Genomic DNA, 72089 nt, shown 5'->3' with positions numbered 1-72089 from the left:
CTTTTGTGGTACTGTCCGTGAACTGGCATTGCCCCAACCTTTCAGTCCCATCTCCTACGAATTTCCCGATTATGTCCATTGCTTTCCGCATTGTTCTTTCTTGATTTTCCGCTGGCCTTGGCCTTATAACCCTCAATTTCTGCTGGGGATATCCTTCCTGACATTGGTCCATCCTTTTGTCAATCTCATCATCGAATATACCCTCGGTTCCATTCCCCTGGCCCTTTTTTTTGTTGTGCTGTCCCTGAATTGATATGGACCAATCTTGGGTATTTTGCGCGAACCTCAAAGTACATTGACTATTACCAGCTCACTGCGCTTGTTCTTTCCTGACTTATACCACTTTGATGTACTAGTTAGATCTCGTCTTGCATAATTGGAAAGTTGATGGCAAATTTTGAAATCATTTCTTGCTTGTTTTGACCAAAGAGACTCACGAAGAGGAAATGATAAAGGTAAAAGGAACAGAGTAAAAGGCAAAAGAAAGAGATGACTCCTAACAAGAAAACTACGAAGTAAAACCTATCAGATGTGGATACCGACTCTATTGGCCATGACATGCACACGTGGCCTATCCTCCATCGTTAATCGCCTTTCACAATCTTCGTCTGTTGCTTTCCTGTATGATTCTCAATCTTTTTTTCGACTTGTAGTGTCCGAAGGGTCTTCACTATCAAGCCTCTCTCATTTTGATTTTTCTCTCAACTTATAGCCGCCTCAAGGTGCCTGTGAAGGTTTTTACCGATAAGACTCTCTCATTTTATTACTTTTCTGTCGGGGATCAGAGTGTCATTCTCGACTTCCATTTGCATGACTCGACATCATTCGAAGACTGGTCAAAAGGTCTTTCTTTGGACTGTAACATGGGGTTTTGTATAGGGCTAGAAAGAAAGGGTACTAGCGGCTCAAAACGAATCAATTTGGGTTCAAAACTTACAACCTTCGGAACCAGATTTCTTTACCTCAGACACGACTTCCGCCCCAGTTTCTTGCTTGGGGATTTTTTATTTTTGTTACACTATGTTACACTATGCACACTATGTTACACTATGACCGAGCCGTGAGGCGCCTACGTATCCTTCTTTGAGGAATCAGGTCAAACATAGTTCTCAATTCCTTTTTTTTTTCTTTTCACTTATTTATTACTTTCTTTTCTTTTCTTTCTCTTTCTCCTTTCTCCTTTGTTGTTTTGTTGTTTCTGTTGTTTTCTTTTCCTCTTTTTTTTCTTTTTCTTTATCTTCCATGCTTGTGTTTTCTAGTCTTTGCTACTGATTCCGAACGAGGGGTACGAAAGAAAACCAATAAGGCTCAAAAGGGTTAACGAAGGATAAAGTGTTTAGATAGCAGAATAAAATGCCTTCGTCATTCCAATCTTCAAAACATGCCAATCACAAACAACACAATTAAACATTCGCCACATCTTTTGATTGTGCCGGACTTGATAACCATGCCCACACACTCGCCTTTTCATTTGTCATTTTCAAAGCATCGTTAGGCAATACTCTTACTTTCATTACCCTGAACGGCCCTCTTGGCAATATGGCTAACTTGCTCTTATGGTTTTTTCTTTTTTTTTGTGTTTTACTTGCCGCAGTTTCACGTGGCTCGGGCTTCAAAGGATCTCAAGTTGTTCCTATTTCCCTTAAGTGTCCTGATCATCTCCCAATAGCTTTATAATTAATTCCTAAGATTTGGCCCAAACTGTGTGTGCATGTCATATCACTAGAATTGGCGTTTGAACAAGGACAAAACAAAAGAATAAAAAGAACTAAACAAAGAAGATGACTGGAGGTAACAAAAGACCGGAATTTGCATTAGACAAGCGGTGAAATGGTTCGTATAACGAAACAAGCAAAACAACTGGGGTACAACCTTGGAACAAACCTAAAACAATCCTAGACAACACTAAACAAACCACTATGACAAAATGGAAGGATAAAAGGGCTTGACACAAGACAATGTCTGGATTGCAACCATGCAAATAACCCGGATAACAGAAATGATAACAAAATGAACCACCAAAACTCCTCCCTGACCAACCAAGAAAGGAGCGTTTTTCCAATTGCCAAGCTCGTCACTTTAGCCACTGAATTCGGCACCAACATTACTAGGACCTCCACCAACTTCCATCTTATTTTTCTTAACAAATTGCTCTTGGGTTCCCTTTGCGGGCTCGTTCTTAAGAGCAACCCCTGATAGCACTGAAAACTCTACAACGCGCGGACCTCCGAGGATCTCAGAAGACTACTCATATTCCTTTTCAAAACAAGTCATATTCAACATATGCATCTCATTGCGAATAGGCGACGGACTTTGGCTAGTGTCTGTTGCATCTGGATTTTGCATGACAATGTCACCTGCATCAATAAGCTTCTGAATTGCTTTCTTCAGCTTCCAACACTTCTATGTGTCATGCCCCGGGGCATCTGAGCAATATGCGCACCTTTGAGAAAAATCAAACTTCTTTGACATAGGGTTTGGCATTTTTATATGAATCGGCTTCAGCATGTCCAATTGCTTCAACTTTTGGAACAAACTGGCATATGATCCTCCAACAGGAGTGAAAGCCTTTTCTTTCTTCAGCAACCTCTCATTCTTAAATGCTTGATTGGGCCGGAAACCTGATCCAGAGGGCTTTCGGTAGGCTTGTGAGGGTGGATAGGCATTTTGTGGAGCTGGGTACCGGGAAAGTGAAGCATGTTTTTGGGAGTCCTGTGGAGATAAGTAACATTGGGGAGGGGAGTAGCTTTGGGAGAATACAGTTGGATGACGAGTGATGGAGCTACTCGGGTGGCTAGGAAAGTTGTTATAAGTGGGTAGATATGGAGAGTATGGGGAATCATCCGTCATTGTGTTAGGCGCTTGGGTAAGGACAGAGTTCAAGAAGCTAGGCGGTGGCGGGGGTGGTGCTTTCCCAGTCATCCATGCCTGATACATGTTTTCCACATGCTGCCTCAACATTCTTACCTCTTCTACCAACCCGTAGTCCTGTTCAACCAACCGCTTTCGGGCATCGGTACCAACCCACTTAGTTTTGTTGCTCTCTGCCATTGTCTTTTGCCTTTGTGTTGCAGGGAAGCGTTACTTTAGAATCGCAACCAACCACCTCTCTAGATTATTGAAAGAGGACAAAATGGAAGCAACCTGTTATCGTTAGGGTTTTTAACAGATAGGAAATACACATTGAGGATGCAATGCAACTAGGCAGTTAAATATCAATGCACTTGCTTCAGTTATGTGCAAATATCCAGCTTCTTGTAATTGTGCTCCCTTTTTTTCTTTTTTTTTCTTTTCTTTTTAATAGTGGTCGAATCTTATGTGGATTGCCTACGTATCATGTCCCCGCATGAATCAGACCGGGCGTAGTTCTGCCACATAAAAGGTAAACAACAATAAAATATTTTTGGAATCACTTAAAGACGAACAACAGACTCGAAAGTCAAACGGCCCACATACTCTAATCAAAATAAATACAAACTCAAGAAAAATAAAATGACAGATTCCTTCCCCTATATGCCGATTTTAACCAAACGGTTGTTTTTGCAAACGTGGCCCCTTCCCAATTTCACATGAATTTTGAGGCCAGGAAGATTGTTTTATGACACTTCACAAACTTGTCCGTTCTTTTACGAAAATAGCCTTTTGACAACTGAAAGATACTTTAAGGCTATCTCGGCAAGAACGGTTTAAGACACCGTCGCAGCTGGCTCGGCTTAAAAAATCTAAACGGTATCCTTGACCACTGACTCCTTTTATTATTATTTTCAAATTAAAATAAAAGACCGAGTTTTGCCAACGCGGCCTTTCAGCACCTCGGGGACGAAGATTTTAAGGCTACGTTAGCTAACCGACAAAAATCCTAAAAACATGACCAAAGGTGGCCATTTATGCAAAGTCAGCCTTTCGGCGTCCTTTTTGGGAACATTTGGTTATTTCTGACAAAAACAGCATCACCCAACTCTATGACAAAAAATCAAAATTTTTGACATTTTTTGGCTATTTTTGCAAAAGGGGAGGTTGGACCCGATGAGGGCTGCCTACGTATCTCACATCCTGTGAGAATCAAACCGGCGTAGTTCGGGCTGATCAGGAATAAAGGAAATAAACTAACTTTTTTTTTCGAATAAAATACTTACAAAGAAGAAAGAAAATATTTTTGGATTTCGATTTTTTTTTTACAAATTTCGAAAAAAAACTTCTAAAGAAGAAAGGAAATATTTTTGGACTATTACTCTGAATTTATGAAAGAAATACCACAAAAGAAAAGAAAAATATTTTTGAATCTTGAATTTTCTTTTGAATTTTTAAACAAATATTTTGGATTTTGAGAGAGTTTAAAAGGAAATATTTTTGTATTATTTTTTTTAAAATTGAGGTCTAAAAGAAAGACTTTCTAAAGAAGGGAGTAATTGAAAATATATTTTTTTTGGATTTTTTTTGAATATGGTGGGTCGGAACCGAAGAGGTTTGCCTACGTATCTCACATCCGATGAGAATCAGACCCGCGTAGTTCGGGCGATAAAACAAACCTTTTTTTTTAAAACGAAACTCCTTTTTTATTGGCAAATAATTTTTTTTTTCATTTTCTCAAAAATTTGGCAGAGTTTCGACACTATTCGGACATTGATTTTTTTCAAAACAGGCGATTAACTCTCTTTAACCCTCGTACCTCTATCTCTCTATTCTCAAAAATATTCAAAAGCCGGTCAGCACGCAAGTCCGAAGCAAATAAATGCACAAGTAGAAGCAAGTAAGATGCATCAGAATGGTCATTTTCATTTTTGGTACACCTGTCCTAGACAGACCCAACCCCTGTGTTGAGCCTCCAAAGTCAAATGCACGTGATGCAAACAAACGTTCCTACTAGGGATCCGGCATGAGGCTTTGTTATACTAGGTTTAAAACCTGGGTTTATTGTTCTAGACTTGGCTTACCCAAGCAGACAGCTCGAGCAGAAGTGGGGGCAACGTACCGGGAGCACAAAAGTCTACCCGACCTAGTTACTTGACCCAACTTCGTTCTATTTGGTATGAATTCTAACAGAAATGTGGGTCACGCGCACGTGTGCACCATAAATTCAGAAGACTCAGAAAGAATAGGGGTTTCGTAACAGTTTATATATACAGTTCAGATAATATCAAAGCGGTAAAAAGCAAAATTTCGCACATTAAGCACAAACATGTGAACAAAACTAGATAAAAATAAAATAAAGCCAAATATAACGGTTATTCTAAGCTTGAATTCTTGAACCCTGAACCAGGGATTCTGGGTTCGGTCCCCAGCAGAGTCTCCAGAGCTGTCACACCTCATTTTTCACCCGCGCCACCGCAAAATGGCGCAGAAGGGAGTTTTTCCAATTAATGGACAATTGAAACGGGATTTATTTATTTAATTCAGAGTCGCCACTTGGGATATTTATGGTGTCCCAAGTCACCAGTTGAATCCCGAATCGAGGAAAAGAATGACTCTGTTTAACAGTCTGCGCACCAGAAATCTGGATAAGGAATTCTGTTAACCCGGGAGAAGGTGTTAGGCATTCCCGAGTTCCGTGGTTCTAGCACGGTCGCTCAACTGTCATATTCGGCTTGATTATCTGATTTTATACAATTATGAACCCACGTACAAATTTTAACTGTTTACCGCTTTGTTATTATTTATTCAAAGAATCGCAACGTCGTGAGAATGCATCTCGAATTGCGCCACATAAATGTACCCGCAATTTTTGATACGTTCCAACTTCGTTGAGATTTGGATTTGGGTCACATAAATGTGCACCCGAGTTTAGGAAAATAACATTGTTAAATACGCGCCTAAAGACTAACACGTTGTTATTTTGAGAAAAGCCGTAAAATTCGCTATGCGGCCTGTATCGAAATCTAAGCATTCAATAGCTTAGACTGACCTTCTCGCCAACCATGTAGGACACATCTCGAACCTTCCTATCAGCATAACTCTTTTACCTCGACTGCGCTATACGAAGCCTCTCCTAAATCACCTTCACCTTCTCCAAAGCATCCTGTACCAAATCAGTCCCCAATAGCTTGACCCCATCGGGCTCGAACCAACCAACTGGAGATCTGCACCGCCTCCCATAAAAAGCCTCATATGGAGCCATTTGAATACTCGACTGGTATCTGTTGTTATAAGCAAACTCTGCAAGCGGTAGGAACTTATCCCATCACCCCTTCGAAATCAATAACACAAGCACGCAACATGTCCTCCAATATCTAAATAGTACACTCGGATTGCCCGTCCGTCTGAAGATGAAAATCTGTGCTCAACTCAACTTGAGTACCCAACTCTCTCTGCACGGATCTCCAAAACTACAAAGTAAACTGAGTACCTCTATCTGAAATGATGGAAACCGGAACACCATGCAAACGAACAATCTCCCGAATATAAATCCCTGCCAACCGCTCTAAAGAATAGGTAGTACACAGAGGAATGAAGTGTGCAGACTTGGTCAGCCTATCCACAATTACCCAAATAGCATCGAACTTCCTCAAAGTTCGTGGAAGTCCAACAACAAAGTCCATAGTGATTCTCTCCCACTTCCACTCAGGAATATCCATCTGTTGTAGCAAGCCACCCGGTCTTTGATGCTCATATTTCACCTGCTGACAATTGAGACATCGAGCTACAAATCCCATAATATCTTTCTTCATTCTTCTCCACCAATAGTATTGGTTCAAATCCTGATAGCTCTTCGCGGCACCCGGATGAATGGAATACCACGAGCTATGGTCCTCCTCCAGAATCAACTCCCGAAGCCCATCCGTATTGGGCACGTAGATCCGGCCCTGCATCCTCAACACCCCATCATCACCGATGGTCACATCTCTAGCATCATCATGTTGCACTCTGTCCTTAAGGACAAACAAATGCGGATCATCATACTGGCTTTCTCTGATGCGATCATATAATGAAGAACGAGAAACCACACAAGCCAATACCCGACTGGTCTCCGAAATGTCTAATCTCACAAACCGATTGGACAAGGCCTGAACATCAACTGCAAGAGGTCTCTCCCCAACTGGAATACATGCCAAACTCCCCATACTCACTGCCTTTCGGCTTAAAGCATCGGCCACCACATTGGCATTTCCCGGATGGTACAATATAGTGATATCATAATCCTTAAGCAACTCCAACTATCTCTGCTACCTCAAATTAAGATCCTTTTGCTTGAATAAAGGATGAAGACTGCGATGATCAGTGAACACCTTACAAGATACGCCATACAGGTAATGCCTCCAAATCTTCAATGCGTGAACTATGGCAGGCAACTCCAAATCATGAACGAGGTAGTTTTTCTCATGGGCTTCAACTAACGAGAAACATAAGCTATAACTCTACCCTCTTGCATCAACACACAACCAATCTCAACTCTAGAAGCATCACAATACACAGTATATGAACCTAAAGCTAATGAGAAAACCAACACTAGAGTTATGGTCAAAGCTGTCTTGAGCTTCTAAAAGCTCTCCTCACACTCGTCCGACCATACAAATGTAGCACCCTTCTGAGTCAACTTGGTCAAGGGCGATGCGATAGATGAGAATCTCTGAACAAACCGGCAATAATAGCCTACCAAACCAAGAAAACTGCGAATCTCTGTGGCTGAGGACGGTCTGGGCCAACTCTGAACCACCTCTATCTTCTTCGGATCAACCTGAATACCCTCGTTGGACACCATGTGCCCCAAGAAGCCACTGAACTAAGCCAAAACTCACACTTGGTGAATTTTGCATAATGCTTCTCCTCCCTCAATCTCTGTAATACAACTCCCAAATACTACGCGTGCTCCCTTAACTACGCGAATACACCAGAATATCATCAATGAAGACTATGACGATGAATTGAGATACGGCCGCACTGTTCATCAAATGCATGAATGCTGCTGGGCATTGATCATCCCAAAAGACATCACCAAGAACTCATAATCACCATATCGGGTCCTGAAAGTCATCTTAAGAATATCTGAGTCCCTGGTCTTCAACTGGTGATAACCTGAACGGAGATCAATCTTGGAGAACGCCCTCGCTCCCTGAAGTTGGTTAAATAAATCATCAATGCGAGGCAAAGGATACTTGTTCTTAATTGTTACCTTGTTACATTGCCTATAATCAATACACATTCTCATTGTACCATCCTTCTTCTTCACAAACAGAACCGGCGTACCCCAAGGTGACACACTAGGCCGAATGAACCCCCTATCTAGGAGTTACTGAAGTTGCTCCTTCAATTCATTCAACTCTATTGGTGTCATACAATACGGCAAAATAGAAATGGGTTGATTGCCCGGCACCAGGTCAATACTAAAATCAATATCCTTGTCCGGTGGCATGCCCAGCAGGTCTGCAGGAAACACATCGAATAAATCCCTCACAACTGGAACAGAATCAATACTGGGAGTCTCGTCCCCGACATCCCTCACAAATGCTAGGTATGAAAGACAACCCTTCCCAACCATACGCTGGGCTCTCAAGAAGGAGATCACCCTACTAGGGACATAATCAGTCACACCACGCCACTTGATCCGCGGTACACCTGGCATAGACAAAGTGACTATCTTAGCATGACAATCCAGAATAACACAATATGGAGATAACCAGTCCATGCCCAAAATGACATCAAAATCCACCATGCTCAATAGCAATAGATCCACTCGGGTCTCTAGACCCCCAATAATCACCACACATGATCGGTACACATGGTCTACAACAACAGTATCGCCCATCGGGGTAGATACATGAACAAGTAAAGCAAGAAACTCATAGGTCGTACCCAAATAACGAGCAAAATATTATGACACATAAGAAAAGGTGGAACTGAGATCAAATAATACAGAGGCATCTTTGTGGCAGACGGAAATAATACCTGTGATAACAACATCTGAAGCAATAGCATCGAGTCTTCCTGGGAGTGCATAGAAATGGGCCTGATTTCCCCCTGATCGACCTCCCTTTCTGGGGCAACCCCTGACTGACTGACCTCTACCCCTAGCTGGCTGAGCGGGTGGTGGTGAAGAAACTAGCACTGGAGCCAAAGACTGACCCCTCTGCTGGGATGAACTAGCAACACGACGAGGACACTGCCTCCATATGTGGCCTATCTCGCCACACTCATAACAACTCCCAAGTGCTGGAGAAGGGGACTGAAGGGAACCCCTCACACCAGAGTGACTAGCAGATGCGCTCGACATGGAAGAACCCTGAGCCGATGGGGCACAAAATGAACTCTGAGCTGAGAGGGCGCTGAGTGATGATTGGCCCTACTGATATCCATGATAACCATGACCCGAAGATGCCCCACTATAACATGGGCGAGCTGACTGAGCAGGCCTGAATGAACGTCCTCTACCATACTGAAATTGGCCCCTCAAAGGAGCACCATTATAACTGTCCGATCCTCGAGGCCTCTTGGCCTCCCTCTCTTCTTGCTCCTGATGGTGAACAGACTCAATCTCCTGGGCGGTATCAACAACCTCCTCGAAGGTAGCACCCATCACTCTCTCTCTGGTCATAAGAATGCAGAGCTAATAAGTAAGACCATCAACAAATCTCCTGATCCTCTCTCGATCGGTCGAAACCATCCAGATGGCATGACGAGCGAACTCAAAAAACCTTAACTCATACTGTGACACAGTCATATCCTCCTGTCGCAACCACTCAAACTGTCTACGCAGCTCCTCTCTGCGGGACTGCGGCACATACTTCTCCCGGAAGAGAACGGAGAACTGCTGCCAAGTAAGGGGCGTTGCACCAACAGGCCTACGCCTCTCATAGACTCCCACCAAGTGAAATAAGCCCCCGAGAACTGAAAGGTGGTAAATGCCACACCACTAGACTCAAGAATCCCTACTGTACGGAGCATCCGTTGGCACTTATCCAGGAAACCCTGGGCATCCTCACCCTCTGCTCTGCTAAAAGTCGGAGGTTGGAGTCTACCAAACCTCTCAAGTCGACGCTGCTCATCATCCGGCATAACTGGTACTACAAACTCCTTAGCTGGTGCAACTGGTTGGGCTGGAAGTGCCCTCGACGTCTGAAGTCCCTGCACTACCTGCTCAGGTATACAAGCAGCAGGGGTCTGATTGCCTCGCACGGCCTGTGAAGTAGCTGTTGCTATAGTGGTTGAAACTGCCTGAGCCAGGCCAGTGCAAACTGATAAGATCTGTGCCAAGGCCTCCTGAAGATCCGGAATCACGATGGGCTCAGTTGGTGCCTGAATTGGTGCTGTTGGAGCATCCATAGCTGGAGCCTGATCCTGAGCTGGGGCAGCTGGTGGATCTACAGGTGCTGCCCTCGCTGCTCTGCCTCTACCACGGTCGCGTCCTTGGCCTCTGGTGGCTACAGCTGGTGGCATTGGGGGTCATCCACCCCATCCGGTAGCGTGTGTCCTCACCATCTATGAGAGAATAGAATAACAGAAGTTCAGTACTCGTATCAACAAGTTCGCACGATAAGAATTTTGAGAATTATGAAGTTTTTCCTAAGGGTTTTACAGCCTCTCAAGGATAAATACAGACGTCTCCGTACTGATCCACGAGACTCTACTAATCCTGCTCAAGACTCGTGAGACTTATGTAACCTAGGCTCTGATACTAACTTGTCACGACTTTAACCCCAAACCCGGTTGTGATGGCGACTCTCATGAAGACAAGGCCAGCCAATTGAACATAATTCACCATTTTAAGCAGTTAAATAACATAAAGATACTTTAAACATGATTTAATAGAAATATTTAGCGGAAATAGAGATAACAAAACGAAAACCCAACCGACACAGCCCTAACCGGGATGTCACAAGTCATGAGCAACTAAGGATCCTAATACAAGTCTACTAAATGTGATATCTGATACAACTGCTTGAAAAACATAGAAATAATGAGATAAGGGAGACACTGGGGCTGCGGACGCCAACAGCTACCTTGCAGTCTCCGAAACATTGCCTGGACTAGAAGGATAAGCACTCAAGAGCGGGACCTGCTACGCTTGAATCTGCACACAAGGTGCAGGGAGTAATGTGAGTACTCCGACCCAGTGAGTAATAAATATAAATAATGGCTGAAAGTAAGAAAATACGTAAAACACAAAGCATTCTATACCGAAGTAATAAAATCACTTAAAATTAGTAAATCAGTGAAGAATCAAGTAAATCCCTTTTTCAGTAGGTAAACAAGTAATTAACAGGTAAATAACAAGTAAAAGTTCGCCCCTCGGGCACAGTATCAACAAAAAAACCGCCCCTCGGGCAACATCTCAGAACAGTACCAGCCCCTCGGGCTCAATCTCACATCAATGGGTATCCGCGCTCAATAGGGGTGTACAGACTCTGGGAGGGGCCCCTTACGGCCCAAGTGCAATATCAAGTCATCTCGTGACATCAAATCTAGGCCCTCGGCCTCATATCAATCAAGCCACCTCGTGGCGTATATATCTCAGGCCCTCGGCCTCATAAACAATATCAACAAGCCACCTCGTGGCGTACATATCTCAGGCCCTCGGCCTCAAATCAGTATCAGTGTTTCCTCACAACTAGGCCATCGGCCTTACTTAGTCAAAAATACTCGCAAGCCCCTCGGGCATTAGTAAAACATTATTTCTCAGACCAAAAAATCTTTTAAAATATCATTTAAGTCTCAAAACGGAGTAAAAATGGCTGAGTGCTAAAATAGTGGAAAATAACATGACTGAGTTCAATTAATAAGTCAAAACAGTGAGGAAATAGTACTAAAAATCCCCAAAGGGTTCAAATAGTTAGCACGAAGCCCAAATATGGCAGTCAGCCCAAATCATGATGATAACATATAAATTTTAATCAAATACGCGGTAAAATCATCAGTCGGGATGGACCAAATCACAATCCCCAATAGTACATGAACCCACGCTCGTCATCAAGCGTGTGCCTCGCCTCAATATAACACTACGATGTGCAATCCAGAGTTTCAAACCCTCAGAGCATTATTTACAATCATTACTCACCTTGAACCGGCTAAATTTCTAAATTGCGACGCCATTGCCCCTCGAATCGGCATCCACGCGCGTCGAATCTATCCAAAATCAGAAGAATACATCACAATATGCTAAAGGAATAAAGCCCAAGCTAAAACAATCGAATTACCACAAAATTCTAGAAATTAGTCAAACCCGACCCCCGGGGCCACATCTCAAAATTTGACAAAATTCACAAAACTAGAATCCTTACACTCTCACGAGTCTAACCATACAAAAATTATCCAATTCCGATATCATTTGGTCCTTCAAATCATCATTTTACATTTTTGAAAGATTTCACAATTTTCTTCCCAACTTCCATCCCAAATCACCAATTAAATGATGAATTCAATGATAGATTCATGTACTCTAGCCAAATCTGAGTTAGAATCACTTACCCCGATTAATTTCTTGAAAAACCTTCCAAAAATCGCCAAAATCCGAGCTCTCTAGGTGAAAATATCAAATAAAACCCAAAACCTCGTATTTATAGAGTACCCCACAGATTTTCCCTCCGCGGACCGCACAAAATCGACCGCGGTCCACACAAAACCAGTGCGGTCCGTACAAAAACGACCGCGGCCGCACAGGCTTTCCTCTGTAGTGACAGGCTCTAGTATTTTTGCCATAACTTTTGTTTTTGAATCATCTCAAAATTCTTTGTAGATCAAAAGATATGAGCTTCTGAAGTAGGACCAGTGAAATGTTCCCCACTACGGCCACACAGCATTTTGTGCAGTCCGCACAGCACCTACCGCGGCCGCACTTCATTTTGTGCGGTTCGCACAGCACATACCGTGGTCGCACTTCTTTTTGTGTGGACCGCGCGGGTGGGTTCCGAGGCCTGCAACCCTTCTGGACCTGCTACAGCTATGATTTTCGGCCTAAAATATCCCGGAACCTACCCGGAACTTCAAACCAATTGTACCAACACATCCCATGACATCGTTCAAACTTGTTCAAAACTTCGGAACGCTCACAACAACATTAATTACCAATTTAACATAGGATTCAAGTCTAAGAACTCTTAAATTATGCTTTTGATCAAAAAGTCTATCAAATCTCGTCCGAATGACCTAAAATTTTGCACACAGATCCCAAATGACACAACGAAGCTACTGTCACTCTCGGAATTCCATTCTGACCCCTATATCAAAATCTTGCCTATCAACCGGAATCGCCAAAATATCAACTTCGCCAATTTAAGCCTAAATCTTCTCTACTACTCCAAAACCCATTTCGATCGTGCTCCTAAGTCACAAATCACCTCCCGAAGCTAACTGAACCATAGGAACTTAGTTCCGAGCCTTCTAACACATAAGTCAACATCCGATTAACTTTTCCAACTTAAGCCTTCTTAAATGAGATTAAGTGTCTCAAACTTCACCAAACTCATTCCGGACTCGATCCGCCCAACCCGATACCACAAAAACACGGATAACGAAGTATAAAGAAGCTAAAATGGAGGAAACAGAGCGGTAACTCATGAGACGACTGGCCGGGTCGTCACACATACCCCGGATAATAATATATACAAAATCTACGGGGGAACCCCCTGAATATAGACTAAAAGGAACAACCCCTCAGCTCGAATGAAATAAAAGACGAGACCTAAAAGTCGTCTACCCAAGTGTAGTCGGCCTAAGCATACTACTAGCGGTCAAAATAAAATAATAAAGTAGTGAACATGTAATATTCAAATTTCAATTCTGCTCCTTTTAGTCCCGATCCCATGACCATTAATAGAATAAAATCAAACAAGAAAATTAATCAAAATCATTATTAAGTTCAAATTACTTCCATGTCTTCAAGATAGCATCATCTTCAATTTCAACTTTTTACCTAAACCTATAACCCAAATCCAATTCATTTCTTGTGCTCTCAACTAAAGAATAAGTGATTCAAAGCATAACAACTATTCTGCCAAGAACATACTAACATACAATTTATAATATCAGCCGCAAAATCAATGTGCAAAGTCAAGCAATCAACAACAAAGTTATAACATAAAAATGCACAAAAAACAAAAGAGAATTAGACCTTTAATGATAATTTTTTTCTGAAAAATTGGAATGAATTCACACTGAATCGAGAATAAAAAAACTCTACCAAGCCCAACGAACTGAAACTCGCTAGCGAAATCGAATTCGACCTCTTTAACTTGACCAAAATGAGGCGAGCGACAGATTTTCGGTGACCATGGCTTAAATGATGGCGACGACAGTAGCTACGGAAAGGGAGAGAGATATGGGGGAAATGAGAATAGGGGTATGGAAGTCACTGATGAGACGTGAGAAATAGAGAGATTAGAGTCTCAAACTTTAGGGAGTGCGGCTGTTAGCTCTAGGGTAGTCTGTTCTCTTCTCTGTTTCATTTTCCAAATCCCCTTCCCCTTCTGTTTTTTGCCGTTTCTTTCAATTTTGGGAGATGAGAGATTGGTTGTGTTCTCTCAAAGTGAAAGGGAGAGTGGGATCGTTGGGATATCAAGAAGGGTGGGGTGTGCTAGGTTTTCGGTGAGTTTTTGTTGAGGGTGGAGTGACTGCCTTTTTTTCTTTAGTGGTGGCGCAGCGGCGATAGGCAGAGAAGGTTGGTGTGGTGGCTGGATCTATGAAAGGAGGTGAGATGGCTCTAAGGTGAAGATGGGGGGTTAGGTGACGGCTGACCTCCTTCTTCTTAGGGTTCAAAAGCCTAGGTCTTTTTTATTTTAAAGATCAAGCTATATGGGATTTGGGGGTTAATATGGACCATTGGATTAAATAAAATAAAAGGCTAGGGTTTAAGGGGAGTTGGGCTACTGGGTTAGGGAAGAAGTGGGCTCCGAATTTAGGCCTAAAATTTGGCCTGATTTGGCTCAAAATGTTGGTCTTGTGACATAAAAATAAGAACTAATCCAAAAATTCATTCTTAAAATAATATCACTACAAAAATACTAATAACTTAATTAAATAAAAATAAGAGAAAAGATGAAACTATTTTTTATGTTTTCAAATTCATATTCTAAATTTAAATTAAAGTAAAAGTAGACTAAAATCCTACGAAAAAATAAAAATAAGTAAATATTTTAGAAACACTAACTTTAAAAATAGTACGGGTCAAAAATTACGTGCTTACACCTGCCCCTATTTTCTTGAAAACTCGAAAAGTTTTTTAGCAAATAATTAAGTAAGTAACGTAATTAATTTCTGACCTGACACTTATTCAAAATAAAATAAAGATGGATAAAAAGATTGTGACCGAACTCTGTTATCTGAGTTGCCTACATATTCTTGGCTATAAAGGAATCAGGTCACGTATAGTTCAGAAGTAAAAAGAGTGGAGAAGGATAACGAGGTGGAGAGAGTCGATTGAAGTATCGTCGTGGTTCCGGTCCGTGGTTCCTGTCAAGACATCAAAATAAAACCAAATAAGATAAAAATTACAAGAAAACCACAAAATCCTGTCAACTCTTCTGTCTTGAATCTTTTCTCGGTCTTGCCGTGCATCTCGAACTGTTGACTCGCATCCTTGAGGCGAACTTCTGCTACGTCTAACTTGGATTGTCTTTGAAATGAATTTCCTTGTTCTCCGGGTGAGCGCCTGCTACTAAATTGAAACTTGAAATGGCTTTAAAATGAATTCCCTCATTCTCCAGGTGGATGCTTGCTACTGACTTGAAGCTTGAATTTAACTCTAAAATGAATTCTCTCGTTCTCCAGGTGGGCGCTTGCTACTGACTCGAAACTTGAATTTAACTCTGAAATGAATTCCCTCGTTCTCCAGGTGGGCGCCTTCTATCGACTTGAAACTTGAAATAAATCTGAAAAGAATTGAATTCCCTCATTCTCCAGGTGGGCGCTTGTTACTGATTTGAACCTTGAAACCAATTTCTGAAATATCGACCCTCGTTCTCCAGGTTGGTGCCTGCAATCAAAACCAACAAAACGAACAAAATTTTCTACCCCAGTTTGCACTGAAAAAATTTGTGAGTTTTTAGCAAAACTGTAAATCACATATTCTATTGATGAAGGCTGCGATGATGAGAGTAAAACCAAAGACTCGACTAGGATGTGCGTCTCCTGTGAGTAAAACTAAAAAAACATAAACTAGGAAGTGCATCCCCTAAGAGTAAAATTAACAAACTTTGAAAAGGAAGTGCATCCCCTAAAAAAGTATAAAAAGGAATGACTCAAACTAGGAAGTGTGTCTCCTGGGGATGAAACTTGAATAACCCAAACTAGGAAGTGCATCTCTTAGGGGTGATATTTGTAACCTAAAATTAGGAAATGCGTCTCCTAAAATAAAATTTGAAAGACCCATACTAGGAAGTGCGTCTTCTTTGGGGTGAAATTAGAATAACCAAACTAGAAAGTGTGTCTCCTTTGGGGTGAAATTAGAATAACTAAACTACAAAATATGTCTCCTAGGGATAAAACTTGAATAACCCAAACTAGGAAGTGCATCTCCTATGGTGAAACTTGAATGAATCAAAGTAGGAAGTGTGTCTCCTAGAGGTGAGGCATGAATGACTCAAACTAGGAAGTGCGTCTCCTGGATGAACTTAAACCTTAAACGACCAAAACTAGGAAGTGCGTTGCCTAGAGGTGGAATCTCAATTTAGGAAGTGCATCTCCTAAAAAGTATAACCTAAAAGACCCAGACTAGGAAGTGCATCTCCTAGGGGTAAAATCTCAGTTTAGGAAGTGCGTCTCCTAAAAATATAACTTGAAAGACCCCGATTAGGAAGTGCATTTCCTAGGGGTAAAATCTCAATGACTCAAACTAGGACGTGTGTCTCCTAGGGATGAACTTAAATGACCCAAACTAGGAAGTACATCTCCTAGGGGTGAAATATCAATTTAGGAAGTACGTCTCCTAAAAAGTATAACAAGAAAGACTCAGACTAGGAAATGCGTCTCCTAGATGTGAAACTGAGCTTGAGGAAAACTATAAACTAAGCTTGACTAAAGTAAAAAATGACCCTATTCTCCAAGTGGGACCCCTAAACTCAAGGAAAACTAATAATTACCAACTTAACGAAATTGAAAACTAACCCTATTCTCCATGTGGGACCCCTGAACTCAAGGAATGCTAAAGATTAATACCTTAAGGAAACAAAAATTGACCATATTCTCCAGGCGGGACTCCTGAACTCAAGGAAAGCTAAAGATTAACAACTTAAGGAAATTGAACTGATAGCTTAGGAAAGACTAAGATGCAACCCTATTTTCTGGGCGAGACTCTTGAACTTAAAGAAAGCCAAAGATTCCTCTCAACTAGGGATATGCCTAGGAGGTATAATTATTCTCAACTAGGGAAAATGCCTAGGAGGTATGATCTTCTCAATAGCCTTTGCGTAAGCAGAATTGGGGCATTACACCAGAAAAATTCAGGCTTCCAAGCTTTGATATGAACATAGCCTTCATCCATGTTTCATACAAAGAAAACTTGTGAATTTAAAACATGGTGGTTAGTTTGTGGCCTTAACTACGAGGGCGATTTCTCTTGCACTTGTCATGATCAACTTTGATTTCAGCTTGGAAGACAGTACTTCTTATCAGCCAACTACTTTTCTGGACAACACTTATCACAAGAGATATTCCTTTTCAAGTCCAATACCTTATACTCGATGCATTGCACTCGTATTCTAACATTCACCGAATCATTTCCTTTTACATGAATCCCAAAGAACATCTATTGTCATCAACTCAGTGCACACAATATTCCCCATGTCTTACACCACATTGATGTGCTTGTCGGACTTTGCTTTGTGTAATTAAAAAGCTGGTAGCAGATTTTGAAATTATTTCTCAATTATTTAGACAAAAATAGTCTTAAAAGGGACTAAATCGTAACAAGAGGAACAACATAAGGGGAAGAATGAGAAGAGATGGTATTTAATAAGAAAATTTTCATCCAGGAAAAAGAACAAAGTAGAAACCAATTTGATTTGAAGACCAACCCCACTAATCATGACATGCATTTTGGATTAAGCGGTCTGATCTATTAAGCAAGTCTAATCTTCAACTCTTGTCATATCTCTAAGCTTTGAAATTGTACTTCAACGCGCCAATTGTCCTATCTAATTTACGATACTCAATCAACTTGTAGAGCCCTGAAGGGTTTTCACCATCAAACCTTTCTTATTTTTTCTTTTCTCAACTCACTGTCGCCTTATGGTGCCCGTGAGGGTTTTCACCGATAAGACTCTCTCATTTTTATCGTTTTGCCTCTTTGTACTGAGAACAAGGTATTGCCCATGATTCAAGAAGGTCATACCTTTACCACACACTAGACTTGGCATCGTCAAAGATTGGTCGGAAGGTCTTTCTTTGGACCGTAATGTAGGCTTTTGGATAGGGTTCAAAAGAAAGGGTGTTATAAAGACTCAAAACAACTAAAATGAACGGGGTTTTAACTTACAACTTTTGGAATCAGATCTATTTACAAAACTAAAACTTCTGCCCCAGTTTCATTGAGTCTGGGGAATTTTAAATTTTTATTTTGTTAGGACCAAACCTCATAGTAAGGTTGCCTACGTATCCTTCAAAGGAATCAGGTCGAACATAGTTCCGACAAATACTTTATGAATTTTTTTCTTTTACTTTTTATTTTTATTTTTTTTCTTTCTCTTTTCTAAATCTATTTCTAATTCCAAAAGAGGGGTATGAAAGAAAATGAATTAAGGCTCAAAAAGGTAGTGAAGGATAAAAGTGTTTGGGGTAACAAAATAATATGCCTTCGTCATACCAAATCTTGAGAAATCCAAGTGCAAATCATGCAATTGCAAATAAGCAGAAGAACCATGCACAATATCTCTTGATGGTATCAACACAAACACAAAGTGCCAATGGACAATACCTTTGTCCTAATGGCTGATCCTTGTCAGTCTGGATAAGACTTAACTCAACCTTATTTTGATGTGAAAATATGTATTTCAACACTGACTGATATACCTCAAACTACTTGAGAGACATTTCCTTGTTGTATGCTCTTATCAACCTCTTGATTTCCAGACTAACTGCTTCAGTTTCACTCAATTCAAGTTTTAGGTTATCTTAGAATGCGTGAATCTTCATTTATTTCCTCAAACGCATCTTTTATCATATTCAAAACTGTGTTTCGTTATTCCGTGATTAGACTAGCTTTCAAGATCTGGCTAAAAACTCTACATGCATGCCATGTCACTGGAACTGGCATGAAGAGTGCTATATATAAGAAGAAGAAAAAAAAGTAATAAAGACTAGAAATAACAAAAAACAAAAATCTCATTTGACCAAAGGACAGAAGGATTTGAACAGCAGAATAAAATCTTGATTAAAGCCCCGAAACAACCCTAGATGATAGACTTAGAGAACAGAACTAATTAACAAGACTCGTAGAGATAGGCAAAAGAGGATAGAAGGATTTGAATCACCAAAATAAACAAGATGAAATCTGGATTACAATCCATAAATAACCTAGATAGCAGAAAAGATGACAGAATAAACTACCAAGACTCCATTCTAGCGAGGAAAGGAGGTGTTTTCTAATTACCAAGCTCGAGATCTTAGTCAATGAGTTGCACATCAAAATTACTGGGACCTTCACCAATTTCAATCACATTGTCTTCACCAAGTGGCTTATTAACTCCTTTGACTAACCCTTCCTTAGCATGGATTGTTGAATTAACGACTGACCACCTAAGAGATGTTGTGTTGTTATGTACCTGTAGAGGATTATGTGTGACACTTGGGTATTACTTCCTTGGACCACAATTATCCCTTCTTGAATCATTCTTTCTATTTTCCTTTTTAAAGCACGACAATCTTTAATGTTATGCCCTGGACATTAAAGGGGTACATACATCGTACAGTAGGATCAAAACCTTTTGCATATGGGTCCAGAGTATGCCGAGGAGCGGATTAATCAGGCCAGAATGTTTTAACCTTTCAAATAAGCTTGTGTAGGATTCCCTGATTGGCATGAAACTATTTCTTTGCCTTTTTCCCTCTATGCCCTTATTTTCTAAGGTTGTTGGGTGCTCGAAAATGTTGTGAAGGCGAAAGAGTGTTATGCGATGCTGGTGCTTGCCATAAGGAGTGACCCAGTGGTTTTGTTCCCCTCCATGCCCCTATTTTCTAGGGTTGTTGGGTGCTCAAAAATGTTTTAAAGGTGAAAGAGTGTTATGCGATGCTGGTGCTTGCCACAAGGAGTGACCCAGTGGTTGGACAGATGACCGAACATTGTTCGAAGGATAATACTGGGGTGGATTATGTGAAGCTCGGGGATAGGGTTGGGGTTGGGGTTAGGGTCATGACTGAGTATATTGGTGAGGCAAAACTATTGGGTCATGTTGTGATTGTGAGACAACCATGGAAATATCATCATGTTCAAGCAAGCTTCATATGTCATTCTGAATTGCTTGTGTTGTGGATTTTAAGGTAGAATAGCTCATGATCTTGCTTGACTTCAGCCCATCTTCTACCATTTCTCCCATTTTTACCACATTATTAAAAGGCTTATGCAGAGCCGAGATCAAATGCCCAAAGTAAGTAGGCTCTTGAGCTTGAAGAAAGTACTCGACCATCTCGTCTTTTTCCATCGGGGGATTGACTCTGGCAGCTTGCTCTCTCCATCTGAGCATGTATTCCCTAAAGCTTTCATTAGGCTTCGTTTCCATCTTGGTGAGGGACATGCGATCCGGGACAATTTCTATATTGTACTGAAAGTGTTGGCCAAAGGCCTAAGCCATATCGTCCCATGTATACCACTTGCTAGCATCTTGGCGGGTGTACCATTCTAGAGCTGCCTCGCTCAGACTCAAACTGAAATAGACCATCAATAATTTGTCCTTTCCAACGGTGCCTCTTATCTTACTACAGTAACCTCTCAAATGGGCCACGAGATCTCCATGTCCGTCATACAAATCAAACTTTGGCATCTTGAACTCAGTGGGAAGTTAGACATCAGGAAACAAGCACAAATCCTTGTAAGCCACACTTACTTGGCTTCCTATCCCTTGCATGTTCCTCAAAGATTGCTCTAAACTCTTCACTTTACTGAATATCTCATCTTGCTCCACGTTCTTAGATGGCTTCTCGGTTTCAACAGGAGGCTCAAAGTGACGGGTGTAACAATAAGGATCTGAGACCTTGAAGGTTGGTTCTAGAGCATAGTATTAGGCATCGAGAGCTTTGAATGCATGTTCACTAGAAGATCGATGGAGGGTAGATTATGGAGGGGCTACAAAAATAGGAGTGGATGTCGGAGCAGGGTATGAGGTTGTTTTGGCTGGTGGAGCATGGAAAGTTTGGGATGAGGTGTCAGGGTAGTTGTGGTAAGGGGTAAAGTCTGGTGCATGTTGAGGGGGAAGATCAACAATAATGGGAACCTGGTCTTGTGATAGTGGTGGGATAGTTGTAGGGTTTTCAGTGTATTTAGTGGGGAATAAAGGTGGAGGATTCCCCCTAATCCAAGCCTGATACATTTCTGCCATCTGCTATTTCAAACTTTGGACCTCCTCTTTCAATTCAAATTTCGACTCCACAAACTAACAAAAAGGAGCAAAACAAAGCCAACATGTTAGCGTTAGGGCATTTATCAGATAAAAATATCACATTGTGTGCAATGCACCTAACAACAATGAACAGTTCTACAGTGACTTTGAGGGTCACAAGGTCACTTGGCATCATCCCAATTTTGTTCATTTCAATCTTCTTTTTTCTTTCTTTTCTAGCACTTCTTGGCTTGCTCATTTTCCTCTCTCTCTTTTCTTTCTAATTATCACTCTTTTCTTTCCTCTCATGTATCACATTCTATAACTTCATATTTGTTTTTAATTTTAAAAAAATGATTCGATCGAATCCTATATAGGTTGCCTACATATCATGTTCCACATGAATAAGATCAAGCGTAGTTCTGGAAAAGTAATGGACAAAATAAACTAAAAATAAAAATATTTTTAGATTTTCCATTTATAAACCTTTTTTTGTTTTCAAATACAAAACAGGAAGTACAATAACCAAGACTAGAAAGTAAAAGAAACATGAAAACATACTCAAAAATATAAAAAGTCTCTTCAAGCAACTCCTAAATGTAGTGGTCCTGACTGGATGGTCCTGGGGCGTCTGTCATGCTCAAGCACTGACAAATGGATCCATACCTGAATGAGAAGAATAAGATTAAATAAGGTTAGTGACTCAAGACACTATGCAACGCAACAACACCTCCTATTGGACACATGCAAGACATGATTGGGCTATTTTTGCAAAATGACCTACGTGGCCAAGGGTGGCTATTAGTGCAAACTCAACAAAGGTGACCTATAATACATGGAATGCGTCACTAAGGTTTATATGGCTTCAAATTTCTAATAATCATGGCCCTAGAAATTACTTTGCAAAAATGACCCATTTTGCAAATGGCCGATATGGACAAACGTGGCTAAAGATGAAAATTCAATAAAGACGGTCTTAAAGTAATATGACACCTAGTTGTGGACTCAATATTGTAATACATGGGTCGCTAAACCACTTTCGCGAAAATGACCCTATTTTGCAAGAATGGATGATGTGGGCAAAAGTGACTAGACATGCAAATTCAACAGGAATGGACCTTAAAATTGAGAGAACGCCTTGTTGTGGACTTACGGAACATGGAATAATAATCCAGTTTGAGAAAATATCACTATTTTGCAAAATGATCAATATGGCCAAACGTGGCTAGACATGCAAGATTTGGCTATGACTTCCTGAAGCCAAGAACCTAAGACTCAATAGGAAGACCAGGCCCTATATGGGCTGCCTACGTATCCCGTCCCGAAAGACGAGAATCAGGTATGCATAGTTCGGGAAGATTGGATATGGGAGAGAATTTTGAAAAAACAACCGATTTGGAGAAAACATATTTTTTGTCTTTTTGAAAAATGATGGGAATGTGCAAAATCTTTTTGGATTTTTCATTTTCATTTTTTTGGTCTTTTTCTTGAAAAAAAATTGTGAAAGAAAAATATAAATGGGCCCTGCTTGATTCATTTTTACACTTCACCCTCTTTTCTTTCTCATTTACCCTTAACCATTATTGATCCGCCAAATGACACCTTTTACTCTTAAAGAATACAACATGTAACACATAGGGATGATTAAATGTCTTTTTGGGCCACTGACCCATTTTGATATAATTTGGATAGGCCTCCTACAAAGGGACACGGTGCCTGGGACCGAGCCTTGGTAGGTCTAAATGATATGATGCAAATAAAAATGACCTAAAGGCTGACCTACGTTTTGGGGTTCACTAACAAGGCAATTCGGGGGAGCGTATGGTCGATAGTGGCTGCTCAAGCTTTTCACCCACTCCATACATCAAACGGCCTCCTCCTATAATAAGGGTGACTCAATAAAGAGTTTGTGTACGCAACACATACTACGAGACTTGTTGCAGAAAGAATTGACATATGATGACAGTTATAAAGCAGCAACATATAAAAGAAAAACTGTAAACACATAAAACAACTAGCAAATAATAAAACAACATAAACAAAATAAAAATCACATAAAGAAAATAAAAAAGCGTAAAAACCTCATCCGAATATTCTAAAAATCCAACAAGATCAAGTGTCGTTCGAACCTGCAACTCCCTAGCAAAGTCGCCAAATCTGTCACACCCCTTTTTCACCTCACTAACCCCTTTAAAGTAGTAAAAAATTTTGAAGCTTAAAAGGGTTTTTAAATTAAAAGTGACAAGAGTTTTGTGTTTCGAAGGATTTTATCAGAGTCGCCACCTGATATTTCGTTTCGGTGTGCCAAGTCACCGTTTTTAAAATAAAAAATTTTCTTCAAAACACATTTGACTCTAAACATAGTCTGCACCAAATATTCATGACAAGGGGATTTATTTGACTTGGGTAGAAGGTGTTAGGCATTCCCCAAGTCCCGTGAAAGTCACGATTGTGTACTTGATCTAGTTGGCTTTAAAGAATACTCAGACTAAGGCAAAAACACACAAGAGGCTCGAGGTCGTCCCCATCTAAATAAAATAAGATAAAAATACAAAGAGTCTACACTATGCTCATTCCACGATGTCCGTCACGGCCTTCAATTACATTCATTACGGGGCATACCCCCGGATAATACTATATACAATATCTACGGGGCATTCTCCTAAATATAGACTAAAGGGAACAAGCTCTCACCTCGAATGAAATAAAAGACGAGACCTAAAATTTGCCTACCCTAGTGTGGTCGTCCTAAGCATGCTACTAGCGGTCAAAATAAAATAAAGTAGTAAACATGTAATACACAAATTTCAATTCTACTCCTTTATGTCCCGACCCCATGGCCATTAATAGAATAAAATCAAACAAGAAAATTAATCAAAAATATTCTTAAGTTTAAATCACTTCCCTGTCTTCAAGATAGCATCATCTTCAATTTCAACTTTTTAACTAAACCCATAATCCAAATCCAATTCATTTCTTATGTTAACTAAAGAATAAGTGATTTAAAGCATAACAATTATTCTGTCAAGAACATACTACTAACATACAAATTATAATATCAGCCACAAAATCAATTTGCAAAGTCAAGCAATCAACAGCAAAGTTGTAACATAAAAATGCACAAAAAAAGAAAGAGAATTAGACCTTTAATGATAATTTTCTTCTGAGAAATTGGACTGAATCCACACTGAATCGAGAATCAGAAAATTCAACCATGACCAACGAACTGAAACTCACCGGCGAACTCGAATTCGACCTCTTTAACTCGACCAAAATGATGTGAGCGGCAGATTTTTGGCAACGGCGGCTTAAATGATGGCGACGGCAGTAGCTACGGAAAGAGAGAGAGATATGGGAGAAGATAAGAATAGGGGTATGGGAGTCGTTGATGAGGCGTGAAAAACAAAGAGATTAGAGTCTCAAACATAAGGGAGTGCGGCCATTAGCTCTAGGGTAGTCTGTTCTCTGCTCTGTTTCGTTTTCCAAATCCCATTCCCCTTCTGTTTTTTGTCGTTTCTTTCATTTTGGAAAATGAGAGATTGGTTGTTGTCTCTCAAAGTGAAAGGGAGAGTGAGGTCGTTGGTAGATCGAGAAGGGTGGAGTGTGTTAGGTTTCCGGCGGGTTTTTGTTGAGGGTGGAGTGGCTGCCTTTTTCTTTGGTGGTGGCGCGGCGGCGATAGGCGTCAGAGATGGGTGGTGCGGCGGTTAGGTCTATGAAGGGAGGTGAGATGGCTCTAAGGTGAAGATGGAGTTAGGTGACGGTTGGCCTTCTTCTTCTTAGGGTTCAAAAGCCTAGGTTTTTTTTTTAAAGATCAAGCTTATTTGAGATCTGGGGGTTAATATAGACCATTAGATTAAATGAAATAAAAGGCTAGGATTTAAGGGGAGTTGGGCTGCTGGGTTAGGAAAAAAGTGGGCTCCGAATTTGGGCCTAAGATTTGCCCTGATCAGGCTCAAAATGTTGGTCTTGTGACATAAAAATAAGAACTAATCCAAAAATTCATTCTTAAAATAATATCTCTACAAAAATACTAATGACCTAAATTAAATAAAAATAAGAGAAAAGATGAAACTATTTTTTGTGTTTCAAATTCATATTCTAAATTTAAATTAAAGTAAAAGTAGACTAAAATCCTATGAAAAAATAAAAATAATTAATTATTTTAAAAATACTTACTTTAAAAATATTGTGGGTTAAAAATAACGTGCTTACACCAGTTATGGCAAAATAAATCCTTTTCTCCGCCGTTGTTAGTTGTTAGAAAAAATTATGAGTTTTAGAAGAAAAAACCTTGTAGAATCGGTGTAGAAAGAGGGTTGATTTCAAAGAGAGAAAGAAGAAAATCTTTTAGAAAAAACTACGATTAGAGTTTGTTTGGGTAAGAAAGGAATTATGAGGGTTTAAAGGGATTTACTAAATTAAAAAACTACAATCAAGGAATACTCATTTAAAACTAATTTGTATATAATTGGTAAATTGTATATGACCATGTAATTAATTTAAAACTTGATTAGCGAGGGTAAATAAATTTCATATGTAGTATAGATAGATAGATAAAAATCTCGTAAAATAAGTCAATTTGCCCCCGCCCCCGCCCCCGCCCATATGCAAGGCTTGATCCAACTCACATTCTCAAAAATTAGTTCTATTATTTTATTTTTCCGTTACCTTGATGTGGTCAAACTAGCCAGTTTGAAGTTAATTTAAAAACTAGCCAGTATAAATTTATTAGAGGATGATTCGGATATTAATTATAATTAGCATTGATGATTAATCTTTAACTAGCCGTTAGTGAGTTGTTAACCGAAGCTAGTTATTAATCCTCTAGCTATTTATACCATGTGTTTTGGAGAGCTCAAGACGTAGATTTTCGAAAACTCTTTCTTCTTCTTCTTCTTCTCGGTTATTCTCTTATATTTTTGCTGAGACTCGTCGCTATTACACAACTTAGAATAGAACGAATATGAAATTGAATACGAAATTGTGAACGTACATTGATAATAGCTCCTAAAGATGGTTACTGAAATAAAAGTAAACGAGTCACGTCCTCCTCTTTTCATTATCAATCGACAATTCAACATAGTTGGAAATTCCTAGCCATTTATAACCATTCAAAGACTTTGAGTTCTAGAATTTTCTAAATGAATAATAGTTCAATAAAAAAATATGACTGTTGCAATGTTCCGATACGATTTTTTGACTGTGAACCAGTTCATCATTGTTTCGATGTTTGATAAACAGTGTAGAAATAATGTACACCACCTTTTTTCTGGTGATATCCTAGCTTGTACACACCTCAATTATTTTATCGGGCACTTTTTGCTTAGAAAATTGAAGGAATTACCTCTTCTTCTTTTTTTTGTCTCTACTGAGATTTGTATTCTAATTTTTCATAATTTTCATCCGCTTCATGAGCCGTAAGATCACACTTGGGTGCAGGCGCAAATTTAGTAATATAGATGTGGTTTGTTTGAACTTATAACTTTTAATTTAAGCATGTATATGTAAAATCCGATAGAATTGCAAAAACTATTTAACTATGAACCCAGAACTCGCTCATTGGTTGGAACCAAAGTCCTAAATTTTGGATCCACCTTTGCTTGGGTGCAAAATTAGGTACGACCTCTGTCTAGGGGTGTACATAGGTCGGATTGGTTCGGATTTTATAATTACCAAACCAAACCAATTGTGTCAGGTTATTAAATCTAAAGACCAAACCAAACCAATTGTGTCAAGTTATTAAATCTACAGACCAAACCAAACCAATAAAAATCGGGTTTTTCGCTCTCGATTTTTCTCGGGTTTTCTCGTATTTTCGGGTTATTCGGGTTTTTTTCCCGATAAAAACTTCGTAGAACAAAATATATAAATTGTGCTCAAAATATTTCTTTAATCCTAGTAAGATACAACTATATAAAGTATTTTCCAAAAAAATAATACAAAATATGAGATGTGTCGTGGCATTATCCTAAAATATTCAACAATAAAGACAATAAAATTACGTAATATAAATATTGCTAATTAAAAAGCCATAATAAAAATAAACATAATCTAAAAGTATTAAGTCATGCTAAAATAAGTAGACTAATAAGAGAGTATTAATTACATGATTAAACGCTAAAATAAAAATAAAAATAGGTTATGTATTTTTATCTAAATTATTGCAAAATGGCTTACTGCATTGTTTAGTGTTATATTCAAGACTAATAGAATGCCTGACGAGTGGAGGTGGAGTACAATGGTCCCGTTGTATAAGAACAAAGGTGATGTCCAGAGCTGTAACAACTATAGGGGCATCAAATTACTAAGTCATACCATGAAAGTTTGGGAGAGAGTGGTAGAAATGAGAGTGCGAAGGACGGTGTCTATTTCAGACAACCAGTTCGGGTTCATGCCGGGACGATCTACCACAGAAGCTATCCACCTTATTAGGAGGATGGTGGAGCAGTACAGAGATAAGAAGAAGGATCTCCACATGGTGTTTATTGATCTGGAGAAAGCGTACGATAAGGTTCCTAGGAAGGTCTTATGGAGCTGCTTAGAGGATAAAGGGGTCCCGAGTAACTATATTAGGGTGATTAAAGACATGTATGATGGAGCTAAGACTCGGGTTAGGACAGTAGGAGGCGACTCTGAACACTTTCCAGTTATTACGGGGTTGCACCAAGGGTCTGCGCTCAGCCCATTCCTATTTGCCCTGGTGATGGATGCACTGACTCATCATATTCAAGGGAGGTTCCATGGTGCATGTTATTTGCTGATGACATTATTCTAATTGACGAGACAAGAGGCGGCGTCAACGAGAGGCTAGAGATTTGGAGACATGCTCTTGAGTCTAAAGGTTTCAAGTTGAGTAGGACGAAGACGGAATACCTCGAGTGCAAATTTGGAGTTGAGCCGACGGAAGCGGGAGTTGAAGTGAGGCTTGACTCTCAAGTCATTCCCAAGAGAGGTAGTTTCAAGTACCTTGGATCGGTTATTCAGGGGATCGGGGAGATTGACGAGGATGTCACACACCGTATAGGGGTGGGGTGGATGAAGTGGAGGTTAGCGTCGGGAGTCTTGTGTGACAAGAAAGTGCCACCGTTACTAAAAGGTAAGTTTTATAGAGTAGTGGTTAGGCCTGCCATGTTGTATGGAACTGAATGTTGGCCGGTAAAGAACTCACACATCCAGAAGATGAAAGTAGCAGAGATGAGGATGTTGAGGTGGATGTGCGGGCATACAAGGATGGATAAGATTAGGAATGAAGATATTCGAGAGAAGGTGGGTGTGGCCCCCATGGAGGACAAGATGCGGGAAGTAAGATCTCAGATGGTTCGGGCACATTCAGAGGAAGAGCACTGATGCACCGGTGAGGATATGTGAGCGACTGGCTGTAGTGGGCATGCAGAGAGGTAGAGGAAGACCTAAGAAGTATTGGGGAGAGGTGATCAGACAGGATATGACGCGACTTAGGATTACTGAGGACATGACCCTTGATAGGGAATTATGGAGGTCGAGCATTAAGGTTGTAGGTTAGGGGAGAGTGTGAATATTTCTACGGCACAATAGAGTGAGACTATCCAGTTAGGAGTTAGACTAAGAATGTCATTGGTCGTCTATTGACGCAGGGCTTTACCTTCTAGTTGTATTATACCGGCCATCTATTTCGTATTTCGTATTTCGTATTCTGTATTTCATATTTCATATCTCTTATATATTGTTGTTATTTTTAATACGCATTTTTATGGTACTAATTATCATCTCCTGTTGCTTTTTTGAGCCGAGGGTCTCCTGGAAACAGCCTCTCTACCCTTCGGGGTAGGGGTAAGGTCTGCGTACATATTACCCTCCCCAAACCCCACTTGTGGGATTATACTGGGTCGTTGTTGTTGTTGTTGTTCAATACATTCACGCTCGTAGTATTAAATTGAATGTCTTTTGTTAGCATTACTATTGATTTGATTTTGGTTTGGGCTTTTGTTGGTGTTATTTAATTTACTAATGTTAATGGCTATAAAACTTATTGGAACATTCAAAAGTTTTAAGTCCAACCTTGAAATAATACCTTAAAAGATAAAATTATGAAATTTTTTAAGAAATATTTATAAATTACATCACAATAAGTATATTTATATATTAAATATATCTAAAATTTCTATATATGTAATGTCGGGTTGGTTTGATTTCGGTTTGACTTTCTTTAGTTAAAACCAAACCAAACCAATTATGGTCGGGGTTTTTTTCCAACACCAAACCAAACCATAATCATGGCTTTTTCTCGATTTGACTCGAATTATCAAGTTGGTGCGGTTTGTCGGTTTCCTTTTTACGCCCCTACCTTTGTCAATTGATGTCTTGCCTGCCGTGACTGTTATTATCTTTGACTTAGTGAACCAGGGAAAGAAGCCAGAAAGCCACTTGTTTTCGCCCCTTCTTTTTCTCTTTTGTTTCTGAATCATCCTTTTTGTCTTTCAAGCAAATGATAGTTACTATTAATTCCTTGAGTAGACTTACCTCGATGCACAAACCATGTGCAGAATTTATAGTGCCCTAGAATTCTGTTGCCTCCACGAGATTTCAAGTTTTGCCACTGCACCAGCTAATTCTGTAGGCTTTAAGAATATCATCATGAAGCTAGAAATTAAAGTTTCTGTAGCAGTGTGCACGGTAGTAGGAAAGTGCAACTCCTTTTGGCCAATTCTTAAATTGCAGAAAAGCCGTCCTATTTGTTTGTGTGACATTCAACAGTAGCCATATTTATAACAGATAATTGAAAAACAATCACAGTTTCAAAAGTAATCAAAATTTAACCACTTTTCATATAAAGATAAAATCTGAACAAAAACACGATTAAAAATCCGAAAATATTCCAGCATAATATGGTAGAGTTCGAATTTTTTACACATAATCTTCCAGCATAATATGCTAGAATTTTATAATGTGCCGGAGTTCCATTATAATATACTGGAAGTTTATATACAGGAGCTTCATAATCTCGCATATTATGTTGGAACTTTCCATGTCCTGGAATTCCAACATAATATACTGGAAGTTTATATGCAGGAGCTTCGTAATCCCGCATATTATACTGGAACTTTCCGTGTTTCAATAAAACAATGGCTATTTTTCGCAAACACGGACTATTTTTTGATTATCAATCCGAAAAATGTCTAGCCTGTGCTATTTTGACTATATTTTTGCTAGATTTTAAACATCTGATAAATAGATAGAGAAGAATACTGTGCTTCGGTTTGTAAAGAATGTTATTTGTCAGAAAAGCTGAGAGCAACATTATTGCATACATTGGTAATTTGCTATACACTGCTTCACAAATTCGTGCTGGAAAAGTCCAGACTAAGAAGGAAGACTACAAAAATGGGCTCACTCACTTAGAAGTCTGAACAACAATAATATACAGTAAAGATGCATCGCCTAAACACAATATACAGCCTCAAAGGTGAAGAATAAAAAATCAAAATAATATATGCAGAATCGTTACTCATGAAAATTCACCAGTCGGATAATCTATCTTGCAGCCGCTTCAAATGTCCTTTTTAGCGCATCCAATAAGAATCATCCTATTTCAGCAAAAAAGATTATCGTCAAAAAAGAAATGTTAGAATCCCTAGCAATTTCACCATAAGCTTTCACTGGCAACCATCAAATACAATATATTTGTCAACACTGATGTTCCCAAAGAAAATATGATTAAGTAAAGAACTTGGGATCACAGCTTGCTTTCTTGATTTCTATTGAATGTACCGTGTATATAGTCCTTTCGTATCACCAAGCTACTTACTGATGCATCACACATTCTGTATTACTCTGCTAAACTTCTATCTCTTTGTACTTGCAAGTCAAAGTCTAAGATTTTTTTCTTATGATTTATTTCACTTTTGGAAGACACGCATATCTACCACTAATATCTCAATTATGCAATGTCTGATTCTACAAGCCTGAGTTATTAGATTTATGTAAACAAATTAAAAACTTGAGAGAAAGAATCACTAAGGGAAATTATAGATGATATTGGCAACTGTAAATTTTGGACATCCATTGTCTTTGGAGTTTGTCATATTTTTCGTATGTAGCATCAATCAACTTTTCCAAAAACATCACAAAACTCATACCATCATAGGTTATACCTCTATGCCAGAAAAGAAAAAAAAATAACTCTTATCAAATAAAATTGTGATACCAAAAATAAAATATTGTGACTAAACACCAAAATCAAATAATGCCAGGACTGAATAGTTTTCTGTAAAGTCATCATACTGCATCCATAATTGTAGCATTTTCTCTATACCATTTTCTCTTTCTAGTTTAACAACTTCGGAAGTTCTAAAATCACATGGTGACATTGCCTCCTATCAGCCAATCAACTATACTTCAATCTCAAATTAGTTGGGGCAGCTGAGATGGCAAATATTTCATTTAACCAAGATAGCCATCTCGTATAATTTCAAACCCTCAAGACTGTAAAGTTAAATACTTGTACAAAGTTAGGGGACTATAACTAATAGAAATGACTTCTTTGTTTATAGTGTCCGCTGACCCTATATCTGCTTCAGGGACAAGATTTGTTCGAAATGCACACACGGCTTTATGCTTTTGAAAATTAAAACATATAAGTCGCAAACTAACCTGCTCTGAAATGAATCGACCCATTCCACTCTCTCTTCCCATATCTGTAACCATTTCCTCCTTTTCAATTTCAGCATCAGTAAAAGTGAGGGCCCGTTGCAACTTCCTCGGGCTAAATACCTCAACCTCTACCATATATGTGGCAGAGACAGGTCGATGATCTGAAAACCTAAGTTCAGATCTCCCGTAACTCAGTATCCTTATCCCCTTCCCGAATGATAGAATTCGATCACACCTGAAAAACAAGAAATATTAAAATATTGCAACTGTATAGTATTGGTTGTAAAAGAACTGGGAAGTTGAAATTTAAAATAGCTCGAAATAGTTTGCTTAATCTTGAGTTACTGATCCACGTCATATGAATTGCCAATCTGATGAGAGAACCTGATGGTTGAAGGATGGGCATCACTTAGAGAGAGATAACAGAAGATGGACATTAGGATGACAGGCTTATTACGCATAAGCAAGGGATTGCAGTTGGTGTTATGCAAACTTCAATTTAGCATGGTCAAGCTTCAGTTAAATACCAAGGTGCAAGCATTTGACTATTTTCCTCACACACTTATTGACCAATTTTCCCCCTCCAAAAAGTCGGGACTCTTCAAACACCTTTAAATGTTGCCTAGGCAGCTATTCCATAAATTTCATTTAGGGTACATATACAAGTTATGGTGGGAAATGCAATTATGTGGTATTCTCATACCACGAGACATATATTGATGACAATATTGGATGAATATGTTAGTGCCGCAGGGTAAATATAGATATAAGGTGAATTATTTCTTCCTTTTGTCAATAGCAGCATAAATATATTGATCTGCAGGGTATCATAGATTACAATTACGCCGAAACTTTAAGAATTGTACACAATCAAACACTAATCGAAGTGAACAGCCAATAAAGCTCTTGAACTAACAATATTAGTAGATGCATACCATGCTGGATTACGTCTCCCGGCCTTTGGATCCTCTCCGCAATACTTCTCTGAGTTTACTTCATATTTATAAGTTGGCGGAAAGTTTAAAGTACCTTCAGACCACCCATCAAATGCACGACCTTTCTTGAACTCTTTGCTGAGCTGCAAAAATAGGAAGATGTATGTTATCATCACAATGTAAAATTGCTTATAGTCTCAATTTCAAATCAATTCAAACACGTATAAAAGTCGGCTCATAGTTAATTTTCTCATGGACATTAGTACATTGCCATTTCAGCCATGCTCTAAAAAGGATTGTTAACAGTGATAACTAATTAGAATACCTACTTGTACTTATGCATGCCTTCTTCTTTCTCTCTATTTTATCATCATTAAGAACAGTTCATCAAATGCAAATCATAAGTCACTAGCTACGGAGATTAAAGTAGATGTCTGTTGCCCACCACCTCTCATTGGAGATACACAAGCACAACACGAGAGAAGTTACTTTTTGGGGTGGAATAAGGGACTGGAAGATCATATGCAATGTTCATGGAAGGTAAAGATCAAGAATAAAACATTTTCTGCAGAAATCATGCAGTCATCCACACAAAAAACATCAACAGGTTGCGCCTTCTCAAACTAACACAAAATGGAGTATAAGAGGGTGAGACTGCAAGTGTGTGAGTGGCCTATCAGTCAACCAGGAACATTGACTGATCAGAAATCCAATCAACAATCAGTGAAAAAGCAAGCGTTTGTGGTTAAGAGTATCCACATTTACCTGATCTCTCTCAATTAACTGACACCAGTCCTTTTTTGATATCAGCTCCCTTGTTCTCTCATACGACAAATTAATACGATAATTCAGATCTCCCAGCCAGATTATTCGCCTGCAAGTGTATAAACTTGTCATTAATCTGAATCTTTAAGGAATGAGATGAGAGTAAAGTCTAGAACATCAGAAGGACAGTACACGAAAAGCAGTAATGTTCTGATAATTAGCAAAGGTCAGTACATGGAAACTTGAATTTTGTTTTACATGAATAAAGGTCAACAAAACCTCAAGTGCTATCAACAGATTATTCTCGATGTTTTCTCACGTTTTCGATAAAACCTTCTCGTAAAAGTATTTGAACAATATTTTCGGTAATATTAGTAGATGCTATTCGAACCACCCTTTTTCGATCCATATCAGCATTCCGTATAGAAGTCATTATCTCAGCAATAGTGTCCCTACCCATGAAGGGTTTGCCAAATTGAACAATGAGTTAGATCTATGAGGATAAGAATAGGTGCACCATATAGCATTAGGGCACCACTGAACCAGGGGCAGCTAGTGGATGAGATGGAAACATAAATTATTCCAGGATTGAAAAATCTTTTCCTTCCCCTTGCCTCCAATAAACAATAACCTTTCCAAGTAACCAGGATCACTGAAACCTCTTTTCACTATTATGAGCTAAATTCTTCAGTACGTGGCTTTCTCTATCTTTTCAATAAGCTGTTCAATACGTGGCTTGAGTGGGACTACTGTAACAAAGGGATGACGGGCATACTTCTATTCTGTTTAATTGTGTTCCAGCCACCGATTTTCCAATTCAATTTATAAAGAGAAGGAGAATTGCAACATCGACTAACATATTGTTTTCCTTGAGAACTCTCCCCAGAACTGTCCCCGATGAAAGTCACAAACAGAGAAAACCAATGCAAATACACTTGCTAAATCAAACTTGATGGAGGGGGCAAAATCCATGGTTATAAAAGAGAAAAAAATGTTATAATTTGTAGATATAACAGAATTGTTTGCTTAATAGGCAAATACACTCACTCATGATCATGGATGCTCTTAGGAAGTCCGATCCTAGAGAATGCATTGAAATGTGTTCGTCGATGAATTTCATGGACATCAGTGTTTCTTTTGACTGCATCTGCCTCCTTCTCACCCGATGTTAGGTGAGTACAGATAAAGCAAAAGAAAGTCTGATATATAGACATGCTCACAGATACTGATCCCTGAAGAGAAGAGTAAGAGATGAGCAATATACAATTTCCTGCTGGTCATTTCTTTGAAAAATTATACTTATCAGGAAAAAAGAAAGAAAAACAGAAGAAAAGAGTTAGCAATGAAATACAATAAAATAAATGTATTTTTCCATTTAAGAAATGAAATTCTGATGAGTTTTCAATAGCATCTACCATATTAGGATTAGTGTCTACTAGTGTCATCAAAAAGCGTAGAAGCAAATTTGTAAAGCGCATGAAATTATTCAAATTTTATTTTAAAGACGAGCATGCAGGGAAAACCTGCTAAGTACTGCAATTTCATCACAAAATTGAAAGTAACCAACTTTCACGTAAGGTCTGGATTATTTCTGTCCAGTGTAGTTTGTCACAAGTTGAATAAAGAGTTGATGTTCCTCTTTCCCTCCTTTAAGTTGGACCACATTTTCTATTTCGTCCACCGAAAAGTTTGATCTATATCCTTAAAAGGTAAACTGAGTTATGCATGGAAAAACAAAGTTGTATTTGCAAAGTTTATCCTATTTGAATGGTAAATACTGTATATAATGCTCACAAGGTTATAGGAAGTCCATTGCAATTCCAAAACATAGAATCACTGCTCAGCACACAGATAACTTATTGACAGCTGTTAAATCAGGAGTCAGGTGGCCTTTTATCTATCTGTTTGATAACTGTGTGAAATGTAACGATATGGTCCAACTATGGGATTTCATTTAAATTATTTCCCATCTAAGATCATTTTGGTGCAAAGGAAACAAATAATGGAAGAAACTAGACATAGATTGTGCATAGGGCATCATTATAATTTCAAAAATCTGCAGAAATTGTTGTTTATGCAATATAATATAATGCTAATGTCCTTCAATGATTAATAGATGCGTTTGACAGGAAACAACCACTAATAACATCCATGACATTATGATTATCCTAAGCAGCTGTTGAAATTCTAATCCCTTGATCATTTAGATGTGCTTTTCCGTCTACTGACAAAACTTTGAAATGCAGTGCAACATACAGCAATAAAAACTGATAGGGATGTTTCTTGCACTTCCAACTATTAAAATTGAAGTCTGAATTATGTCATTTCTTCAAATAGCTTTCAAAAGCAATCCACCAAAAGCTGAAAGTTTTGAAGAACAAACCTTGTTACCTATGAAGCCCATTACACCAACACCAACTGTATCCACATTCAAATTCTGTATATGCTTTCGTAGGCTCCTACGAACCCATACGCTAAGAAAAACTCCAACCATTTGCTTGCTCACAATCCTCACATAAGATGGTTTTCTTTTCCGATTTATCAAAGCTTCAAGGTCTAGTTCCGCGAGTAGAGTTGCATCTGATTGTGTTCTATTTGGACCATTAGCATTCAACTTAAAAGAACTGTAAGTTTTAAAAGATTTAGAAGCTTTGAATGATTTCATAGATTTAAAGGAACCAGGTCTTTCTGAAACATGCTGGCCCAAAAGATCCAATGGTCGCTCTGGCCAGCAAAGACCAATTCTCTCTGTCCCACTAATTGTTTTTGTCAATTTTTTTGCAAACTGAACATTTGATTCTCCTGCTTCTTCTTCTTCATCCTCATCTGGTTTAAAGCAATATAGCCTGTCTAGCCTCCTTGGAGAAGAAAATTGCCTTTCAAACTCCTCATTGATTGGGTTCAAACTCCAAGTTTTGTTCAAAACAGCTACATCATTGACTCGTCCATCCTTGATTTCAACAAAGTCACTGGACTCTTCATTTATTGGAAAAATTTCCTCCTCGCTACCACTGTCAGATTCAAAGGCAATTTCTTCTTCTATATCAGGGGCATCTTCAGATGGCTTAAACCTTGATGGTGAAGGAGGATCACTAAAGGATTTAAACTTATTCACTGGAGGGACTTTATTCAGAGTTTCGCGAATGATGTCCTCCCAAACTGAAATGGGGCGGCTATCTTCAGCACCAAAGATATTGCCAGCATTTAATGGTATAACTTCCTGAAATCTGTTTATGCAAATAGGGGTTGTTAATATAACTGAGAAGCCTAACAAAACACTAAAATATCAAATTAACTTCTGATGTCTGAGACTCTGAGTGATGCATGGGTGTACATGAGATTGGATTTTTACCATATAAAGGGACATGCATCCTCAATGAAATCATGAACCTGACGGTAGGTAAAAGTTCAAAATTTAATGGAGAGGAAATTAGTTGTAGAACTGGACAGCAGATTTAACTTTTAATATCATTGGTAAAATACATGAACCGTGTGAAGCGGTTTGGACCAAAAATTTAATAGCATCTCCTTAACTTTCGACATCAACAGAGAGTGGTTACTACCTTCCTCCTACCCACCCACCCCCCAAACAAGAAAACAGTGGCTGGTGACATGCCAGTGTAAAAAAATCATTCTGCTGGATTGTGCACTACATATGTTGTGTGAAAGAGCAATGTACAACACTCTTTATGCATAAATTGCACTTCTGGATGTCACATACAAAGAGAGATATGTACCCAATCACATAGATGTCAGCAGGCTCATTAACATCCAACCAGCTATCAAGTTCAAGATCTTCTGAAGGAAATCTTCCAGCAACATTCCATGTGCCAACGCAGACCCTTGAAGCAACAAACTCGGTAAAGTTTACTGGCTAAACAAGTATAATGCTACAAGCCAAATATGGAAACCGTATTTTTTGGAGCAAATAATTAAAGCAAAAGATGCATACTTAATTTCCTTCGTGTTAATGTACTGTGCCCTAAATGTTTCTGACTTTCGTCTTCTTATCCTGGGAAGAGCATCTGAGACACAAAAGATAAAAAACAATAATATAACCAAGTAAAAGTAGGATTGAAGTAATTAGATAAGAGAATAGTGGTAACAATTCAAGACGACGTACCAAAGAATCCAGATTCATGAATAACAATTTTAACAAGTTTACACCTTGATTCTTTGCATGGAAATGTGAATATTCAACAAGCCATTACATCCTATTTTCGGCATCCTTCTATTTTACCATTTCCCTTAAACATCAAATTCAGAACACTTGCACCAATAAGATCCTTTATAAAATCTTAATTAGTACTCCCTTTGTCCCATCCTATGTGAAACATTTACCATCTGCAAATCAAACATAACTCTTTTTTCGGGAATCTTAGTAGTCCAGTTAGTTGGCTACCTAAACTTTCACCTTGTTGATGAAGATTTGATTCCCCACCTTATAATTTCCTCCCCATTTCCCCTTCTCCTCCCCTTAAGTATAAAAAGGTTTAAAAGAAAAAGAACTCCTTTTCACTAAAATTATTTCATATACTTTTACATATTAGTACCTTTTAGAATAGACCTTTATGGTCCGGCCTTCCCCGGATTCCGCGCATAGGGGGAGCTTAGTGTACCGGGGTGCCTTTTAACCTATTAAAAAGTGAGACTAGTACATGTACATTTTGCATTGAAAAGAAATCCACGTCCCAGTCTACACTGAAAATCAATGAGGACTCAATCCCTTCCAACTAGAAAATCACCAAAAAAGTGCCTATCATACGAAGCTGCCGAAAAACCTACCAACTCAGAAAATTGAACATTTTGGATATAATTGGAAATAAATTGAGCAACAAACAATTCTAATACCGTTGATATCAACTTGGCTGCCTTTGGCATCGTTCAACCGCGACTGCCTCGGCCAGTCACCGATTTCTACAACACAAAACCACACAGCAGAATTAGCAAATCTAAGAATTCAACTTCTTACAAAAAGAAGAGATCAAATTGAACACAGTACAACACAATAATACACATAAAAAATGCTTAAGAAGAAAAAGACGAAACTAACCTTGTTCGGGATCGGAACCGGAGCCGGAATCAGAGTCAGGGTCAGCACTATAATCGGAATCCTTAGCACTAATATTGAGCCATTTGCGCATCACCACTCGCGGCCAAAAAAGCTGTAGGCACGTGCAACCGAAACACAATATTTCAGCCCAACTTCTCTGCAATTCTTCATCAGTGAATTAAGGAAACCAAAAAAACGGGAAAAAAATAAGGAAGAAATTTGTAATTACCTGAGTTTGATGCTGTTGCCTTGAGCCGAGTTTCATTTTTTTTTCTTATATTTTGGGAGATTCAAAGGAAAAAGGCTATGGAGAATAAAAAGTGTTAGAGCCAAAAAAAAGTAGAAGAAAATTAGTTGAAAAGTTTTATTTTAGTGAAAAGTTAGAAAAAAGAGCTTTGAATTGAAGTGAAGAAGAAGAAAGAAGGAAAAAGAGGAATGGGTTAACGAGTAACGACCACTATCTGGAGTCGTGGAAATTGCAACGGTATTGAGCTGTATAATAAGTGACTTATTAAAAAAAAAAAACATTTTGTTTTTTTGTTGTTTTTTGTTTGGTGGAGGGACTGTGAGATTAGGGACAAGGAAGATTAATTCAATTAAGATAACTTAATGGGGTAATAAAATAAATAAGGAAGGTTCATGGAGATTAATTTAATGAAGAATTCTTGTGGCTAACAATGGTTGTGACATCGAAATGGGGAATTGATTAATAAGATCATGAATGTCAGCGTGATGTTAAAATCATAAGACCGTGAGACGTGCCGTTAAAGCAGAAATTTGTATTTTGCTATTATTATCTAATACTACATATATATGCCATTAAAGAAGTAGTCCATTCTAATTTGAGCTATCACTAGTTAAGTTATCAATTAAATTGATGAGTGACGTTAAAGTTGTTAAAAAGGGGAAAACAGACACTATGGTGCACAAAGTATTTCGCATTCACGCAGAAAGAAACGTACTCCAAAGTTATGATGTAAACCGTCTACCCTATAACAAGCATTAGGGGTTGTTTGGTAAGATGATCTAATGCATGCATTAATTTTGTATATTAATAATATCTTGTTTGGTACACTTTTTGAACACATGTATTAGTTATGCAAGCATTAGTTATACAACCCTATTTGGTATTATCATATGCATAACTAATGCATAAAAAACCATTGTAATGGGTTTTAATGCATGCATTAGCTTAGTTAAAGATAAAATTATCCTTTAAAATTTATGCTTAATTATCCCTAGTAAATAAATAAATATTTAGCATATTTCTTTTTCTAGAAATAAATATTTAGTTATATATTACAACATAGGTAGACAAATCAAATACATTTTTTAAAACTTTTTCATATAAAAACATTTTCCGACATATGTTTCTTTAAAAAAAAAATAGAGTGATGAACTACTTTTGAGGGCATTTTTATAAATAAATAATTCTTTTTTAAATTGTGCAATATTTTAATATATCAAACCAAACAATGGATAGGAAATATGTCAGTATAACTAATTCTGGCATAACTAATACCAGTATTACTAATACACCCTATTTAGCATTATTCTTATGCATCCTACCAAACGACCCCTTAATGACTAATTTCACGGCTCAAACCCGTGGCCTATAAGTGTTATGACGAGGAAGAGGCAAACCCGAAAATAAAGAAGATAAAGCACACCAAATTTTAACGTGGAAAACCCTTCAAATCGAAGGTAAAAACCACGGGATCACAAAGATCCAAAAGGCTCCACTATAACAATAAGAGGGTTACAAAAGTTCTCCAAATTGGCTACACAACAAGTGTCAAACATGGAGCAACAACTGTAACAAGAGCAACAACTAATCAATTGAAGAAAGAGGAGAATCCACAAAAATGAAGCTGTTGTTCGAGGCTCAAAATTAGATTCTACGAGCCTCCATATCCGATCTCCACCGTTCAAATCTAATATCAAGTTGTTACGAATACTTAGTCAAAATTCAGCCCGATCCAACGGTTAACGAATCAGAAAACGTCATTTGAATGTTGGCTGGTCGGAATAATAATCTGCAGCAAAACAAATATTTTTCTTCTCTCTTCTCTCTTGACAAAAGCTCTCTCAAAAACCACTCTTATGTGCTTAAGTTTTTCAAAGACTTGTATCAATGAGCATAGAGTAATTCTCCAAGGTTGTCTTATTTATATATCATGAGTGGTGCTTTCTCTTAAAGCCAAAACTCACTCAAAATAGGAATAAACTAAATCCAATTCCAAATAGGAATGGAAACCAAAAGAGAATAGGATTAGGTCATCGGGCCTTTGGCTGGACAACATGGGCATGAGCCCAACAAACTTCCCCTCCAGCCAAGGGGCCAAATGTGATTTTAAGTAGAGGAACTATTGACAGGCTTCATACCTGCCAATTTTCTACAAAATTCATGTTTATCTGCAACCACCGCCTTTGTCAGCATATCCGAAGGATTTCATCAGTGTGTATCTTCTCAACCTCAAATAATTTCTCTTCCACGGCCATTCTTATCCAATGATACTTTCTATTTATATGTTTGGTCTTAGAATGAAAAGTGGAGTGCTTGGTGAGACAGATAACACTCTGATTATCACAAAATAAGATGTACCTTGGCTGCTCAAAGTCAAGATCATTAATAAACTCCTTCATCCATAATAGTTCTTAGGCACCTTCTGTGACAACAATATATTCGGCTTCTGTGGTGGATAGAACTATGCACTTCTGTAGTCTAAATTGCCAAGAAAAAGCTCCCCCTACAAAAGTGATCAAATAACCGGAAGTGGATCTTGAATTATCAAGTTTGCCTCCTAAACCAGAGTCTGTGTAACAAACAAGTTCCGGCTTGCCATTGCCAAAACACAACTTCAAATCTGCAATACCTTTCAAATACCTTAATATCCATTTTACTGCATCCCAATGTTCTTTTCCAGGATTAGAAAGAAATCTACTAACAGTACCAACGACATATGCAATATGTGGTCTAGTGCAAATCATAGCATGCATCAAGCTACCAACGGCAGAAGAGTAAGGAATACGAGACATCTCTTTTTTCTCTTCATCAGTAGATGAACTCTGACTAATACTCAATTTGAAGTGTTTAGCAAGAGGAGTACTAACCACTTTTGCATCTGTCATATTGAACCTCTTGAGTACCTTCTCAATGTATTGCTTTTGGGACAGAAATAACTCTTTTTTATCTCTGTGTCGGTGGATTTGAATGCCCAAGATTTTCTTTGTTGGCCCCAAGTCCTTCATCGCAAACGATTTGCTCAACTGCTTCTTAAGGACAACAATTCTGGATTTATTCTTGCCAACAGTAAGCATGTCATCCACATAAAGCAATAAAATAATAAAATCATCATCAGAGAACTTCTGGAAGAATATACAGTGGTCTGAAGAAGTTTTCTTATACCCTTGTTCTTCTATGAGAAATTCAAACTTCAAATACCATTGTCTTGGAGCTTGTTTCAATCCATACAGGCTCTTTTTCAATTTGCAGATATAATTTTTTTTCCCTTAATTATAAAACCATCAGGTTGTTCCATATAAATCTTCTCATTTAAATCACCATGAAGAAAAGCAGTCTTGACATCCATCTGCTCAACCTCTAAATCTAGACTTGAAGCTGAGCCTAGAACCACACGAATAGAAGATATCTTCACAACAGGGGAGAAAATTTCATCAAAGTCAACTCCCTTCTTCTGGCCAAAACCTTTAACAACTAACCTTGCCTTGTATCTAGGAGCATAGGTATGGTTATCTTGCTTTATTTTGAATATCCATTTGTTAGGTAAAGCTCTCTTACCTTTCGACAATTTCACTAACTCATATGTGTCATTCTCATGGAGTGACTTCATCTCATCTTCCATCGCTTCGATCCACTGATCTTTGTGAGTATCTTGCATGGCTTCATCACAATTCTCAGGTTCTCCCATGTCAGTCAAAAGTACATACTCATCAGGAGGATAGCGCATTGATTTTTGCTTCTCCCTTGTAGATCTTCTAAGAGAGGTTTCAGGAGCATTCGAAGTAGTTACCTGTGCAGGAATTGGTTGTTGATCAACCACAACTTCATCAACTGGAGCATCCATAACATCTACACCATGATGATCATTTTGATCTTGATCACTATCTTCATCATTGTCTTGAGTTCTTTCATGTGCAATATGTGTCTTAGCAATTGAAACTGGATCAATATCAACTAAGCTCTCATTACTCCGAGAATCTATCTTCTCAGCTTTGTCAATATCTTCAACAGTTTGGTCTTCAAAGAATATTGCATCACGACTTCTAATAATTTTATTGTCAACTAGATCATAAAAACGATACCCAAACTCATCTTGACCATACCCGATAAAGGTGCACTGCTTAGTTTTGACATCCAGTTTCGATCTCTCATCTTTAGGAACATGCACACAAGCTTTACACCTAAAAACTCTCAGGTGATCATAAGAAACATCTTTGGCAAACCAAACTCTGTCTGGGACATCACCATCCAAAGCAACTACATGAGACAAAGTGATAGCATAGGCAACAATGTTAAGTGCTTCCGCCCAAAATGTAATTGGAAGTTTAGCCTCTGAAAGTAAGCATCTAACTCTCTCAACTAGAGTTCTATTCATCCTCTCTGCCAAACCATTCAATTGAGGTGTCTTGGGCGGAGTTTTCTGATGACGAATTCTTTTTTCCTTGCAATAGTTATCAAAGAGACCACAATATTCACCACCATTGTCAGTGTGAATACATTTTAATTTCTTCCCCGTTTGTCTCTCAGCTAAGGCCTGAAATTCCTTAAACACGCTAAGTGCTTGATCTTTAGATTTCAAAGGATAAACCTAGAGCTTACGAGAATGATCATCAATGAAGGTCACAAAGTAAAGTGCACCACCTTTTGACTTTACTCTAAAAAGACCACACAAATCGGGGTGCACTAGCTCCAATAAATCGGGCTTTCTTGAGGGAGGATGGCTATGAAAGGAAACCCTTTTCTGTTTGCCAGCTAAACAATGTATGCATATTTTCAGCTTTGCTTGTTTCACTCCAGAAAGCAAACTTTTCTTGGCCAAACACGTAATCCCCCTCTCACTCATATGACTCAATCTTCAATGCCACAATTCTGACAAAGTATCACTTTCCACCAGATTTATTGAGTCATTAAGAATAGAGTCATGTGTCATATATAAATAACCAGACTTGACTCCTCGAGCCACTACTAACGAGCCTTGGTTATTTATCCGGGTTGTTACGGAATGGAGGCGAATATGAGCAAGATGGTATGTTTAAATGTGAGAAATTATAATGTTTGGAGAAGCAAGATGAAAGACTTGTTGTTCGTGAATAAGATGCATCTACCCATTTTTCAGCTCATAAACCCGAGAGTTTATAGAACCACGTTAAATGTTTGTGTCTATTTTGGTATATTTCTCCTTTGTTGTATGATTTATCGTCGTTCAAGGTTTGCTTTGCTAGCTTCCGTATGACACCTGATTTTTACGGTCCTACCAAGTGGTATCAGAGCGAGGTTTAAGACAGGTTCATCTTGGCGGGTTCAGTTCTAGCCGCAACATATTTGACGATAATCGTGATTTTTGTCTGAGAAATTTGACCGGTGTGCTACGCACGTTGAGACAAACTTTGTAGTGGAGATTTGGAGATGCAACCTGTTGAAGGCTATGTGAAGAAGGAGGATCAAGTTTATTTTGTCAGAAAATTCTGGCCAAGGGGGAGAATTGTTAGGTGTTTGCCATAATTTTCTTACTATATTTGGTTTTCCTATTTGTTGAAGGAAAAGGCAATATAATTACCTTAATTGGGTTTTCCTTTTTGTAGAAGGAAATTATAATTCTCCTATATTTGGCTAGTTCTTTTTCTTGTAGGAAAATGTTTGGAGTTCTATAAATTGAAGATCCGTCATACTCATTCAGTAGCATCCACAATGTAGCCATAGGGGCTTGAGAGTAGTGTTTAAGGGGAGAATTTTACAGGACAAGTGTTAGTGTGTCACTTGTGTTTGCCTCTTCGTGAGGTTGTTCTCTCGATATTTTGTACTCTCCTTTTATATAGTGGATTGCTTATCTACGCGGTGGACGTAGGTCAGTTGACCGAACCACATTAAATGTTTGTGTCTCTTTTGGTATATTTTTCTTTGTTGTATGATTTATCGTCGCTCAAGGTTTGATTTGCTAGCTTCCGCATGACACCTGATTTTTACAGTCCTAGCAATAAGTCACATAAAGGCATTATATTATTGCTCTAAGGCAAAAATAAAGTTGTTGAAAATAAAGGATATTTATTCAATTTAGGTAATAACACAACGTAATGAAATAAAAAATGTATAGAGGAAAGAGAATTGTCTCTATTAAAGCACGCATAGACTTTCTTGGCCACCGATAAGTGAACAGCTGTAGGAAGATGTTGCGGCACAATTAAGGCATGATCTTCAGAAGATTACCAATGCTTATTTACAATAATAAGCAAGAGTGATAAGAAATAATTAATTTTGGAACTATTTTTAAGATGAGTTTATCTTACGTTTGGTTGGAATAAATCTGAGGTATAATTAATCTTGAGATTAGTTATTTCAGGATTGTAATATTTTTTTATTCCCATATAAGGGTGAGATAACTAATTTCGGAATAATTAATCATGAGACAACTGTTTCCCAACCAAACGACCCTAAGAGTGCAACTTAATAACTCTACTATCAATTGGTTTGGTAATGTTCTAATTGTAAAAAGAAATTTAACACAAAGGTCAAATATACATAAGATATCAAAATCAATATTGGTATCAAATTGCTTGATGATGTATCAGATGGATCACAAGAGTGATACCACTTCTCATGCCAATAAGGAAAAGAAAAAAGGGCAAAAGTTCAATAGCTTTTAAATATAAATTATTATACGACTAAAGTTGTAAAAAAAAGGTCGGTATATATGTCCAATTATTCTTTAGATCTAAGTAAACTCATAATTGAAGTGGTCCTTTGATTCGATTTTAGGAAGTGCACATAACTACTAGTGCCACTTGGCCAAATGGAAAGAGGCAAAGAGCATTGTTTTGTTTTGACAAAGGAAAGAGGCACGATTCCACCTATCCATTTGCTCAAATAATAATAAAACATGTTTCGTAGTCATTATCTCGCTGAAAATGGTGGTTAGTGATAATTTTGAAATCGAAACTAACTAGAATAATGCATTGCTTCAATAAAAAGGATTGAAGATAGAGAAAATATAGCTATAGCTTAATTAAATAAGAAGTTGCGGAAATTCTGTGTGACAGTTTGGTTAATTCTCAACACACACACAAAAAAAATAAAAAATAATTACTCTATTTATCAAGTTACTAAGTTTACTTTTTATGAATAAAATTAATATTTATTTTCAAGTTACTTAATGGAGTAGTCTACAAGATATTTACACGTTAGTAGTGTACAGAAATAAAAGTCCTTTGGCACAGAAAAAAAGGAATGATAATGATCTTTTGTGATTTAATAATTTTCGGAAGCTTCAAGATAAATGATCATTGTCCAATTCGATACGATATGTCACAAAAGTCTAACATAGATGAGAATTGTTTTTTCTTTTTGTGCATGCCAACACGTCAAGGGAAGTAAAAGCAGCTCTTATCCATTCATGTTTGTTTCCTTTTTTACTGATTACTTGTCCAGTTTGGAAAACCAATCAACCATTTTATATCTATTTTACCTTTCTTGTTAAGTATTACTTAATTATTTCCAATTCATTTTCCAACATATAATAAATAAGGGTGATATAGTAAAATTACTATGTTATCTATTGTTTCTTAAGAGGTGTGCGAAGTCAATTGTGAACTAGTGAATTCTAAATTAATAATTAATGCATATTTGTCTATATGAAGGTAGTGATAAAATATGCATATATATAATATTCTCTCGGACTTTATTTGTGAAATTTTATTAGATCATTATTGCTTTTGTTGGCTAAAATTTCAACAAAAGTTATTGGGTAAAAGTTTTAGGATGTACGTGAACAAACCATCTGCCATTGCTGGCTAAAAGTTTCTGGTCCAAAAAAGGACTAAATTCCTTCAATAAAGCTGCAAGAGATACACTTTTTTGGCTAAAGGACAAAGACAAATTCGGTGGCCCATGGGTTCATCATCCGATCCTAACAATAAAATACTATTTGTGGGTATTGCATCAATAACTAAATCAAACAGATCACAACTATGGTTTAAAAGTCAAGGACAAGATAACAATAAAAAAACACAAGCAACAACGTTTAATGTATGAACAGTCTTTTGAATAAGTTGCCTCCTTACTAAGTAGTAGTAGTATTTACTAATGCCGGCAGGCGGGCAGGCAGAGTCGGCCCTATTTCGGTTGATAAACTGATATTTTAAATTTTATGTGTTTAACTTTTAACATCGGTTTTAATATTTAATTTATTATATTTTTAAAGTCATGAATTTATATTTATTATTTTTATAATTTTAGTGAACTTTTACATATGAAATTATACTCCGCATCGAAATTTATAGATTCAATTAAACTCGTCGTCAGAATACTACATCCGGCCTAGGTACAAGTTCTAGTTGTCCTAAAATGCCAGTCTTTCCAAAGTAATTTAATTTCAACCAAACACTAGTTAGGAACAGCGAACCCATAGCTTGTTTTAGCTATTGAGTTCGCAGTTAAATATTTATACATATTTTATGAATTTTTTAATACATGAAACAGTGCATGATTATCCATTTTGCGGGTCGTCATATAGTATAGTAATTATAATTATATTTGTTCTAACCGATCTAACTTTGTTTTTGCTGTTGGGAAGGCAAATGCCATTATTAGCTATAACAAATGTTAGGAGTAGTATATCTTACTAGTTTTTTTCCCACCTCTTCCTATTCAAGAGTAAATAGGAAAAAAGAGGAGAGTTAGGATTTAAGTTTATGGGTTCAAAATTTTAAGCATTTTAAGTTATTGGGTTATAAAAGTAAATTTGTAAATAATCAATAAATTATTCAAGACAAATACAGGGGTTGAACCAAAGTTACTGAATTCGTCAAAATCATAGTCATAACACCGGCTCCGCCCCTCACCGGAGGGGGCAACACCATTATCAGGCATATGTAATAAAATCAATGTTACTAGGACCCCGTGCGAGAGTTTAACAAGTTTCAGGGATTAACGAGTGATTTTATTTTGTATCTCACACAACTTACACTAGTTGTATGAGGTTCTTTTTATGTCACATATTTGTGGACTCATATCTTATACGTCCAGGTCATACATCTAGGTCCGACAATAAATTTTTTCGGGATTAACGCGTTAGATGTCAATACTGGTCAAATATGCTCGGTCACTCATGATAGATAGAAAATATATGGCCCACTTTTCTGTAAAAGAGAACTCGAAAAGAAGAAACTAAAGAAAAGAGAGAGAATAACAAGCGAAATGTATGGAAAACAAAATTATGATTTTGAGTGCAGATAAGCTAATGAATTAGGAGTTCGTTTACCTTTTGGAATCACAAGCAGAGAAAAGACAATCTTGACTAAGAACAATCAGTTGAAAACAAAAACATAGTACAGTTTCAAAAGCAAGATTTTTATTAAATTAGAAGAGAATCAGATTAACTTTAACCAATCACAAGTATAATTTATAAGCAGCAAATTCAAGATTATTTAAATTATCCGTAACATTTTTTCACTTCGTACATAAAGACAGAACTTACCTTTCCTCACAGAGTTGAATTTTCTGTATCTATCTTTTTCTTTGTTTCTTCAATGGCTTCTTTGCATCTGGACTTCTAAGCTTTGTGAGTGGCTGGAAAAAAGTATAGACTGAGATGTAGAAAAATGTGAAGTTATTAAGGACCTGTGTGTCTCATTATTTATAGATCAGATCGTCAAACACAGTCAGGACACGTGTCCCATTATTTTCACTCTGGTGTTAAATAATAGTATCTATTTTTTAATTATAAAATAATGTATTACTATACTATTGCTTTTGCTTATTTTTCTCGTTTTAAAGTGCATGATGACGATGGCTACCAATAGTAGGAATTTTAAAAGTATATTCAAACCTCTCTGGTTTGTTAAGAATTATTTTGATTGTTATATCACAGCGTTATTATTGAGAATATATATTATAAAATAATATAAAATTAATTCTACAAAAAATTAACTTTTACAATAAATGTATGGTATATATAGAAAAGTTTAACTGTACATAAATATTTGGACCCACTAAACAGTGCACCTTCCATTTTGGGGAGAACGAGGGACTCAAAGTAGTATGGATAATTTTCTCTGTCGAGACAGATATTAATTTGTTTAATGATACATTTAAATAATTAATTAGAATTTACACAGCAAATATTATGTTTTTTTATAAATTAAAAATATCTTAAAAGTATATTAAAGCACATAGCAAGGACAAAGTAGGAATCAAGTTGGTCGAACTTGTTACTTCACTTACTACTTACTAGCTAATAGGACTCTAGATCTCAGAATTTCTCATATGCTATTTTCCATCCAACTAAATAACATATGATATGCTTTCTATTATTTACCTACTTAATCATGAATCATGACGACGCTTTATACAGGCTAAACAATAGGTTTCGTCGAGAGGTGGGGGCGCATCTATTAGGAGGGACAAAGACGTACAGGTTCACGTGAACTCATACTTTTCTTTTTAGAATAAAATAAGAGTTTTAAATCCTACATATTATAAATAGTATGTGGATGAAGTCCATATATAAATAGTTTGTGGATGGATTTCCACTTTATGTCCATCCCTTACACTATTTTACTATAGTAGTGTTTACTTTTTATGCCTATAAAAGGCTATATAAATTAAATGGCAGCGTAAAACACACCAAAAAGAAGTGAAATACTCATACTTCCTATCTCTGTTTCTTATTTACATTTTACTAAGTCACTTTTATTTTATTAAGGTATGTATCATTATATTCATTTTGTTTATGCCAATACATATCATATGCTAATTGTTTGCAGATTACTTGTGCTCTTGAGCATCTTAAATAGTTTAAATACATTGCAGTAATAAAATAACTATTTCCTTTAGTGCTCAACTCTTAGATGACCTCAAAGTCATCAAACTAGCTACCCAGTAATGACATACTTATAATATTCATGAACTTCCTGGATCAAAACATATCTTTAAGGCATTTTGAAGAACTGTGAGAAATGAACTGACAAGTAATAATTTTACATTAGTTTAATAGGATGAAGTAGGGGTGTGCATATAAGGAAATGACGCATTAATAGGATGAAGTAGGCATTTTGGTATGGTATTTGGTATACACAATTGATAAACCGAATACCGAACCGAAATTCTTAAATACCGAACCAAAATACCGAATGCCCACCCCTAGGATGAAGCGAAGGCCATGATTTTCTTTCGTCATCATCTGCATGAAGGGTTAAAAACTGAATATTTAACCGTAAAAGATCCACTTGAATTATGGATTAATTTGAAGGACTGATATGACCACCTAAAACTTACGGTATTACTGAAAGCTCGGTATGAGTGGATATATTTAAGGTTGCAAGACTTTAAAACCGTAAGTTAGTATAATTCTGCTATTTTTAAAGTAAATTCTCTATTAAAATTATGTGAAGACACTATCACATATGAGGACTTATTGAAAAGAATATTTTCAACTTTTCACGCTTCAGATGTGGTGCTATAACAGCAATACTGTGAAAAAGGTTTTAAGAAATATTCTGAGTTAATCACATGCTTACTTGTGATAGAGCAGAATAATACTCTATTAATGAAAAGTCATGAAGCCCGTCCCACTGGGTCAGCTCTAATCCCATAAGTGAATGCTGTAGCAGCATATGATAAGTCCGAAAGAAAATAAAATAATTATTCTGGTCGTGGACATGGTCGTAGACGTGAACGTGGTAGGGGATAAAACAATTATCGTCATTATGGTGGAAATAAACTGTAGAACAATAAGAGTTCTCAAATTAATCCTTCAAATGGTAAAATTAATATGTGTCACCGATATGGTATGAAAGGTCATTGGGCATGCATTTGGCGTACGCCAGATCATTTTGTCAAATTTTATCAAGCCTCCCTCAGAAAGAAAGAAAATAATGTGGAGGCACACTTGACCTTTCATACCACTAATGATGAAGCAGGTTCCTCAAAGAAATATGATTCTGAGGCACATCTTGCATATAAAGATGATGATTTTGGAGGCCTAGCAAATATTACTCATTTAGAAGCTGGAGACTTCTTTGAGGATATTGACTGAAGAACTAATCATCTTACTGGGGAATGAAGCTATAATAAAAGTTGTCATTTTTTTTATGTTTGCAACTAATTTATTTTTTTTAAGTGTATTTTTCAAATGCATCATGTGTTGATAGTTTCTACATTCCTAATGTATTTCTTAATGTTCTTTTTCTATTTGTCTTTCATATTTTTTATGGTGTACTTTTTTACTTTTTATGAAGAATATGAAAATTTTCCAGTCTTCAATTGGAATCAAGATTAATAAAGTTGACATATGTCTTCTGCACACACTATTTTAAGAGATAAGAGATATTTCTCTTATTTGGTAATGAAAGAAGCCAATGTTAATACAATATCCAGTAGTACAAAATTAATTGAAGGTTCTGGAAGAGCCAATTTATTACTACCAGGAGGAACAAATTTGGCTATTGATGAAGTACTATATTGTAGTGTCACGACCTAGATTTCTCACATTCGGGAGTCGTGATGGCGCCTGCTCGTAAAAGCTAGGCAAGCCAACTATTAAGGTTCTATACATTAACAATCAACCCAAACAGTTATAAATAGTAACTATAGCTAAACAAATGAAAAGCGTGGAGAGTCATAACAAATCTAAATACTCCAATACATGTCTACCCATGAATCTGGTATCACAATTTCACATGAAAAACCATAGATTTTGAAGTAAAATCATGTAAAAAGATGTTATAGATTGAAGAAAATAAGTTAGAAATCGTTTACCTATGATTTTAGGTACGAGAATGGCTCTCAACAACGATCCCATTGGAAATGTGACATCGGGGGAGGACATGGACGATGATGCAATGAATGAGGTTCCTATTGAACCTCAAGCTAATAAATGAGGCCGCCCGCCTCACGATAATGTACACGTCCTTTCCCCAGTTCACCAAGAGCGACAGCCCACCCATAATTGCCAAACGAGAGTTATGCAAGTGCTATAGTCCTGCCCCGCATTAGGGCGGACAACTTCCAAATCACCAAAGTGATGCTTACACTACTTGAACAAAGGGGTTTCTTTAATGGGGCTCCGTATCAAAATGCCTACAAGCATATCAAGGGGTTCATTGATACTTGTTGGGGGATCAAGCAAACAAATATTTTTGAGGATGCGCTGAGGTTGAGGCTATTTCCTTTTTCTCTATAGGAAAATCATTGGACTGGTTAGAGAGGTTGCCCAATCATTCCATCACCACTTGGGATGAGTTGGCAGAAAGTTCATTTCCAAATTTTTCTCTCCGGGACATATGGCAATGCTTGAGATTCTTGCTTTCAAACAACAACCCAATGAGTCATTGCACGAGATTTGGGAAAGATATCGTACCATGGTTAAAGAGTATCCGAACAATAATATGACCGAGGCGATGATCCAACAGACCTTCTACAGGGGGATCATCACAACTAATCAATGTGTGGTTAACCAACTCGGGGGGGGGGGGGTTAACTTCATGAACACATCATATGCCGAAGCTTGTGAAATTCTTGATGAGATGGCGGATACCTCTTCGGCGTGGCAAAGTAGAGCCAATGTGCCGCAAAGTGATCCTAATGTTATTCACCAACACAAGGAACTACTTGACCACGGGCAAGCTATAGCCGAGTTGAAAACTACCATAAACCAATTGTCCAAGGCTCAGCTTCAACAATTTCAAGGGCCGAAACAAGTGCATGCAATGGAAAGTGTGAGTATGATGGTAAGAAAAACACGGCAACAAGGTCAACAAATGCAAAACCGTCCAGAATAATTTCTGCAAGATGATAGTGGTTATGATCAAGGTGATTCATTCAATGAGCAAGATGAAGAAGTTCAATATGTCAATAATTATCCAAGTCAAAGAAACAATGCTCAAGGGCAAAATCAGCAACAATGGAGGTCACAAGGTAATTAGAACAACCAAAACTACCAAGGCAATTGGTGTGGTGGTAATTATAATCGAAGCAATTGGAAAAATCAAGGCAATTGGGGCAATCAAGGTAATTGGGGCAACAACAATCAAGGCAATTGGGGATAGCGGTGTTTAAAACCGAACCGAAACCGAAGCTTAATGGCTTATTGGTATCGGGTTAACGATTTAACGGATGGGGAACAGATTGAATTTTTTTTATTAACGGCTTATCGGTTTGGGGCCAGATTATTCAATTTTCCTAACGGATTATTAAATATCAAAAACCCTTCCACTTCTGGTACTCTATCTCTAACGCCTAATTCCTAAATATGTATATTTAGATAGAACCAGCACCTGATCATGTGAATAAATCTGATAAGGTCACTTGGACAGAACCTGCACCTGATCATGTGAACATAAGCCCCGAGCTTGATCATAATAATGGCTCCAACACGAATGGCAACATGGAAGAGTTAATAAATACCCTCATCATTGGTATAATGATGGTGTGTATACTTATTGTTGTGTTTGTGGCAATGCGTTATCTAGAAAGATTGCCTTTTTTGCATTCGCTTGGACAATAAATTTTATGCTTCATACGGTAAGTTGTGAGTGGAGACTTGTGTGAAATCAGTATAGATTGAATTAAGCCGATAAACCATCCGATAAGAGCTAAATTGATACCAATTCGCCCAATATCTTATTGGGTGGTTAGCAGATTAATACATTTAAAAGTCGATAACCGATAAGTCAAACCATTAAGAGTAAATAACCGCCCAATCCGCCCGATAAGCAGCTCTAATTGGGAAGGCAATAATCAAGGAGGGTAGAACAACAACAACAACTGGGGGGCGGGTTTTCAAAGACCTTCGATGTTCCAACAACCAAGCAATCTACCTCCCTATCCTTCTCTAGGCCCGAGATTCTTCCAATGAGATGGGTAAAACTAAAAATATGTTTAAACAGATGATGGAGAAGAATGCCGACTCCGATGCTCAAATAGCCTCGTACAACACTTCTATTCAGAATTTGGAGGTTCAATTAGGCCAAATCTCATAAGCTTTGAACACTCGTCCTAAGAGGCACTACCTAGTGATACAGTGGTGAACCCAAAGGATGGGAATAATACGGGACATGTTATGGCCGTAACTACTAGAAGTGGAAAAGGTGGAGATGCAACCACCTCAAATCAATAAAGGATTGTGGATGAAGATGTTATGGTTCAAGAGGATGAAATCCCAAGCAATGTGGTTCAAGCTAATAAAGAAGTGAGAGTTGACATAGATGAAAGTGTGAAGGAGACGCAAAAAGAGGTGAACCCGTCTAGGGAACACGTGATTGACATACCGGAACTAGTGGTGCCAAAGGCTAAGGCTCCAATGCCAAGGCCTCCTCCTCCATACCCTCAAAGGCTTGCAAAGCAAAGCAGTGAAAACCAATTCAAAAAGTTTATTGATATAATGAAGAGTTTTTCAATTAATGTGTCGTTGGTTGAGGCATTAGAACAAATGTTGGGATATGCAAAATTTATGAAGGATTTGGTAACCAAGAAAAGATCGATGAATTGTGAAACCATTAAGATGACTCACCAAGTGAGTGCTATTGTGCACTCAATGGATCCAAAGTTGGACTATCCGAGCGCTTTCACAATTCCTTGCACTATTGGGAGTGCCGATTTTGCCAAAGCATTATGTGATCTTGGGGTAAGTATCAACTTGATGCCCTACTCGGTGTTCAAAACTTTGGGAATTGGGCAACCAAAACCCACATCCATAAGGTTGCAAATGGCGGATCGGACAATAAAGAGACCTTTGGGTATTATTGATGATGTTTTGGTTAGAGTTGATAAGTTCATCCTCCTAACGGACTTCGTTATCCTTGATTGTGAAGTGGACTATGAGGTGCCTATCATTTTTGGTAGACCTTTCCTTTCTAACGGGAAGGCTCTTGTTGATGTGGAAGCCGGTGAGCTCACTTTCTGGGTGGGTGACGAAAAGGTGGTCTTCCATGTGTGCAAATCAATGGGGCAAATGAATAGTAATGAATTTCGTTCATTTGTGGATTTGGTGACCGACGTGATAGTTGATGGTGCTAGTGTAACAATGAATGTTGAAGACAAATTGGAAGCCGTTTTGCTCAACCTAGATGATGATGAGGAGAGTGATGGCTATGTAGAGTGTGTAAATGTATTGCAAGGCATGGGGTCGTACACTTATGAGCCCCGAAAACTATCTTTGGATCTTGAAAACCGAAAGACTCCTCCAACAAAGCCCTCAATCGAGGAGCCTCCTACCTTGGAGCTAAAGCCATTGCCCATGCACCTCAGGTATGAATTCCTTGGCCCTTCCTCTACTTTACTAGTTATCCTTTCTTCGTGCTTAACTAACGTGCAGGTAGAGTCCACTTTGGAGGTGCTACAAAAGAGGAAAAGAGCAATAGGTTGGACTTTGGTGGATATCCGAGACATAAGCCCCGCATTTTTATGCACAAGATTATTTTGGAAGAGGGTGCCAAACCCTACGTTAAACATCAAAGAAGATTGAATGAAGCAATGCAAAAGGTGGTTAAGAAGGAGATAATAAAGTGGTTAGATACCGGGGTTGTGTACCCTATTTCTGATAGCTCGTGGACCTCTCCGGTGCAATGTGTCCCAAAGAAAGGGGGCATGACTGTGGTGACAAATGATAACAATGAATTGATCCCAACAAGAACCATCACCCGGTGGAGAGTGTACATGGACTATAAGAAGCTCAACAAAGTTACTCGGAAAGATAATTTCCCGCTTCCATTTCTTGACCAAATGCTTGATAGGTTGGCCGAGCGTGCTTTTTATTGCTTTTTGGATGGATACTCCAGTTATAACCAAATTCTTATTGCTCCCAAGGACCAAGAAAATATCACTTTCACTTGTCTTTATGGTATTTCTCATTTCCAAGGATGCCTTTTGGGTTGTGTAATGCACCGATAACTTTTCAACGGTGTATGATGGCTATTTTCACCGACATGGTAGAAGATATTCTTGAGGTTTTCATGGATGATTTTTCTATTTCATGGTTGAGGAAGGCATTGTCCTCGGCCACAAAATTTCAAAACATGGTATTGATGTTGACCAAGCTAAAATTGAGGTGATCTCCAAACTCCATCCTCCTACATCCGTGAAGAGAGTGAGGAGCTTCTTGGATCATGGTGGTTTTTATCGCTAATTTATCAAGGACTTTTCCAAGGTGGTGAACCCATTGTACAAACTTTTGGAGAAGAATGCCAAGTTCCATTTCAATGAAGATTATATGAAGACATTCGAGTTGCTTAAATTCAAGTTGACTACTACTCCTATTATCACCGCACCAGATTGGAGCTTGCCTTTTGAGCTCATGTATGATACTAGTGATGTTGCGGTTGGAGCGATGTTGGGACAAAGAATCAACAAAATCTTCCATTCGGTCTACTATGCTAGCAAGACTATGAATGATGCCCAAGTCAACTACACAGTTACCGAAAAAGAGCCACTTGGTATTTTGTTTTCCATGGAGAAGTTCCGGCGGTATTTGATAGGAACTAAGGTAATTGTTCACACCGACCATACGGTGCTTCGGTATTTGATGAGCAAGAAAGATTCTAAGGCAAGGTTGATGTGGTGGATGCTTATTTTGCAAGAGTTTGATCAAGAGATTCAAGACGCAAGGGTAGTGAGAATCAAGTGGCGGACCATTTGTCCCATTTGGGGGAGGAGGGGAACCACATGACGGCCTTGAGATCAATGATTCATTTCTCGATGATCAACTCCTATCCATTTCAATGACCAGAATGCCATGGTTCACCGATCTATCCAACTATCTTGTTAGTGGCATTGTACCAAATAAGTTCTCTTCAAACTAAAGGAAGAAGCTCAAACAGTATTGTTTGGATTACTATTGGGATTAGCCGTATTATTTCCGAATATGTATCGATGGTGTGATCCGGCGATGTGTGCCGGAAGAAGAACAAATGGAAATTCTTGAGGCTTGCCACTCTTCGCCATATGGTGGTCACCATGGTGGAGCAAGAACGGCTACAAAAGTTTTGACTTGTGGATTCTATTAGACTACCCTCTACAAAGACGCTAGTGATCTTGTAAAGCGTTGTGATGAATGCCAAAGAGCCCGTGGAATTTCTAAGAAGAATGAGATTCCCTACCACCATTTTAGAGATTGATATCTTTGATGTTTGGGGTATTAATTTCATGGGAATGTTCGTGAGCTCTTATGGGAACTCTTACATTTTGGTAGTTGTGGACTATGTGTCAAAATGGGTTGAAGCCATGGCTTTGCCCAACAATGAAGCTCGAAGTGTGGTGGCCTTCTTGAAAAAGAACATCTTCACAAGGTTTGGGACTCCACGGGCCATTATTAGTGATAGGGGTTTGCACTTTTGCAACCGGGCTTTTGATACCTTGCTCACAAAGTATGGTGTCACTCATAAAGTCTCAACCCCCTACCATCCTCAAGCAAGCAGATAGGTTGAAGTCTCCAAGCGGGAAATCAAGAGTATTTTGACAAAGATTGTGAATGCCAACCAAACAGATTGGTCAAGAAAACTTGATGATGCTCTTTGGGCTTATAGGACGGCCTACAAGACGTCGATTGGGATGCCTCCATATCAATTTGTGTTTGGGAAGGCATGCCATCTTCCAGAACTTGATCATAAGGCCATGTGGGCTTTGAAAAAGTTGAACCTTGAGTGGGATATCGCTGCAAACCTAAGGGTGTCACATTTGAATGAGCTTAATGAATTCTGGTATCATGCCCACACAAGTTCATCCCTTTACAAGGAGAAAATGAAGTACCTCCATGACAAGTATATCTACAACAAGGAGTTCAAAGAAGGTGATATTGTGCTATTGTTCAATTTCTGGTTGAGGATATTTCCGGGCAAGTTTAAATCAAAATGGAGTGGGCCCTTTGAAGTAGTGAATGTAACCCCCTTTGGTTCTCTAGATTTGAAAAATAAGAATGATGAGGTTTTTAGAGTCAATAGGCACCGGGTTAAACATTATCTTGGTAAAGTAGATGATGGCCACATTGTGGCAGTTCTTCATGTCAAGTGATTAGTAATTTACGTCGTGCCGCGACGTTAAATTAGGCGCTTCTTTGGAGGCAACCCATGTCTTTTTCTTTCTTTTATTTTTCTTCTTGTAGATAGGCTTGGTTTTGTGCTAGCTAGTTTTGAAGTGTATGCAGGAATGAGTGTGCATTGAAGGAACTATGCATGAAAAATTTGGCTAAGTATCAAAGTGCATAGTCTCTGAAGTTGGCCTGTCAAAATTGCTTAAGGAATTGCGGCAGCACACATTTTTGTGTGGTCCGCACTGATGTTGTGGCCGCACATATTTTTGTGTGGTCCGCAGCCAGTTATCTTAAAAGCAGGTAAGGAGTGTGGTCCGCATCAAAATTATGGCCGCACTCAGGTTAAAAAGGGGTCCCACGGGTAAAAGTATAAATATGACCTCTCTCTCTCTTGTTTACACTTTTCGAACTCCTAGGCCCTAAAGACTAAACTTGCACAGTTCAATTTTCCCATTTGCATTCAAATTGTTCACTCAATTCATCACCTGCATCTTCATTATTGATATGTTCAATTCCTCATTAGATTCTTTATCTTTTATTTGCTTTTGTTCTTAGATTTAGGGTTAATTACATGCTTAAAAATGTCAATGTTTCGTTGTTTTTGCTTAAAATCATGTGGGTAGCTTTTTGTATGATAATTGGGGTCTGGGTAATATGCTAATGAGGTTTGATTGCTAAAACCATGTCAACTTGAGAGCAAAAATTGCATAAACTCATGCCAGTGAATTTTGAAATATGCAGCAGCACACATTTTTTGTGCAGTCCGCAGTGGAGGCTATGTGGACGCACCCATTTTTGTGCGGTCAGCAATCCTCTGAGTTCTGAAAATAGTGAGCTTAACTTATGCGGCCGCACTCAAAATTGTGCAGTCCGTAATGGATTTATGCGGCTGCACTTATTTTTGTGCGCTCCGCAGTAATGGAAGTTCAGAGACCCCAGTAGTCTGAACTTGGGGTTCTGTGGCCACACTCATTTTTGTGTGGCCCGCAATGGGAAGTCTGCGGCCGCACTCACTTTTTTGCGGTTCGCACTGCTCTTCTGAGAATTATTTCCCTATAACTTCCAATTATGTCTAGGCATGCATTATAAGCTTCAATTGTAACTGATTTCTAGTTTTTATGTGTGAAGACAATGGTTTGCTCACGTGGCTAGGGTGATATGTCAAAAGGGAGGGCAGAACCCTCTCGATGCCAGGGTCGAGGCAAAAGCAATCTCCCTCTAGCAATCCAAAAGGTCATAAGCAAGAAAGCCACAACTAATAGAGCCCCTAATACCTTAGAGACCAGTGAGTATGTCCCATCCGGGGAAGCTTCTGAGGGTAACTACGTGCAACCACAGCTAGAAACCCAATCACACCAATTCCTTGGGAGACTTCATTTGGTCGATGAGTTTTCTTCAGCTGCCAGTTCATCTAATGTCCCAGATGATGGGATAGGGGGTGATACTATTGTGCCAGGATTAGAATGATGAGATATAAGAGGATAGATTTGTTAGTGCCAATGCCTTTGCAAAGTTCCAGGAATGGTGGCCACAAAGGTCGCTCACTCTTGAGAGACGGTTTTTAATGAAAGACCCGAACAAACACAACCCCAATGTCCTCAGGCAATTCCAAGAGCAAAAAGGTTAGAGTTGGTTCACCAAAAAAGTTCTAGATGCAAATGAGTACCTCCTCAAGGAGTTCTATACAAATGTTGCTCACATCAAGCAGGGAACGAAGGTGACAAAAGTGCGGAATCTGAAGATTTGCTTTGACTCCTGTGTACTGAACATGTATGTGGGGTTTGAAGATGTTGAGGCAGTGCAGTCTTTGGAAAAGCTAGCCATGGGTGATGCAGCTCGTCCGTGGTTGGCTGAGATTCTGGCAATTCTAGGGTCAACATCTCCGTGGCTCACAGCTGGAGTTCCAATTTTCCGTGCCACCCTAAACTTTGAAGCAAAAGGGTGGAAAACATTTGTGTGTAGCCGCATTGACCCATGCCTCAGTGAAAACATGCTCCCAATTCCCCCCGTAGTTCTGGTGGCCTCGATTATGGCTGGGTATCCGATAAATGTTGGTGCTATCATGTCCACCAACATCACTCTAGCTGTCCAGAAGGGCAAGAGATCCTATCCGTACCCAAACTTCCTTACTGAATACTTCAAGGATCAAGGGGTGGAGTCGAAGCATTATGACACAAATGTGAAGGCCAAAAAGTCTTTCTCCTGGTACCACCTTTAGGGAGCTGACAACTCTAAATTCAAAGGCAAAGCTACTACCTCTACTAACTAGTCTGAGGAGCCAACAGTAGTGGTTACTGATTCAGCTGCTGAGCCTTCCACTACTGTAGGTACTTCCGTCGAGGCAGCAACTATGCCACCATCTTCATCCCCCGGTTCACTAGCTTCTGCTAGATTAGCAGTTCTATTGCTAGTGCCAGCTTCATCTACCTATCCTCAGGCTGTAATACGAGTCTCCCAGACATTGTCAAGTCTCAACAACTGGATGCAGGCAGCTACTACAAAGCTGACTGATATTTCCAGTGTTGTTGCAACATAGTCCTCAACCCCAACACAACCACAGGTACCTCCGTCAATGGAGGAAGAATTGAAGAAGATTCTGGAAAACCAGAAGACTATTAAAGACACTCTAGTGGCACATGGGAAGGTCATTACAGACTTGACCAAGCAGGTCAGGAAGATGAAGAAGTCTCAATCATCAAAGAGGTCCGTGGAGAAGTTGACAAAGGAGGTCGAGAAGATTGTATCTGCCAGAGATTTGCCATTGGACCTGCTCATGGAGACAACACCACCAGCAGCACAGACAACACCAGAGGTAGCAGCTGGCCAATTTGAGGAGCTGATTGCCATTTCCCACACTGCTGAAAAGATGATCCGGATGCTCAGCAACCCAGTTGACCCTCAGCCTGGTGATAATAAGATACAACTTGAGGCTGAGGTTGCTGAAGATCTCATGCAGACTGAGACCACATAGGGAGTTCACTTAACTCTCTACCCTTTCCCTATTATTATTTTTGTTAAGCATTGGGGACAATGCTTATTTTTCATTTGCGGGGTGGTCTATTCTGATTGTTTGACATCTGGGTTGTAATAACTCTAATACTATTTTTATTTCATCTTTATTTTCCTTTGGTATGTATATATTTTTCTCTATTTGATGTAAATATTCATTTCCCTTTTGTATATATTCTTCTCCCTATGTATATATTCATTTGACGTCGGTTTGTATATTCTTTTATCTCGCTTTCTATAGTTTATTTCATAACTTCTTTAGTTGCTTTTATTTAGTAGTATAACTTCTTGTTTACTTTATTAGCTTATTTTTACATTTTGAGTGAACAATAAGCCTTTGGTTTTCTTAAAGCCACAGTTCTTTCCAAAGGTGGATTATGTGTGAACTGGGTGGCTCTTCCCAACGATGGATGGCGTGACAACCTTCTTAAGGGATTGGGTCCGTTTTCCTTTATGTTTTGGTATACATAGTAGTAATGAATAAAAGGGGTATCAATCATGCTTCACTTGGTATGAACACATTCACCTATGATCGTATGGTTAAAAACAAGTTCTTGGCAAAAAATAGCTCTAGTTGTGACTATTTTGACTCTTGTGTTAACTTAAGCAGTCATCGAGTGGTTCAACTCTAGCCATTTGTAATTCTCAATCTTAGATAGGGTTGTTGTGGGCCCTCGACTCTGTTCTCTTTAGCAATCCAGAAGCGTGAGAGGTGAGATGTTTAGCTGCAAGTCCAAGTACCCGTGCTAATGGTCTAGAACTTGCCCCGAATATTTGTCTAGGCAAAATTCTATGTAGCTTTGCTTGATAAATGATCGTAGGCTCTCCTGAATCCAATGTGAAATTTGAAATCTTTCAAGTCCTACCAATGTGATATCCCTAGTCAGCCCCTTTGAGCCGAAGCCCTTTTTCTTTCGATAACCACATTACAAGCCTTCATCCGTTTTGTAATGACCATCTCTTGGCACCCGATCTTTCCTAGAATTCTTGAGAAACAATTGGCAAAAACATAATTTTGGGGGAGAGAAGAGGAGTTTAAAAGTGATGAAAGGTACATAGAAGAGAAAGAAATGAAGAAAAGGAAAGACAAAGAAAATAAAAAAAGAACAAAAATAAAAATACCATAAAAAGTAAATAAAGTGAAGAGTTGAAGGGAGTCAAAAAGAAAATAAGGAGGAAAAGCTGAAGCAAATAGAAAAGGAAAAAAATCAATGTCATTCTCAAGAAAGAGTGACGTTACGTCTCTCTAGTTCCCCCGAGGAAGAAGAAAATGACTCAAAGAGTCGAAAAAGTATGAGCCGAAAAGAGAAAATGGAGTGCTTAAGGAAAGATGAAACCATTCTATTCCAACAAGTCCTACATTGATCCAAAAGCCTTCATTACATCCCGCAAAAAACGCTACATGATTTCAAGTTGAGTGAGCTTACATTATTGGTGATTTACATGAGAGGCAAACTTATGGTACTTAAAGCCGGACTTGTGACATTCTTTTGACAGAGATGAGCGAACTTTTCACAATCCTTGTTTCGAGTGTTACATTTGAAGTGAGATTTACTAATGGAGAGTAGAGGAGGAGGAGTTTGGGATCCACAATGACCTACGTGAAAGAGCGAGCTTCCTTGATGAATAGAGTCTAACTCTTGATGTTTTAGTGTCACACTAGAACTATTATACTCAAAGAGTCAAATCATTGCGTTGTTGATAATTCATATGTGTTGTGTGTAATTGTTGGTCCCAATTGATGTGTGTCTGATTCACATTAGGCCAGCTAAAATATCCTTTTTTAGTGGAGGTGGAAATTTTCTTATTTGCTTGAGGACAAGCAAAAGCTGAAATTTGGGGGAGTTGATAAGTAGGGATTTTGATCGCTTATTTGCTCTCTTTTACTTGCGTTTTAGCTCAAAAATGCTTAAAGGTATTCCCGAAAACTAACAAAATATGCTTACTTGCAGAATATTGGGAAATGAGTCAAATAAGTCAAAATTAACTCATAAAGGAGTCAAAAGTGAACAAGAGCCAAAACTAGGCAAAGAGGCTAGCAGTGCAGACCTCACAATTCTAGTGCTGCCGCAGAATGAGATTCAGAGAGGAGGTTTTAGACATATCAGACAGTGCGGACCGCACCAAAAATGTGCCGCCACAGAAGGACAAATGCGGCCGCAATCATTATTATGCGGTCCGCAAGATTGAAGAATCAGAGAGCTGATCAAAGTCCAAAAGCTGAAGAGTGCGGACTGCATCACTTTTGTGTGGCCACAGAATCCTAAGTGCGTTCGTAACCATTTTTATGCGGACCGCAGAAGACCTCAAGTTCCAGTCCCAAGTTCCTAAGTATGCGGGCCGCACCAGAATTGTGCGTCTGTAGAAGGCCATTTTGCGGTCCATATCAGAATTATACGGCCGCATTACCTCCATAGGGGTATTTTTGTCATATATTTTCAGCTTAGTATAAATACAACTTTTTGTCATTTTTAGGTTAAGTTTAGTTTTGCAGTGGTGCACCTGAGCGTTTTCTTTATATTTCTTTGAGTAAATTTGTATTAGATTGACTTCTTAATATTAGTTTTTCTTTGTTTAATATATGATTATGCATTCTACCTTAATTTCTTCTTATATTTCTTCATTTTTCATGAGTAGCTACATCTTTAGCTAGGGTTGTGGCTCAACCCTAGTGTGGATACTTAATGGGTATTGGATTTTAGGGCTCGTTTGTGATTGGGTTAGTGATATCTAGCCTTGTTTATGCTTAAATTCTAGAATTAATGGTTGCAAACATCGATTCATTCCTTTTTGACCTAGTCTTTACTTGAGAAAGAGAGACTAGGTTTAGGAAAACTTGGCTAGCAAGGAATTGAGGTGAATTCAAGAAATTGATAGCCCCAATTAAAAGGTCAAATCTAGAGATAGTAGGACCCGACTTAAGCATATATCACTTGATTTGTGTAAATACCCATTTGGGCTTGAGAAAGCCAAATCAGGCAAAATCACTCAAACTACCGAGAGGTATAGAGTAAGCAATTACGTGTGTTTGCTATACCACGAACCCGATAAATCAAACTTTCCCTATAGTTTACAACCCGTTAGGTAGCCACATAGGTGGAAGTCACGACCCTAGATTCCTTTATCATTTGAAAAACACTCAAAACCAAAAACACTGTCTTCTAGTTATTATTTGCAATCCTTAGATCAAAGTAAAAATAGAAAAAACCAATAAATATGTGGAAGTCCAATCTAAGGCACATTATACACTTACTTTAGTTATATACCTAATCCAAATTCTAACTCCCTATGGATTTGATCCTGACTCGTGTTAGGTTTATTATTGCTTCGACCGCCTCACTACCTAATTGTGGTGTGAGTTTGGCAGGATCAATGATCATCATTGAGTCATTTGTCTTCTGGTTGTACTGATTTTGGAGATTTCTTGGAAGTGAAGATAATCACCATAGAAGTATAAGAACTCATGAATCATAGTTAGTTCTTCAAACTGGTATATAAGGCAACCTTCTTTCTTGGCATGATTTGATGTAAGCGTTTCTTTCTAAATAATCCTTATGTTGTTACATTGAACTGTTCTAAGTCTTTCTTGATGATGTCATTCATATTATTGTACGTTCCTTACCGGCGACATTTTCTTTCATGTTTGAGATGTTCCCAGATGGTATTTTGAGGTCAGAAAATGTAATTCATTTTAAGTTTAATCTAGATATCTCTGGAAATTGCTCTTGCACTGTACTTATATATACATATGTATCTATTTTACTTTAAAGAGTCGCGATATAGTCGGCCGGGTACGACACCTATTATCCAACCACTAATCAGTTGGGGTATGATAAGACATGAAGGAGGCCGGGTACAATGATGTGTGATGTGAGGCTACCGAGACCTTGAGGCCGACTATGCCGAGTCCTATTGAAGCCGGGTATCGTCGAGTCCTCCTGAGGCTGGGTACGACTGAGTCCTCTATGAGGTTTCGTACGGAGTGATGTACAACAACAACAACCACCTAGTAAAATTCCACAAGTGGGATCTGGGGAGGGTAGGATATACGTAGCCTTACCTCTACCTTAGGAGGGCAGAGAGTCTGTTTCCAATATAACTTCAGCTAAAGAAGACGGAAGAAGTGCTGATAGTAATGTGATGTGCAATATAACCGAGCCCTCATGAGGTTGGTTACATCAAGTCTCATTGAGGCCGGTTACAACCAAGATCTCTTGAGGCTGGGTATGATGTAATAAAAACATAAGATTTTACCGAGTCATCTTTGAGGTCGGGCATGATATGAGATAATATGCCACAAAGAGTGGCTGAATGATATTATATTATATTAAATATCTAATGCATAGCCCCAATGAGTGACTTTATTTTTACAAAGTTTGCATGCATTCATGATTCATGGATACTACAGTGCACGCCCCGGTGACTTGTCTTTGGTGTTCAAGTTGAAATTGTATATTCATATCTCTTATATTATGCTTTTGGTTTACATATGTTATCCACCTTGCATATTCAGTACATCTTTCGTACTAACGCCTCTTTCTTCTGGGCACTGTGTTCATGCCCATAGCTACAGATAGACCCGGTGACATCCCACCCTAGTAGGGTGCACGTTTTAGTTATTGGTTATCACACTCCACTTCTCTAGAGTAGCTGTATAAAAGTCGATAAGTATTAAAGTTTATGTTTCAGTCATTTTGGGTATGGTGGGGCCCTGTCCCCACCAAGTTATGTAATATGGCACTCTTAGAGGCTTGTAGACCATGTATCAGTGTGTATGTAAATGTGGGTTATGAATCTATTGGCATACTTTCACACACGCGCGCGCGCGCACACACACACATACATATATATATATATATATATATATATATATATATAAAGTTCTTTAACTTTAAGTTATGAGCATTTCTTTCTTTTAAGATCTTGGTCTTATACTTCGAGGCCTAATTGGCCCAAATTTTACGTTGAAGGGTCTAAGTATGAATATTGGTCCACACGGGCCTTCAAGAGTCGTGTGTCGGTCGCACCTCCCGGATCAGGGTGTGACAAATTTGGTATCAGAGTGGATCTGTCCTAAGGATTGTGCAAGTTGTATCTAGTGGAGTCTTAATTATGGGTATATCATGCACCATACTTATAAACTTGAGGCTACAAGATATTTGGGATGGATACATTTCCTTCTGATCTAGATCGTGCGATAGAGTTGAATCGCAAGTGTCCATTTCTATGATCAAAACAGAAAGTAACGACAACAAAAAATAGTAAAACTAATCAAATTAAATAATATATGCAGTCTTAAAATTAAAGAAAAGGATAAAGATAGCATAATAATAATAATAGAAAGGAGAAGAGGGAGCAGCTAAGGTGCTCTAAACTAAAATTACGCTCCCCCCACATAAAAGCGAGGAATCGCTCGACTACCTACTAACTTTCAACACTAATCGCTCGACTTACTACTAATATTCTACCATAATCCTCGACCTTCATATTTTCCCATCTGGGGTCATGTCGTTGGTGAGCTGAAGATATGACATGTCCTGTCTAATCACCTCTCCGTCTTTAGACCTATTATTGTCAACCTGTCGCACCTCTTCACTAGAGCATCTATGCTCCACCACTTCACATACCTGAAATATCTGAGCCGTTTCTCGCATCTTGTTCATCATTAAGGCCATTCCCATCTTGCCTGATATATCTTCATTCTTGATCGTGTCTCTACTAATATTCCACACATCTATCTAAGCATTCTTATTTATGCTTTGTTCATATTTTGAATGTGTAAGTTTTTAATTGGCCAATACTCTACACCATGCAACATAATTGGTCTAACAACTACTTTATAGAACTTACCTTTAGGTCTTTATGGTACATTCTTATCATACAGAATGTAATATGTGAGCTTTTATTTCTTCCATTTCACCCCAATACTATATATGATATCGTCGTCGATCTTCCCATTTTTATTATTGACCCAAAATACTTGAAACTTCCTCTTTTGGAGATGACTTATGTATCAATCCTTATTTTTTTATCTGCCTTATGTGATGTGTGACTGAACTTACACTCCATATACTTGATTTTAGTCCTGCTCAATATAAAGCCTTAGATTTTAAGGTCTGTCTCCAAACCTATAGTCTGTCGTTAACTCTGCCGCATATCTTGTCAATCAATACTGTATTATCTATAAATAACATACACTAATACCACCACGTGAATATGCCGTGTCAATTCATACATCGTCTAGGTAAATAAAAATGGGCTAAAAGTTGATCTGTAGTGCAATTCCATCTCGACTAAGAAGTGTTCCGAGTCTATTCCCACTGTCTTTACTCGGGTCTTGGCTCTATCGTATATGTCTGTAATTACTCTAATGTATGCCATAGGCACTCCTCCAGACTTCGAGCGTCTCTATAAAACCTCTCTTGGGACTTTGTCCTATGTCTTTTCTAAGTTAATAAACACCATGTGTAAGTCTCTTTTCCTACATCTATTCTGCTTCACTAATCTCCTTAAAAGATTATTGGCTTTCGTAGTCGATCATCTCACATGAATCCGCAAAAATAGACTCCTCCCTCCTTGTTCTTATTTCTGTCACCCTCTCTCAAACTTTTATAGTGTGTCTTAGTAGTTTGATATCCTTATAGTTGTTGTAATTTTGAATATTACTCTTATTCTTGTACAACAAGATCATTGTACTTCATCTCCATTCCTCGGGCATTCTAGTCATCCTAAAAATAACATCAAATAACTCAGTTAGCAATTACATACCTACTTTGCTTGCGCTCTTCCAATATTCCACGTGAATCTCATCTGGCCGAGTTACTCTTCTCCCTTTAATCTTACGAATTGCTCCCTTAACCTCCTCAAACTTTATAGACCTACGATACTCAAAATCACAACGACAAGTGCTATAAATTACCCAACACAATATTCTTGTCCCCACCTATTTAAGAGTTTATGGAAATATGCCGACCATCTTCGTTTAATTTGTGCATCTTCTGCCAATACTTTTCCATTCTTAATTGGTCTAGGTGGTGGATCCTCCTCTCTTTCACCTTGTCGAGCCTATACAACTTCTTATCTTCACCTTTGTCCTCGTTCCTTATACAAGTGTTCAAATGCTGACGTTTTAGCTGTTGTAACTGCCATCCTCGCTTCCTTCTTCGTCGTTTTACACATCACCCAATTTGTCCTCTTATCCTCTTTGTTTTTGCTCTCCACTAACTTTAGTAAGCAACCTTCTTAGCTTCCATTTTCCCTTGGACCTCTTCATTGCGCCACCAGTCCCCTCTACGCCCATCAAAGTTACCCTTCAAGACCCCTACCATCTATCTAGCTGCTTCTCTAATACAATTAGTTGTCCTAGTCCACATACTATTTGCTTCCAACCATTCTCCCATGTCCCCATAGCCATCAACTTCTCCTCGACTCCTGAATTTTATCATTAGTCAAGCTCCCCACTTATTCCTTTATTGGCCACACACAATTCTTTTTTTCCTCTTTCCTTTAATCTCTAGATCCAAACAACAACATTAACTATTAGCTATAACATATACTTCCTCCCGTCCACTTTAATTGATTTTTTAGTCTTCTTTTGTAGTTCATAATATTTAATTTTTTTAAATATCAAGAAGGAATTAACTTCTTTTTCCAAAGTTGTCATTGGAGTAAAGAGCCTAGGAGTATTTGTTATATTTTTAATGAACAAATAAAGGTTAATTTGATCAATTTCATTGTTAATTAATGCTAAAAGGTAAATTTCTCAATATATATAAAAATAACTTAAAAAATCAATTAAAGTAGACTGGAATCGGATGGAGTATATCGCAATCAACTTCTCCCCAAATCTCTAGAGATAGTGCAAGCATTTAACAAGTTTAAAGGATCAACGCGTTAGATATTAATACTGGTTAAACCTGCCAGCTAAGTTACGGTAATTAATCATGCAGCTATATATGTGAAAATTTGTTTTAAAATAACAAAAGTATCAAAACTAAAACTCTTTCTAGTCAGTCATAATTAGGTTGATTACTCGTCTTAGCTCCAGCATGTGGTAGGACAATTTCTTCAATCTTTTCATCATCATACTCTTATTGATTGCCACGCCTTCCAACAACTGTTTATTGTATTGAGACAAGGTCTAAGAAACTTGATTTTGATATTTGAACAATGCTTCCAAATAAAGACAAAATAGTACTGGGAAGGTTGAAATTGATTGAAAAGTAAAATTTGGATTTCCCAATGATAACAAACAAAAATTGACTGTTACCAATGCATTCAGCCATAAAACGAACTACTGGTTGCAGCAACTCCATGTGAACAACGCAATGAGAATATTAACCCAACACTTGTTACTCTGCGATATAGACATATCGATCACAAATTAATAGGCAATCACTAGAATTAATGTGCTCATACACATTGGCGGCTCAAGGGAGGCAGCACAAGCAATGGCTTAGGCCCCCAAATTTTGGGAGCCCCACTTTCTCTTGATAGTAATTTTAATTTTTTTATATAAAAATTGAGTATTTTAATGTTAAAAAATAAATAACTTAATACAAAAAAGAACAGAAAATTTTAATTTGTGACTAGCTCTGATAGTTGAGATTTTAATAATTTAAAGAGTATAAAAATATTTTTGATTTTTTATTTAGTGGGTAAAATTTAATTTTTTATTTAAAGGGTATAAATATATCTTTTATTTTTTACAAGAGTGGGTTGCTTTAGTGGTGAGCACCCTCCACTTCCAACCAAGAGGTTGTGAGTTCGAGTTACCCCAAGAGCAAGGTGGGGAGTTACGTTAAAGGAAATATTACAAGTAGAAGATAACAAGAATTAATTTTTGTTAAATACCTATCCTATAACAATTTTGCACTAGGTTCAATAATGTATTAGGAGAATCTAAATGGATCGGATTAGCTATATTATCATTTAAAAAAGTTGAAAAAATAGATTTCAAATAAAAATATACAAATTTATTTTGTTAACAAAGTAGGGTCCCTCATCGAGATTTTGCTTTAGGCCACCAACAATGTTGGGCCGCCCCTGCAAGTGATACAGTTTCTTCTTGTTTCTTTGCATTTTAATATATAAGAGTAAATGTTTGTGGACTAATACTTCAGGTCGAGGTGGAGTCAGAATATTAACTTTATAGATTTTAGATTTTGAAACGACAACTTCAAGTACCAACAACTGAGTTCTAAATTTAATATTTGTATATTTTAATGAATTTCTTAACATAAATATTATTATTTGAACAAAAGCTACTGAATTCCGCCGAATCAGTAACTGGACTTCTAGCTCTGCCCTGACTATAGAGTACTATCATACATATATCCATCCCCAAATTAAGTAGTGATGTGCTCCAATATGCAACATTCTAAAAGACTTAACCTTCATGTTGTGACCTAGCTAAGCCAAATTTCAAATTAATATAGTCATACTAAATTATTGATGGAAACATGATCATGTATCATGAAATTACCTGGAGCTATGCAGCCAATAGATCCTTTAACAGTTCAAGAGCTTGTCTGAATTTTAGAAGGGTTTTATTAGTCAGGTGTAGGAATCTTGCAAATTCAAAATGACCAACTTGGGCAACCAATTCATTGTCGAGTGTCCCTTCGGTGACATCCGATAAAATTGGAATGATACAGAGAAGATTAGCATGACCCATGCACAAGAATGATATGCACAAATCGAGAAATTGTCCAAAATTAAAAATAATAAAAAACCATTGTCGAGTAGAACACTGCTGGGTTTGGGATCATAATTAATGAACTATTGATATTTGACAATCATCATGAAAATAATGGAGCGGTCTAGCAATGACCGAATTGAAATCATTTTCTAATAAAATATTTCCAATGCGAGTTATTTTTTGAAACCATAAAACATTTTTAAGGAAAAAAGATTGTATCAAAAGGGGATTTTTTTTTTTTTTAAAATGACGTCTGCAATTATCCAAAAACAGATTTTTCCTTGTTTCCTTATTGTTGAAACGACACTGAAAACACAAGTTGATTGGGAACTCACATGTCTACTTCAAGTTCTTATATCAAGAAAGTTCCTCTAAAGTCAAACTTGTTTATCCACCATGTTTGGTTTCTAAAGAACATAACATAAAATTAGTATAACCAAAACAGTGGCTGATAGAATTTGTCACAAATAGGATTATTAAGACTTTCTATCAAAAAAAATTATTATTAAGACTCGTACACAAAATCTCTAATTAAGATTGAAAAGATTATATTTATCGTGCCGTACTTGATGGTAAAAACAAATGAGTTTGTAACATGTAAACGATAGTAGTCAACTTTTAGGAGCGAGCGAATAAGTTGTTGAAATCAGTTAAAATAGTACTATTCCATGATAAAATTTAGATCCACAAAATTAAAATACATACAGTTTGTACACGCGTAAGGTTAGGAATTACTAGACCTTGTCATTTGTCCCTTCATGTAATATTTATAACAGTAACTGATCATTTCACAATAACTTCATGACATTTTATCTCCGTATAATAATGTTGTATCGATTGTCCTTTCCAGAATAAAACGGAAAGAAATATCCATTTTGTTCTTTAGAAATTACATGAAAAAACAAAGGGAAGAAAATTTAGTTGTGTTTAATGGCGAAGGCAGGATTTTCGCTAAGGATATTTAAGTTAAAAAACTAAAAAAGATTGTAGCTAGTAAGAATTTAACTAGCAACATCACAAAGGTTTTGAACCCCCTGACTACTGAGTTATGCTTTTGGGCTGTGAAAAAGGGATTCAAAATATAATATATAGATGTATAAAATAGATTTTGCCTTATACGCACAATGTAATTTCCGGGCGAAGATGTCACTTTGGATTTTGGACCATTTATTTGCGCATGACGCCGGTTTTACCTACTGTATTAAGGAAATAACCAGTTTTTATAAGGTATTTAGACGGAAGTTCCAAACTCAATTCTGATGTCTGAAGTGTGATCTTAATGCGGCT

At 38.0% G+C, this 72089-nt stretch overlaps 1 protein-coding gene, 1 long non-coding RNA gene and 1 other non-coding gene across 10 annotated transcripts; 1 reads left to right on the top strand and 2 right to left on the bottom strand.

Moving 5' to 3' along the window:
• Positions 1–10719: 10719 nt before the first annotated feature.
• On the bottom strand, positions 10720–25247 carry LOC107822049 (uncharacterized). Of its 6 annotated transcripts, none has more exons than XR_012700054.1 (5): positions 24597–25247; positions 22014–22118; positions 14108–21506; positions 11987–12054; positions 10720–11002 (listed from the first exon to the last, which is right to left on the bottom strand). It is a non-coding gene; the product is annotated as an uncharacterized LOC107822049 (long non-coding RNA). The 6 variants fall into 6 exon arrangements; XR_012700052.1 differs by having other exon boundaries at positions 10721–11002; positions 14039–21506; XR_001656294.2 differs by having other exon boundaries at positions 10734–11002; positions 14039–15898.
• A 5435-nt stretch (positions 25248–30682) lies between these two features.
• On the bottom strand, positions 30683–48682 carry LOC107822047 (type IV inositol polyphosphate 5-phosphatase 3). 3 transcript variants are annotated; one of them, XM_016648542.2, is made up of 12 exons: positions 48548–48682; positions 39064–39138; positions 38835–38946; positions 38633–38698; positions 37734–37806; positions 37519–37623; positions 36165–37008; positions 34829–35013; positions 33782–33890; positions 33017–33159; positions 32082–32316; positions 30683–31015 (listed from the first exon to the last, which is right to left on the bottom strand). In XM_016648542.2, the coding sequence occupies exons 2-12, from the start codon at positions 39097–39099 to the stop codon at positions 30992–30994; spliced, it is 1932 nt and encodes a 643-aa protein (XP_016504028.2). In that variant the 5' UTR covers positions 39100–39138; positions 48548–48682; the 3' UTR covers positions 30683–30991. The 3 variants fall into 3 exon arrangements, with proteins under 3 accessions (XP_016504028.2, XP_016504025.2, XP_016504026.2); XM_016648539.2 differs by having other exon boundaries at positions 38835–38991; positions 48548–48674; XM_016648540.2 differs by lacking the exon at positions 48548–48682 and having other exon boundaries at positions 38835–38991; positions 39064–39317.
• Positions 48683–70719: 22037 nt separating this feature from the next.
• On the top strand, positions 70720–70822 carry LOC142171307 (U6 spliceosomal RNA). The gene has a single exon (XR_012700881.1). It is a non-coding gene; the product is annotated as a U6 spliceosomal RNA (small nuclear RNA).
• Positions 70823–72089: the final 1267 nt, after the last annotated feature.

This window comes from Nicotiana tabacum, chromosome 16 (genome assembly GCF_000715075.1).
Source record: "Nicotiana tabacum cultivar K326 chromosome 16, ASM71507v2, whole genome shotgun sequence".
Classification (NCBI taxonomy): Eukaryota; Viridiplantae; Streptophyta; class Magnoliopsida; order Solanales; family Solanaceae; genus Nicotiana; species Nicotiana tabacum.
The sequence above is the reverse complement of the archived record's forward strand: the minus strand, read 5'-3'. Positions and strand labels throughout refer to the sequence as shown.

Bases quoted from the DNA above. Each gene is read 5' to 3' on its own strand.
- LOC107822047 (XM_016648539.2), bottom strand. From the start codon at position 39,099: ATGAAACTCGGCTCAAGGCAACAGCATCAAACTCAG. The intron at 38,699-38,834 runs GTTAGTTTCGTC...TTTGTGTTGTAG, and splicing joins CGGTTCCGATCCCGAACAAG to AAATCGGTGACTGGCCGAGG. The intron at 37,009-37,518 runs GTACATATCTCT...TTGCATAAACAG, and splicing joins GCTGACATCTATGTGATTGG to ATTTCAGGAAGTTATACCAT.